The 72089-nt window shown below is 40.5% G+C and overlaps 2 protein-coding genes across 7 annotated transcripts; one reads left to right on the top strand and one right to left on the bottom strand.

The window, feature by feature from the left end:
• Positions 1-32366: 32366 nt before the first annotated feature.
• On the bottom strand, positions 32367-56367 carry LOC107774115 (carbon catabolite repressor protein 4 homolog 6). Of its 5 annotated transcripts, none has more exons than XM_016593620.2 (16): positions 56151-56367; positions 55539-56067; positions 50415-50581; positions 48804-48869; positions 46676-46728; positions 46084-46165; positions 45924-45970; positions 42818-42899; positions 40763-40855; positions 40554-40586; positions 40335-40429; positions 38191-39349; positions 38011-38102; positions 37646-37730; positions 32889-33015; positions 32367-32715 (listed from the first exon to the last, which is right to left on the bottom strand). In XM_016593620.2, exons 1-15 carry the CDS (start codon positions 56241-56243, stop codon positions 32926-32928), a joined length of 2766 nt encoding a protein of 921 aa, XP_016449106.1. In that variant the 5' UTR covers positions 56244-56367; the 3' UTR covers positions 32367-32715; positions 32889-32925. The 5 variants fall into 5 exon arrangements, with proteins under 5 accessions (XP_016449106.1, XP_075101406.1, XP_016449159.1 ...); XM_075245305.1 differs by having other exon boundaries at positions 38011-38096; XM_016593673.2 differs by having other exon boundaries at positions 38245-39349.
• Positions 56368-57774: 1407 nt separating this feature from the next.
• Positions 57775-62732, top strand: LOC107773979 (uncharacterized). Of its 2 annotated transcripts, none has more exons than XM_016593516.2 (7): positions 57775-58005; positions 60251-60293; positions 60378-60470; positions 60559-60621; positions 60861-60956; positions 61048-61125; positions 61350-61550. In XM_016593516.2, the coding sequence occupies exons 1-7, from the start codon at positions 57875-57877 to the stop codon at positions 61410-61412; spliced, it is 567 nt and encodes a 188-aa protein (XP_016449002.2). In that variant the 5' UTR covers positions 57775-57874; the 3' UTR covers positions 61413-61550. The 2 variants fall into 2 exon arrangements, with proteins under 2 accessions (XP_016449002.2, XP_016448934.1); XM_016593448.2 differs by lacking the exon at positions 61350-61550 and adding an exon at positions 62462-62732 and having other exon boundaries at positions 57778-58005.
• Positions 62733-72089: the final 9357 nt, after the last annotated feature.

Raw genomic sequence — 72089 nt, 5'->3', positions numbered from 1 at the left:
ATCACCCACTAATCCTTAATTAACTGGATAATCTTCCATTACCCAATAATTAATCAATCACTCACATAATTACCAATTACCTCAACTTACTTAAAATACTACTCACTTTTACATACCTTGTACACCTTACTCTCATGGTCATGTGGTACCTTGTATGGTACTAGTCCATAAATACCGGATATTTTAGCTCGGGCCGTATTTTTATCCCAAAATATAAAACTTCGACGAAATTCATCTTCTTCGATTTGCTTACCCTCTCACCTTCACGAATTTATTTATCACTTGTTTGAAATAGCGTAATACTTATTATTCCAAAATAATCTTATTCCCGAACTTACGTCAACTAACTTACAACGAAACATTAACATACGAAAATTCGGGATGTAACATCTCATTTTTGAACTTTCATCAATTTATTTATGGTGTACTTTCACGTACGAAAATATGGGGTGTAACAACTTTAATTTATTATACAGGATCACACCTCGAGGATGTTGATTGGAGCGGGTGAGAGAAAAGATAGACTCTACTATTTTTGGAACAAACAGAGGGTATGTGCTCAAAAGGTTGGTGGTGTGGGCTTGCTGGATTTTTGGCACAGGCGTTTGGGTCATCCATCTCTACAAGTGACCAAATTAATTCTTATCATAGATTTTGGAAAATATAGTGATGTTTTGATTAAAGGTTGTGATGTATGTCATCGGGCCAAACAAACAAGAGACAAATTTTCTTTGAGTAATAATAGAGCTTCTAGCATTTTTGAGTTGATTCATGTGATTTGCGAGGATCGGACCTTATCGAATAACTTCAAATTGTGGTGCATCATATTATTTGACTATTATAGATGATTACTCTTGTGCTATGTGGATATTTTTATTGATTGATAAGAAACAATTAGTGCAAACTGTGAAGAATTTCTTTGCTATGATAGACAGACAATTCAGTAAGAGAGTTAAACCCTTCAGGAACGACAGTGGAACAAAGTTTACATGTATGAGAAATTATTTTTTTGAATGTGGGATTTTCTTTCAAACTTCGTGTACAGGAAAATCCCAATATAATGGGAGAGTGGAAAGAAAGCATCGTCATATCTTGAATGTAGCCCCGGCCTTGCGCTCTCAAGGTAACTTGCCGATTGATTTTGGAGGGAATGTATTTTGACGGCTTGTCACTTGCTTAATCAAACTTCGTCTTCAGTCTTGCATGAAAAGAAACCTTATGAATTATTATATGATTGAGGGCCTGAGTGTGGACATCTTCGAGTATTTGGCTTGCTATGTTATGCTTGAAGCTTGGTGAGAAGGGGTGATAAATTTTCAAGTAGAAGCCATAGGTGTGTCTTCATGGGATATCGCTATGGAAAGAACTGTTGGAATGTGTAATATTTATAGAAGAAAGAATATCTTGTTTCATGAGATGTTGAGTTCTATGAGACTGAATTCCCTTTCGTTTCATCAACACATAACACTAGTAGGGACAAAACAAATACATGTGGAGGTACTAGGAGAGGATGACGAGTCTGAAGCGAGGGAAGCAGTGAATTGGTCCAAGCTCGTGAAGACGATCTTGATGTGGAGGATTACTACAAAGCCGAGATAGAAGAAAATGTTCATCAGAAGGTAGGGGACTAAACTGAGGAAGATGAAATAATAGAGGAGGAGCAGTTGTGAAGCGAACACCGCAAAAAATACACATTAGTCTATTTGCATGATTATGTTACTAATGTTGTTTAGAAATTGAGTCTATTTTGTCCTCCATCCACTTTACAATATCACATAGGTACGCCTGATCCTTTAACGCAATATGTGAATTACAATAAATTCTCTTTACAACAAAGGTATTTTCTTGCAGCAATCACTGCAGTACATGAACCGACTCATTTTTCTAAGGCCGTGTAAGATGGCATGTGGAGAGAAGCAATGAGATTAAGAATAAAAGCGCTGGAGAATAACAGAACATAGGTAATAGAGGATTCGCCTCCTAACAAAAGGGCTCTCGTTTGCAGGTGGGTTTACAAGATAAAGTACAACTCTGATGGAACAACTGAGCGACACAAGGTCCGACTAGTTATTCTCGGGAATCATCAAGTAGAGGGGATCGAATATAAAGAAATGTTTTCCCCAGTGGCAAATATGGTGACTGTCCGCACATTTTTGGTTATAGCAGGGCCAAAGAATTGGGAGTTACAACAAATGGATGTGTATAATACCTTCCTGCATGGGGGTCTTTGGGAGGAGGTGTACATGAAATTGCTTGGATTTCGTTGCAAGTCCAGGAAAGGTGTGCAGACTTCAAAAGTCCCTTTATGGGTTAAAGCAAGCGCCGAAGTGTTGGTTTTCTAAATTGTTGGCTGCCTTGGAGGATTATAGGTTCAAGCATTCATACTCTGATTACTCTCCTTTTAATCTGAAAAAGGGTAAAGTTCGAGTAAATATTCTTGTCTATGTTGATGATCTGATTATCTTTGGCAACGAGCCCAAGGTTATCCGTGAGTTCAAAATATATCTTGACAAAACTTCACATGAAGGATTTGGGTATATTGAAATGTTTTCTGGGAGTGGAAGTCTCCAAAAATTCAGAAGGAATCTTCTTGAGCCAACGAAAATATGCATTGGATATTATCTTAGAGGTTGGATTATTAGGTTCTAAGACTGTGGGAATGCATTGGAACAGAATCATTGGCTGGCATTGGCGGGTGGACGGGCGCTTGATAACCTTGGGCCTTATCGTTATTTGGTAGGCCGACTTATTTATCTGTGCTTCACTCGGCCGGAACTATCCTACAGTATTCATATTTTATCTCAATTCATGCAGCAACCAAAAGATGAGCATTGGGATGCAGCTTTACAGGTTGTTCACTACTTAAAAGGGAATCCAGGGCAAGGTATTTTGTTGAAAAGCAAATGTGATATACGTCTCTATGGATAGTGTGACTCTGATTGGGCTGGTTGTCCCTTAACTCGATGCTCATTCACAGGTTGGTTTATCTCGTTGGGTGACTCACCCATATCTTGGAAGACTAAGAAGCAACATGCCGTCTCTTGATCATCTGTAGAGGCTGAATATCGTTCTATGGCAATGATAATTTGTGAGGTGAAATGGTTGAAGAAAATTTTATCTAGTTTGGGAGTGACTTGCACTTCCCCTATTTATCTTTATTGTGACAGTCAAGTAGCATTGCACATAGCAAAGAATCCAATCTTTCATGAAAGAACCAAATACATTGAAGTAGATTGTCATTTTATTCGTGACAAGATTGACAGTGGGAATATTCATACTAGCTTTGTGCCTTCACATGAGCAATTGACAGATATCTTTACGAAGGCATTAGGAAAATTCTCAGTATGTTACCCTCTTGTGCAAGTTGGGCATTTGTAATTGCATGCACTAACTTGGGGGGAGGGGGGTATTAGAGCGTGTGTGTATGGGTATATATAGATAGTAAATATATTTTATGTTTAGTTTTTGTAAAGTTTTTCTTTTTAATATTTGTTAGGATTACTACTTTGCTTGTATATATATTCTTGTTAATCAATTGAGGAAGGCAAACCTTTCTCTTCCACACCTAGGCATTGTGTGCTTGCGTGTTTGCGGATGTAATACAATTTATAACGGCAGTATTACAATTTATTATCATTAGTAAATATGAATAAAAGAGATTTTGATCAAACTCACAACCGTTCTAAATGATTTTTCTCTTCCTTTAATAATAGTATCCTAACTGTTTGTAGTTTACATAAGCATGCAAAAAGGTGTTCAATTAAAAAAAATAAACGAGTGCACTATAAATACTTGTTTTTAGGATCCCTATTTAAAGAATAGTCGAAGTTTACAAAGTTTTTAAAGTTTAATCGCCTCAAAATGAAACTTTAAACTAAATGCTCAATTGCGGGTCTAAAGTTTGAATGCCGAGCCTAACTTCAAACATGAATATTTAAAATTTTGGTTTGACAATTCAAACTTCAAGCCTTCGGGTAAGAAGTTAGTTAGGTTATGACAGTTCAAAACTTCATATTCAAAAAACTTTCAAAAGTAAACTAAACTTCAAATAGTTTTTTAAAAATTAAATATGTTTTAAGTACATGTGCTAAAAGCAACTATCTGGTAGCTGGTACTATTTCTACCCACTCATAGCGGCCAAAATTTCAATTTCTCCCCGAATCGGGCATGGAATTCGTAAGATGTAAAGACACTATACAGTGTATCCATAAACACCACCAAAGGATATGGTGCAGCAGATGGGGCTGCTCTTCCCTTAACCAGAGGTCTCGGGTTCGAACCTTGAGTATGAAAACATTCTTGGCACGGAGCGCTTCCCCCCGAATAGGGCCCTACGCGGCGCGAATCTTGATATAGTCGGACTCCAATGCAGGTATCGGACACCAGGTGAAAAATCAAAAAAAAAATCAATAAACAAGGGGTACGAAAGATTAGAAAAAATAGCTTTGCTTTCAAGAGATACATAAAAGAGGGCACAATCAAGGTTAACCAGAAAGTAAACATGATGTATAGATAACAATAACAAATTCAGTGTAATCTCACAAGTGAGGTTTGGAGAGGTTAATGTGTATATAGTCTTACCCCTACCTTGAGAAAATAGATATGTTATTTTCGAAAGACCCTCGGCTCAAGAAAAGATGAAAAAGAAGTAACAACAATAAGCAATAACACCAGCAAGATAATAAAAAAAATCAAAGTGCAAGAAACAGTAGCAATGTAATAAGAAAACTGAAGCAAAAGAATACAAATATTAATAGGAATCTAAGAGTAAGAAAATATAAGACTAACACTATTACTACTGTTAAGGACAAGGAAAAAGTCGACTACCAACTAACCTTCTATTCTAATTCTCGACCTCCACACCTCCTATCAAGGATTATGTCCTTGGTACGCTAAAGCAGCGCCATGTCCAACCTCATCACCTATGTCCAATACCTTTTTGGCCTACATCTATCTCTTCTTAGACCCATCAAGGCCAACCTCTCACACCTCCTTATTGGGGCATATGTGTCCCTCCTCTTCACATACCCGAACCATCTTTGTCTTGCTTCCTGCATCTTTTCCTCCACGAATCCACACCAACCTTTCCCCAAATATCTTCATTCCTTATCTTATCTATGTTTGTATGCTCGCACATGTATCTCAATATCCTTATTTCTGCTACTTTCATCATTTGAGCGTGGGAGTTCTTAACAAGCCAACACTCTGCCTCGTACAACATAATTGGTCTAACCATCGCTCTGTAGAACTTACCTTTAAGTCTTGGTGGTACGTTCTTATCACACAAAATACTGGATGCGAGTCTCTACTTCGTCCACCCACTCTAATACGATGTGTGACATCTTCGTCAATCTCCCAAACTTTTGTATTATTGACTCAAGGTACTTGAAACTTCCTCTGTTAGGATTGATTTGTGTGTAAAGCTCATGTCCATATCCTTATCATGAGTCATGTTACTGAACTTACATTCTAAGCATTATGTCTTGATCCTGTTTAACTTAAAACCTATAGACTCCAGGGTTTGTCTCCAAACCTCCAACCTAGCATTGACGCCACCTCGTGTCTCATCAATTAGTAAAATGGCACCTTCAAGTAACATGAAATATGGTACCTCCCCTTGAATGTGATGCGTCAGGGCATCCATTTCCAAGGAAAATAAGAACGGACTAAGAGCTAAACCCCGATACAACCCCATAACAACTGGAAAGTGTTCTTAGTCTCTCCCCACTATCACCCGAGTCTTAGCTTTATCATACATATACTTTATCACCCTAATGTAAGCTATAGAAACACCTTTAGCCTCCAAACATCTCTATATGACCTCCCTTGAGACTTTGTCGTAGGCTTTCTCTAGGTCAATAAACACCATATCCAAGTCCCTCTTTCTCCCTCCATACTGATCCACCACTCTCCTGACAAAGTGAATGGCTTCTGTAGTCGAACGCCCCAATATGAATCCGAAGCAGTTCTCAGAAATAGACACACTCCTTCTCGCCCTTGCTTTGACCACTCTCTCCCAAACTTTTATAGTGTGGATTAGCAGCTTGATACCCCTACAATTATAATAATTTTGGATATCACCTTTATTCTTGTACAACGGGTTCATCGTACACCACCTCCATTCCTCGGGCATTTTCTTTGACTTAAAAATGATATTAAACAATCTAGTGAACCACTCCAAGCATGACTTGCCCGCGTATTTCTAAACTTTCATCGGAATTTGGTCTGATGGATCTTACCTTGCTCATCTTACACATAGTCCCCTTGACCTCCACAACTTTAATATGTCTACAATACCCCAAATCTCGATGACTCTCAGAGCGCTCTAATTACCCAGAACAATGTTCCTATCCCCTTCTATATTCCAAAGTTAAATATTGTACCATATAAGAATATGAAACAAGTTATCCTCCATTTTTTACATGTAACTATTGTCACAACCCAAAACTAGCCTATCGTGATGGCGCCTAACGTGGTACTAGGCAAGACGACATTTTCAAAATAACTCCAACATTTTTAATTGAAAAATAAATAAATAAGGTTTAAAACATCAAAACTCCCAAAAACTGGATAGAAAATCAAAACCAATACAGAAATTCCCAACATCGGGGTGTCACTGAGTACATGAGCGTCCAAACATCACAAATCTGGGAGTATTGTCTATAATAGTCTGAAACTAAATACATAAAGCGGAAAGATATGGAAGGAGAAATAAGGTCTGCGAAACGCCGGGCAACTACCTTGAAATTTCCAAACGATTAACTGTGCAAAGGAATCAACACCCACCGTGTCCAGAAATACCTGGATCTACACACGAAGTGCAGGGTGTAGCATGAGTACAACCAACTCAGTAAGTAACAAGACTAAATAAAGAAGTGAAAGTAGTGACGAGCTTCACTGTTATAGTTCAATTTCATAAATTTCAACATAGGAAGGTAGGCATGCTTTCAAGTTCGACAATTTAGGCCACAACAGTTAATCCATGTCAAGTTCAAGTGAACAGAATATAATATCTCTCAGAAATTACAAGACGATGATATGTGACAGCTGAAGTGCAACAAAAATGAAAGTCAAATGCATCCTCTCAGAGCAACAGTCACTAAGTCCTCCCATTTACTCCAACCTCACAATCACTCATTCCTCACAGTCACTCATTCCTCTCAATCGCTCGGCACTCAGCACTCGACACTCGCACTCAGTAGGTACTTACGCTCACTGGGGGTGTGTACAGACTCCGAATAGGCACTTTTAGCCCAAGCACTATAACAAGCCAATCATGGTATAAATCAATGAAATATGTTGCGGCGTGTATCCCGATCCCATAAATATCCTAACAATCAGGCCCTCGGCCTCACTCATTCTCCAACCTCTCCAGTCTCTTAGGCTCTCAGAAATCATGATAATCTGCCCAAACAACAACGATATAATGTATCAATAATGAACAATAGAGACTGAGATGTAATATGAAAGTAAAACTATGACTGAGTACAAAATAACAATTTAACAGATAATTCAACATGTACACGGCCTCGGTAGGTCCCTATAGTGTCAACACATGGTCTAAACATGATTTCTAACATAATTTGCAGTTTAATTTCTATAACACATGGAGAGTATTCGGATAACAACAGGTTATTCAACTTCACAGTTATACAAAATTGGCCAAGTCACAATTCCTACGGTGCACGCCCACATGCATGTCACCTAGCATGTGCATCATCTCAAAACCAAACACATGACACATAATACGGGGTTTCATACCCTCAAAACTAAATTTAGAACTGTTACTTACCTCAATCTGACCAACACACCCTTGCCTCGCGAAAGGGCCTCCGAATGCCTCGAATCTATCCATAAACAATTAAATATAATCAACACGGGCTAAAGGAATCAATTCCATAAGAAAAATACTACGTTATCAATAAAAATCCAAAAGTCGACTCAAAGCCCTCCCCCCCCCCCTCGGGCCCACATTTTGAAACCCGATAAAAGTCACAAAACCGGAAAGCCTATTCATCCACGAGTCCAACCATACCAAATTTACCAAAATCCGACACAAAATCGTCACCCAAATTCAACTCTCCAAATCCCTAGACTCAAACTCCAAAATTTCACCTTAAATAAACACAAACTAGGTGGGAAATTCAATGGAAAAACAAGATTATTGATTAAAAATGAGCACAATGGACTTACCTCAAGAAACCCCTCGAAAATCCTCTCAAACATCACATAATCCCGAGCTTAAAATGTTTAAAATGGTGAAAAACATGGAACCCTCATTTTTAATACACTACCCAGGCCTCCTTGCACCTGCGGCCACTTACCCGCTTCTGCGGTGTCGCAGAAGCGACCACTCTCCCCTTCTGCGGTTTCCTCCACTCCTGCGGCCCCTAATTCCGCTCCTGCGAGCCACCAAGCCGCTTCTGCGGACCCAGCTCCCAACTCCATTACCGCTTCTGCGCTCCCATCGCAGCATCTGCGGCTACGCAGGTGCGGAAAATCCTTCACACCTGGGACCCCAGTCTTCCTCACTCCTGGACGCACCTGCGACCAATGTTCCACAGGTGTGATTGCACCAGAAAGCTTCAGCTACAACAGTCTTTCAAACTCAAACTTTGATCCGAAAACCTTCCGAAATCAACCCGAGGCCCCCTGGACCTCAACCTATTATACCAATAAGTCTTAAAACATGATACGAGCTTAGTCGGGCCCTCAAATCACCTCAAACAACATCAAAAACATGAATCGCACCCCAATTCAAGCCTAATGAAAACTAAGGAATTCCAATTTCTACAAACGATGCCGAAACCTATCAAATCACGTCCGATTGACCTCAAATTTTGCACACAAGTCACATTTGATATTACGGACCTACTCCAAATTCCGAAATAGGAATCTGACCCCGATATCAAAAAGTCCACTCCCGGTCAAACTTTCTAAAAAAATCCAATTTTCGTCATTTCAAGCCTAATTCAACTACGGACCTCCAAATCACAATCCGGACACGCTCCTAAGTCCAAAATCACCCAACAGAGCAAACGGAACCATCAAACTCCAGTCCAGAGTCATTTATATATAAGTCAATATCCATTTAACCATTTCAACTTAAGCTTTCAACCTTGAGACTAAGTGTCTCAATTCATTCCGAAATCCCTCCAGATCCAAACCGACTAACCCGGCAAGTCACATAATATCTATAAAGCACAAAATGAGCAACAAATGGGGGAACAAGGCTACAACTCTCGAAACGACTGATCGGGTTGTTACATCATCCCCCTCTTAAATAAACATTCATCCTCTAACGGGTCTAGAAACATACCTGGAGTCTCAAATATGTGTGGATATCTGCTCCGCATCTCCCACTCGGTCTCCCAAGTAGCCTCCTCAACTGGATGACCTCTCCACTGCACCTTCACTGAAGCTATGTCCTTTGACCTCAACTTTCTAACTTGCCGATCCAAAATGGTCACCGGCTCCACATCATAAGTCAAATCACCATCCAACTGAACCGTGCTAAAATCCAAAATGTGAGACGGATCGTCGACGTAGTTCCGGAGCATAGAAACATGAAACATTAGGTGCACACTCGACAAACTAGGTGGCAAGGCAAACTTGTAAGCCACCTCTCCAATCCTCTGAAGTACCTCAAACGGTCCAACATACTGAGGGATCAACTTGCCCTTCTTCCGGAACCTCATAACACCCTTCATGGGCAAAACCTTAAGTAGAACCTTCTCCCCAACCATGTAAGCAACATCACGAACCTTCCGGTCGGCATAACTCTTCTGTCTAGACTACGCCGTGCGAAGCCGATCCTGAATCAATTTAACATTGTCCAAAGCATCCTGAACTAAGTCAGTACCCAATAGCCTAGCCTCACCCAGCTCAAACCAACCCACCGGAGATCTATACCGTCTCTTGTACAAAGCCTCATATGGAGCCATCGGAATGCTCGACCGGTAGTTGTTGTTGTAGGCGAACTCCGCAAGCGGCAAAAACTGATCCCATGAACTTCCGAAATCAATGACACAAGCGCGTAGCATGTCCTCCAATATCTGAATAGTGCGCTCGGATTGTCTATCTGTCTGAGGGTGAAATGTTATACTCAACTCAACATGGGTGCCCATATCTCGATGCACGGCTCTCCAAAACTGTGATGTAAACTGTATTCCCCGATCTGAAATGATAGACACTAGCACACCGTGAAGGCAAACAATCTTGCGAATGTAAATCTCAGCCAACCGCTCTGAAGAATAAGTAGTCCCAACTGGAATGAAGTGCGCGGACTTGGTCAGCCGATCCACAATCACCCAAATAGCATCAAACTTTCTCGAAGTCCGTGGGAGCCCAACTACAAAATCTATGGTGATTCGCTCCCATTTCCACTTTGAAATCTCTAGCCTCTGAAGCAATCCACCCGGTCTCTGGTGCTCATACTTTACCTGCTGACAGTTGAGGCACCGAGCTACAAACCCCAATATATCCTTCTTCATTCTCCTCCACCAATAGTGCTGCCTCAAATCCTGGTACATCTTCGCGGCACCCGGATAAATGGAATACGGCGAGTTGCGTGCCTCCCCAATAATCAACTCACGTAGTCCATCTACAGTGGACACACATAACCGACCATGCATCCTCAACACTCCATCATCCCAATAGTAACATCTTTGGCATCACCGTGCTAAACTGTCCTTAAGGACAAGCAAATGGGGATCATCATACTAGCGCTCTCTAATCGATCATATAAGGAAGACCGAGAAACCACACAAGCTAGAACCTGACTGGGCTCCGAAATATCTAATCTCACGAACTGGTTGGCCAAGGCCTGAGCATCAACTACAAATGGTCTCTCACCAATAGGAATGAATGCAAGGCTACCCATACTCACCGCCTTTCTATTCAAGGCATCGACCACCACATTGGCCTTCCCGGGATGATACAGAATGGTGATATAATAATCCTTTAGCAGCTCCAACCATCTCCACTACTTCAAATTTAGATCCTTTGCTTGAACAAGTGCTGGAGACTCCGATGATATGTAAATACCTCGCAAGACACACCATAGAGATAGTGCCTCCAAATCTTCAATGCATGAACGATGGCAGCCAACTCCAAATCATGAACATGGTAGTTCTTCTCATGGGGCTTCAACTGACGCAAAGCATAAGCAATCACTTTACCCTCCTGCATCAAGACACACCCAATACCAATCCGAAAAGCATCACAATACACTGTATAAGAACCAGAAGCTGAAGGTAGAACCAGAACTGGAGTTGTGATCAAGGCAGTCTTGAGCTTCTGAAAGCTCTCCTCACACTCATCCGACCACCTGAAAGTAGCTCCCTTTTGGGTCAATTTGGTCAAAGGCAATGCAATAGACGAGAAACCCTCCATGAAACGATGATAATAACCGGCCAAGCCGAGAAATCTCCGAATCTTCATAGCTGAGTACGGTCTGGACCAACTCTGAACCGCCTCTATCTTCTTTGGATCCACCTGAATCCCCTCACTAGACACCATGTGCCCCAAGAACGCCACTGAACTAAGCCAAAACTCACATTTGGAGAATTTGGCATAAAGCTTCTCCTCCCTCAACCACTGCAACACAATCCTCAAATGCTAGGCATGCTCCTCCTAGCTACGAGAGTACACTAGGATATCGTCAATGAATACTATGACAAACGAGTCAAGATAATGTTGAAATACATTGTTCATACGATGCATGAATGTTGTTGGGGCGTTGGTCAGCCCAAAAGACATCACAAGAAACTCATAATGACCATAGTGGGTCCTGAATGCTGTCTTTAGAATATCTGAGTCCCGAATCTTCAACTGGTGATACCCAGACCTCAAATAAATCTTGAAGAACACCCTCGCTCCCTGAAGTTGGTCAAATAGATCATCAATGCGCGGCAAAGGATACTTGTTCTTGACTGTAACTTTGTTCAACTGCCTATAGTCAATGCACATCCGTATAGTGCCATCCTTCTTCTTCACAAACAGAATCGGTGCACCCCAAGGCGACATATTAGGCCTAATAAACCCCTTATCAAGAAGTTCCTGAAGTTGTTCTTTCAATTCCTCCAACTCAGCTGGTGTCATACGATATGGAGGAATAGAAATAGGTTGAGTGCCCGACACCAATTCAATACCAAAGTCGATATCCTTGTCGGGCGGCATGCCTGGCAGATCTGCAGGAAACACATCCGAAAAATTCTCGAACTACCAAAACAGAATCGATAGTAGGGGCATTAGCACCAACATCCCTCACAAAGGCCAAATAAGATAAACAACCCTTCCCAACCATCCGTTGGGCCTTTAAATATGAAATCACTTTGCTGGGAACATAGTCTAGAGAAACTCTCTGCTCGATCCTTGGCAACCTCGGTATAGCCAATGTCACGGTCTTAGCGTGATAATCCAGCATAGCATGACATGGAGACAACCAATCCATACCCAAGATCACGTCGAAATCAACCATACTAAGTAACAAGAGATCAACTCTAGTCTCCAATCTCCCAATAGTCTATACACACGACCGATATACACGGTCCACAATAACAGTATCGCCCACTGGCGTAGATACATGAACACATGAAACTAAGGACTCACGGGGCATATCCAGATAATAAGTAAAATACGATGATACATACAAATAAGTGGAACCAGTTTCGAATAATATAAAAGCATCCCTGTGGCATACTGAGACAATACATGTGATCATTGCATCTGAAGCAACAACATCTGGCCTGGTAGGAATAGCATAGAATCGGGCCCGACCTCTACTTGATCATCCTCCCCCTCTAGGGCGACCTCTAGCTATCTAGGCCCCACCCCAAGCCAGCTAAATGAGTGGTAAAGTAACTGGTGCGGAAGTGACAACCTGAATCCTCTACTGTACTGGATATCCCGAACGACGAGGACACTATCTCTACATATGCCCAAACTCCCCGCATTTGAAGCAACTCCCCGGTATTGGTGGTGGGGACTGAAGGGAGCCCCGAGCACTTAATAACTATTAGAAGGACCTAGCATAGATGAACCCCGAACCGATGGAGCACGGGACAAACTCTAAGCTGGAAGGGCACTGAGAGATGACTGACCCTGATGCACACTGTATGAACCATGGCTGGATGATGTACCACGGTGAGCTGGACGAGTCGTCTGAGCGTGTTTATAAGGACGACCTCTGCTGTGGTAGAACTTACCCCAAGAAGGAACACCGCTGAAACCACCCGATCCACGAGGCCTCTTGGCCTTCCTCTCCCCGCGCTTTTGACTACGAACCATCTCTATCTACTGAGCAATATCAACCACCTCGTCAAAAGTAGCACTAGATACCCTCTCCTGAGTCATAAGCAATCGTAGCTGATATGTGAGTCCATTAATGAACCTCCTAATCCTCTCCCTATCAGTGGGAACCAACCAAACTATGTGAAGAGCCAACTTTGAAAACCTCATCTCATACTGGGTTACAGACATGCCCTTCTGATGTAGCTACTCGAACTGTCTACGCAGCTCCTCCCTGCGAGACTGCGACACGAACTTCTCTGAAAAGAGGACGGAGAACTCATGCCATGAAAGTGGTGCTGCACCAACCGGCTTGCGCCTCTCATAAGCCTCTCACCATCTCAAGGCAGCCCCAGTGAACTGAAAAGTAGTGAACGAGACCCCACTGGTCTCCAGAATACCAGTCGTGCGAAGAATCCGTTGGCACTTATCTAAGAAGCCCTGAGCATCCTCTGACTCAGCCCCGCTGAATCATCATAAATCTCTCTAACCTCCTTTGCTTATCATCAGTCATAACGGGACCCAACTAGGCCTGAGCAACTAGAATCGGCTAGGCTGGTAGTACCCCCAGTGTCTGTAGTCCCTGCATCACCTGCTCTCCAGTACGTGCGATAAGAATCTGAGTACCTCTCCTGGCCTGAGAAGTAGCTGCTGCGGCCGGAATAGAGACTGTTTGAGCAAGGCTGGTGTACATCGTCAAAATCTGAGTCAAGGCCTCCTGAAGGCCTGGAATCATAATGGGTAGAACTGGTGCCTGAGCTGGCCCCACTGGCTCAACCGTATCTGGTACCTACTCCTGAGCTGGAGCGACTGGTGGATCTGCAGGTGGTGCTATAGCTGTTGTACGAGCTGCACCTCTGCCCCTACCGTGACCTCAGCCTCTCGTGGCCCTAGCTGGTGGTACTGGTGGCTGGTTGTCCTGTTCGGTAGTACATGTCCTCACCATATGTGAGAGAATAGAATAACAGAAGTTTAGTTACCGGAATCAACACGACAAGAATACAAGAAAGTGAAATTTTCCTAAGGGTTCGGCAGCCTCTCGAAGATAAGTACAAACGTTTCCGTACCGATTCGCAAGACTCTACTAAACCTGCTCATGACTCGTGAAACCTATGTAACCTAGGCTCTGATACCAACTTGTCACGACCCAAAACTAGCTAGTCGTGATGGCGCCTAACGTGGTACTAGGCAAGTTGACACTTTCAAAATACCTCCAATATTTTGAATTGAAAAATAAATAACACAGGTTTAAAACATCAAAACTCTCAAAAACTGGATAGAAAGTCAAAACCAATATAGAAATTCCCAACATCGGGATGTCACTGAGTACATTAGCGTCTAAATATCACAAATCTGGGAGTACTGTCTATAATAGTGTAAAAATAAATACATAAAGCGAAAAGATAGATAAGAAGAAACAAGGTCTGCGAAACACCGGGCAGCTACCCTGAAATCTCCAAACGATCAATTATGCAAAGGAATCAAGACCCACCGTGTCCAGAAACACCTGGATATGCACACGAAGTGCATGGTGTAGCATGAGTACAACCAACTCAGTAAGTAACAAGACTAAATAAAGAACTGAAAGTAGTGACGAGCTTCACAGTTATAGTTCAATTACAGAAATTTCAACATATGAAGGTAGGCATGCTTTCAAGTTTGACAATTTAGACCACAACAGTTAATCCATGTCAAGTTCAAGTGAAACAGAATACAATATCTCCTTCAGACTCCAGAGGGGCTCCTTCAGCCCAAGCGCTATAACAAGCCAATCATGGCATAAATCAATGAAACATGTTATAGCATGCATCCCGATCCCATAAATATCCTCACAATCAGACCCTCGGCCTCACTCAGTCTTCAACCTCTCCAGTCTCTCGGGCTCTCAAAAATCATGATAATCAGCCCAAACAGCTAAGATATAATGTATCAATAATGAACAATAGAGACTGAGATGTAAGATGTAAGTAAAACTGTGATTGAGTACAAAACAGTAATTTAGCAGATAATTCAACATGACCACGACCTCGGTGGGTCCCTACTGTGTCAACACATGGTCTAAACATGATTTCTAACATGATTTGCACTTAAATTTCTATAACACAAGGAGAGTATTCGGATAACAATAGGTTATTCAACTTCACAGTTCCACGTAATTGGCCAAGTCACAAATTCTACGGTGCACGCCCACACGCCCATCACCTAACATGTGCATTACCTTAAAACCAAACACATGACACATAATACGGGGTTTCATACCCTCGAAGCCAAATTTAGAATTGTTACTTACCTCAATCCGAGCAAATCTCTTCTCCAACACACCCTTGCCTCGCGAAACGGCCTCTGAATGCCTCGAATCTAGCCATAAACAATTCGATATAATCAACACGAGCTAAAGGAATCAATTCCATAAGAAAAATACTAAGTTATCAATCAAAAGCCAAAAGTTGACTTAAACCCGTCCCCTCGGGCCCACGTCTTGAAACCCTATAAAAAGTCACAAAACCCGAAAGCCCATTCATCCACGAGTCCAACCATACCAAATTTACCAAAATCCGACACCAAATCGTCACCCAAACCCCCAAATTCAACTCTCCGAATCCCTAGCCTCAAACTCCCAAATTCTACCTTAAATACACACAAACTAGGTGGGAAATTCAATGGGGAAACAAGATTATTGATTAAAAATGAGCACAAGGGACTTACCTCAAGAAACCCCTCGAAAATCCTCTCACAAATTGCCTAATCTCGAGCTTGAAATATATAAAATGGTGAAAAACACGAAACCCTCATTTTTAATACACTGCCCAAGCCTCCTCACACCTGCGACCACTTACCGATTTCTGCGGTGTCGCAAAAGCGACCACTCTCCCACTTCTGCGGCTTCCTCCGCTCCTGCGGCCTCTAATTCCGCTCCTGTGGAATCGCTCCTGCGAGCCACCATGCCGCTTCTGCGGACCCAACTCCCAGCTCTATTTCCTCTTTTGCGCTCCCATCGCCGTATCTGCGGCCACTCATGTGCGGAAAATCCATCACACCTGCTACCCTAGTCTTCCTCGCTCATGGTGTCATGACCCAATTCCATTATAGGCCGTGATGGCACCCAACACCGTTGTTAGGCAAGCCAACACTGATCGACTAGTGACTTCCCGCTTAGATGAATTTGCAAACGATAGCTTTTTCCTTGTTTTGAAAAAAAAAGATTTAGGAGTTTGCAATTTTAACATAAATAAATGGAAGCAATTAGTACTAATCGTAATCATATGAGCAAACCAAAACCATAAGTCTACTAGTGTGTGTGCCAAGACCTGGTGCCACAAGTATGTGGGCAATCTAGTAGAATATAGAAAACAATGCTAGCCTATTGTCTGAAAGGAAATAGACAAAAAATAAAAGAACATAAGAAAGACTCCAGCTGCTGCAGAACGGCTCAAAAGGGCAGCTCATCGGGAAGTCTCGAGCTGGGAAATAAGTCTACGCGCCGGACTGGTGGCCAGATGCACCTGCCTCAAATCCTGTATAATCAAGTACAGAAGCGTAGCGTGAGAACATAAAAATATGTACCCAGTAATTATCTAGTCTAACCTCGAAGAAATAGTGACGAGGGGTCAACTTCGAATCTCACTAGGGCTGACAATATAATAATATGTGATTCTAAATAAGCATGATACACAGAACTAACAATAAACTCAGAACAAGAAATGACCGTACAGTTCTTCCATCATATCTAAGAAACCAAAATACTTCCTTCCTTTTAAACAAATAATCGCCAAAACAGTAAATTTATACCAATTATAAAAAGGGCTTCCACTTCTATTATCACACACAAATTCCACCAAGGACGTTCGGTCCGATCCAACATAAAACTGTAAACTGTGCACTACCGAGGGTCAAACGGCGCGAACCATAGATGCATCTATTAACATGCCGAGACAAACGGCCCGCTCCTATGAGAGTAATGAAAATAGTCACCTCGCTCGTGGAATATACTTGCGACGCAGTTAAATATAAATATAACGTAATTTTTCTCAACTCTTTTCAAAATATTAATTTACTTGAAACCTTTGAAATCTTGAAATCCTCAACTTAATTCCATTCAATGTAAATAAACAATTATGTTCAGATAACGGTACCCACAAAGCATGGTGTAAGCCTATAACTACTAGTACATAACAAGAATAGTAGCTACGTACGGACTCTCGTCACCTCGAGCATACATAGCACCCACAAATAATCATATATTAATTAAGTTCACCTATGGGGAAATTTTCCTCTTACAAGGTTAGAAAAGAGACTTACCTCGCTTTAAGGCCTACTTTCCGGTCCAAGCTTATGCCCAAACACTCAATTTGGTGCCGAACAATCCAAAACTATCCAAATAGTGTAGAAACTAATCAATATAGGCTTAAAAGTTCATATCGCTACTATTTAAGTAATTTCCCAACTCTAAATGCAAGATTCCTAAAATTCACCCCCGGGCCCACGTGCCCGGATTCCGGAAATTTTCAAAACAAGTTGTTACCCATAACCTTAGGAACATAAATATATGATTTTTACTAAATTCCATAACTAATTTTGTGGTTAAATATCATTTTTATCAAAAACCTAGGTTTTCATCTAAACCCGTAATTTTCACTAATTTACATGTTATAGCCTACCCATAAACCATGTATTTAACTCACATTTGATAGGAATTACTTATCTCAACTAGTTGATGGAAATCCCCTCTCTAACCAGCTCCAAAATCACCCCCAAGAAGAGTAAGAAGTGAGCAAAAGTGCTCAATCCTCGATTTAAAACATCACTGCCCTTCAGCGACTTCTGCACCTGGGGTTAAATTGGCGCACCAGCGATTCCGCTTCTGCGGACATCTCGCGCAGGTGTGGACCAAATCTAGGCTTCCTCATCTTGCTTCTGCGCCCAGGTGATGGCACCTGAGGCCACGCATCAGCGACAAACGACGCGTATCTGCGACACTGTCCGCTCCTGCGATGCCTGCCTTCGCACCTGCGCTTTCGTAGGTGCGGTCCTTCTTCCGCTTCTGCGATGGCTGGGCAGATTATGCTGGGACGCATCTTCGATCATGGGGCTCTCACCTGTGAGCTCGCACCTGCGGCTAACCAAGCGCAAGTGCAATTATGACAGCATCTGGAGCTTCAGCTTTGGCTTCCAAATTCCAACTTGGTCCGAGCCTCGTCCGATTGATACTCGGGGGCCCCGGGGCCCCGTCCGAACGTACCAACAAGTTTGAAAGCAAAAACGGACTCGCTCGAACTCTCAGAATGCCCGAAACAACATTAAAACTAAGAATCACACCCTAAAACCAATTGAATCAAACTTAAGAACTTCAAGCTCTTCCATTTACTTTCAATGCACTGAAACGTACTTATACTACTCGGAATGATACCAAATTTTGCGTGCAAGTCTTAAATGACACTTAGGAACTATTCCCGGTCTCGGAATTCCGTTTGGACCTCGATATTACCAAAACCCGCTCCAAACCAAATTTTAAATAACTTTTAAAACCTTCAAGAACCAACTTTCACTATTGGGCGCCAAAACGCTCCTGGGTCATCCAAAACCCGATCCGAACACACGCCCAAGTCCAAAATCATCATACGAACCTATTGGAACCGTCAAATCCTGATTCCGAGGTCGTTTACTCAAAATGTTGACCGAAGTCAAACTTGGCCTTTCAAGCCAACCTTAAGGAACCAAGTGTTCCGATTTCAACCCAAACTTTTCCAAATCCCGAACCAACTATCCCCGCAAGTCATAAATCAGTAAAAACATGTACCGAAAGTCTTATTAAGGGTAACGGGGTTCTAGAATGCAAAACAACCGGTCGAATCGTTACATTCTCCACCTCTTAAACAAATGTTCGTCCTCAAACGGGTTTAGATTCATACCTGAAGTGCTGAATAAGTGTGGATATCTGCTCTGCATGTCCTCCTCAGACTCCCAGGTCACCTTCTCGACTGGTTGGCCCCTCCACTGAACCTTTACCACGGAAATCCTCTTAGACCTCAACTGGCTATCATGCCTAGCAACAATAGCAACTGGCTCCTCCTCATAGCCCAAGCTCTCATCTAGCTGAATAGTGTTGAAGTCTAACACATGTGATAGGTCGGTATGGTACCGCCGGAGCATAGACACGTGAAAAACTTGATGAACCCCGGATAGGTTGGGAGGTAAAGCAAGCTCATACGCAACCTCCCCAACTCACCTCAACACCTCAAATGGGCCTATAAACCTTGGACTGAACTTGCCCTTCTTTTCGAATCTCATAATACCCTTCATCGGCGAGACTTTCAAGAGAACTTTCTCGCCTACCATAAATGATACATCACGCGCCTTCTGATCAGCATAACTCTTCTGTCTGGACAGTGCTGTGCGAAGTCGCTCCTGAATCAACTTTACCTTTTCCAAGGCATCCTTCACCAGATCAGTACCATATAACCTAGCCTCGCCGGGCTCAAACCACCCGATAGGAGAACGACATCGCCGACCATATAAAGCCTCAAATGGGGCCATCTCGATGCTGGACTGATAACTGTTGTTGTAAGCAAACTCGGCCAATGGCAAGAACTGATCCCACTGCCCCCCAAAGTCAATCACACATGCTCTCAGCATGTCCTCCAATATCTGAACTGTCAGCTCTGACTGTCTGTCGGTCTGTTGATGAAATGATGTGTTGAGCTCTACACGGGTCCCCAACTCACTCTATACGGCTCTCCAGAAATGTGAAGTGAACTGAGGGCCTCTATCTGATATGATGGAAACAGGAACACCGTGCAACCGAACTATCTCCCTAATATAAATCTGGGACAATTTCTCTGATGTATAGGTAGTCACAACCGGAATGAAGTGTGACGACTTGGTCAATCTGTCGACAATGACCCAAACTGCATCAAACATCTGCAAGGTCCGCGGTAATCCAACTACGAAGTCCATAGTGATGCGCTCCCATTTCCACTCAGGTATAGTCATCTGCTGAAGTAGGCCACCTGGCCTTTGGTGCTCATACTTGACCTGCTAGCAATTTAGACACCTAGCTACATACTCCACTATGTCTTTCTTCATCCGCCGCCACCAATAATGTTGTCTCAGGTCACGATACATCTTCACAGCACCTGGATGAATAGAATACCGAGAACTGTGTGCCTCCTCTAGAATCCTCTCCCTCAAGCCATCGACATTAGGAACACATAGACGACCCTGGAGTCACAGAATACCATCCTCGCCAATAGAAACTTCTTTAGTACCACCCTGAAGTACCGTCTCTCTAAAAACTGCCAAGTGCGGATCATCAAACTGTCGGGCTTTGATCTGCCCCAATAATGAAGACTGAGCAACAACACATGCAAGAACCCGGCTGAGCTATGAAATATCCAACCTCACAAGTCTGTTAGCCAAGGACTGAATGTACAAAGCTAATGGCCTTTCCTCCGCTGAAATAAATGGCAAGCTACCCATACTCTCTGCCTTCCTGCTTAAGGCATCCGCGACCACATTTGCCTTGCCCGGATGATAAAGAATGGTGATATCATAATCCTTCAGTAACTCGAGCCACCTGCGTTGCCTCAAAATGAGATCCCTTTGCTTGAACAAATGCTATAAGATGCGATGATCAGTATAAACCTCACATGGCACCCCATACAGATAATGCCTCCATATCTTAAGAGCATGAACAATCGCGCCTAACTCCAAATCATGTACAGGGTAATTCTTCTCATGAATCTTCAGCTGACGCGAAGCATATGCAATAACTCGCCCCTCCTGCATCAATACACAACCCAAGCCAACGCGTGAAGCGTCGCAATATACCGTATACATCCCCGAGCCGGAAAGTAACACTAGAACTGGTGTTGTAGTCAAAGCTGTCTTGAGCTTCTAGAAGCTCGCCTCACAATCGTCGGATCAATGGAGCGGAGCACACTTTTGGGTCAATCTAGTCAGAGGTGCTGCAATGGATGCGAATCCCTGCACAAACCGGCGATAATAACCTGCCAACCCCAGGAAACTCCTGATCTTAGTCGCCGAAGTGGGACGAGGCTAACTCTGAACTGCCTCAATCTTCTTGGGATCCACTTTAATACCCTCTCCTGATACAACATGCCCCAAGAATGCCACGGACTCTAGCCAAAACTCACATTTGGAGAACTTAGCATATAGCTCCTGCTCTCGCAATGTCTGAAGTACCACTCTCAAATGCTGCTCGTGCTCCCCCAGGCTATGTGAGTAAATCAAGATGTCATCAATGAAGACAATAACAAAGGAATCAATATAAGGCCTAAACACTCTGTTCATCAAATCCATGAATGTCGTTGGGGCATTAGTCAAACCGAAGGACATCAGTAGAAACTCATAATGACCATATCTGGTACGAAAGGCAGTCTTCGAAACATCTGAGTCCCGAATCTTCAACTGATGGTACCCTGATCTCAAGTCGATCTTAGAAAACACCCTAGCACCCTGCAACTGGTCGAACAAATCATCGATACGTGGCAGCGGGTACTTGTTCTTGATGGTAACCTTGTTCAAATGGCGGTAATCAATGCACATCCGCATAGTCCCATCTTTCTTCTTCAAAAATAACATTGGTGCACCCCAAGGTGATATACTTGGTCTGACAAACCCCTTTGCCAATAACTCCTAAAGCTGCTCCTTCAGCTCTTTCGGAGCCATACGGTATGATGTGATAGATATAGGCTGGGTACCTGGAGCCAAATCAATACGGAAATCAATATCACAATCTGGCGGCATGCCAGGAAGGTCAGAAGGAAACACATCGGCAAATTCCCGAACTACTGGCACTGAATCAATCATCGGAGACTCTGCAGTGGTACCCCGAACATATGCTAGATACGCCAAACAACCCTTCTTGACCAGATGTCGAGCCTTCAGAAAAGAGATAACCTGACTAGATGAACTAACGGAGGAACCCTTCCAATCCAATATCGGCAAATCTGGCATCGCTAAAGTAACAGTCATGGCATAACAATCAAGGATGGCGTGATATGGGGATAACCAGTCCATGCCCAGGATGACCTCAAAATCGATCATATTAAGTAACAGAAGGTCTGCTATAGTCTCGTAACCACAGAATGTAACCACACAGGACCGGTAGATATGATTCACAACCACAGAATCGCCCACAGAAGTGGACACATAAACAAGAGGACCCAAGGACTCACGAGGAATATCAAGGAAATGAGCAAACATAGATAACACATATAAATAGGTAGACCCTGGATCAAATAATACTAAAGCATCCCTACCGCATACAGAAATAATACATGTGATCACGGCATCTGAGGCCACTGCATCTGGTCTGGCCGAAAAAGCATAGAATCTAGCTGGAGCACCGGTTGGCTGGCCTCCGCCTGGCTGAACAATAGCTGGCTGACCTCCCCCTACCTGGCCTCTACCTCTAGGACGGCCCCTACCTGCCTGTCCTCCACCTCTATGCGGTCGGACGGCTGGTGTTGTAATCATAGGCTGATGACCCTGCTGTACTGCCTTGACCCAAAGTCTGGGACAAAATCTCTTCATGTGACCCAGATCCCCACACGCGTAACAACCTCGTGGTACCATAGACTACTGTCCCGAAGTCTGATCCTGATGGCCTGAATACCCACTAGAAGAACCCTGGATGGCTGGTGGGCAGTATGTACTCTTTGGCATAGCACTGAAGTAGGCACTAGAGGAATCTTAATGAACTGGTGGGCGATAAGAACTCTCTGGCATAGCACTGAAATAGGGTCGTGCTGGAGCACCCCGAGGAGGTGGTGGTGGTGTTGGATATGTGGGCCTGCTAGGCTGACCCCTCCCAAACTGACCTCTTCCCCTAGCCGGGGCACCTCTAAACTCTCCCGAAAATCGGGTCCTCTTGTCCTGCTGCATCTGCTCTCTACCCCTCTGGCAGTAGCCCTCAATCCTCCGAGAAATCTCTACCACTAGCTGATAATCAGTACCCATCTCAACCTCTCTGGCCATGCTAGCCCGAATACTAGGGTGTAACCCCGCAACAAATCTCTGCACTCTCTCTGCGTCCGTAGGAAGTATCATAAGTGCATGGCGAGACAACTCAGAAAATATCGCCTCATAATCGGTCACAGACATCTGACCCTGCTCGAGCTGCTCTAACTGACACCACAACTCTTCCCTCTAAGAGGGTGGAATATACATGTCCAATAGAAGCCGTGTAAACTGATCCCAAGTCATGGGAAGAGAACCCGCTGGTCTGCCAAGAAAGTAAGACTGCCACCATCTACGGGCCCTGCCCTCTAGCTGGAAAGCGGTGAAATCTACTCCATGTGACTCCAATATCCCCATGTTGTGCAGTCTGTCCCTGCACTGATCAATGAAGTACTGGGGGTCCTCATGCCGCTCACCCCCGAAGATAGGAGGGTGTAGCCTAGTCCATCTATCCAGTAGCTTCTGCAGATTGCCGTCCGCAGCTGGTCTAGGCTCAGGTGTTGCTGCGGTAACTGGCTGGGCCCTGCCCACGGGTAGTGTACCCGGAGTCTGATATACTGCAGCTGCGTGCCCAGGAGCTTGAGCAGTAGGGGTCTGTGCTCCCCCTCCTACCTGAGATATGGCTGGGTCTGCTGGAAATAAACCTGCCTGGGTCATAGTGTCCATGAACCGCAGCATACGGCCCATGACCTCCTGAAAGCCCAGTGCTGTCATGAAATCCATCGGGGCTGGATCTGGAAGAGGCACCTCACCCAGCTCCTCTATGATGGGATCCTCCACTGGATTTGCTGGTGGTGCTACTGGGGCAGCTCTGGGATGCCCTTGTCCCCTCCCTCGGGCCGGTGCCCTCCCCCGACCTCTGCCTCGGCCTTTAGCAACAGGGGGAGCAGCTCCTCCCGGGTCTGGAATGTCCGTTGTACGTGTCCTCACCATTTGTGAGAGAATAAAAGAAGGAAACTTAGTATACCATCAACTGCACAATAAGAGATGAATAAAGAGTAGTTTCCTAACACCCTATAGCCTCTCGAAGATAAGTACGGATGTCTTCGCACCGATCCGTAAGACTCTACTAGACCTGGCCATAACTTGTGAGACCAACGTGAACCTAGTGCTCTGATACCATGTTGTCATGACCCAATTCCATTATAGGCCGTGATGGCGCCCAACAGCGTTGTTAGGCAAGCCAACACTGATCGACTAGTGACTTCCCGCTTAGATGAATTTGAAAACGATAGCTTTTTCCTTGTTTTGAAAAAAAGATTTAGGAGTTTGCAATTTGAACATAAATAAATGGAAGCAATTAGTACTAATCATAATCATATGAGCAAACCAAAACCATAAGTCTACTAGTGTGTGTGCCAAGACCTGGTGTCACAAGTATGTGGAAAATCTAGTAGAATATACAAAACAATGCTAGCCTACTATCTGCAAGAAAATAGACAGAAAATAAAAGAACATAAGAAAGACTCCAGCTGCTGCAGAACGCCTCAAAAGGGCAGCTCACCGGGAAGTCTCGACCTGGGAAATCAGTCTACGTGCCTGACTGGTGGCCAGATGCACCTGCCTCAAATCCTGTATAATCAAGTACAGAAGCGTAGCGTGAGTACATAAAAATATGTACCCAGTAAGTATCTAGTCTAACCTCCAAGAAGTAGTGACGAGGGGTCGACTTCGACACTCACTAGGGCTGACAATATAATAATATGTGATTCAAAATAAACATGATACACAGAACTAACAATAAACTCAGAACAAGAAATAACCGTACAGTTCTTCTATCATATCTAAGAAACCAAAATACTTCCTTCATTTTAAACTTGCGACGCGGTTAAATATAAGAGAGTAGTGGAAATAGTCACCCCGCTTGCGAAATATACTTGTGACGCGGTTAAATATAAATATAACGTAATGTTTCTCAACTCTTTTCAAAATATTAATTTACTTGAAACCTTTGAAATCTTGAAATCCTCAACTTAGTTCCATTCAATGCAAATAAACAATTATGTTCAGATAATGGTACCCACAAAGCATGGTGTATGCCTGGAACTACTCGGACATAACAAGAATAGTAGCTACGTACGGACACTCGTCACTTCGTGCGTACGTAGCCCCCACAAATAATCATATATTAATTAAGTTCACCTATGGGGAAATTTCCCTCTTACAAGGTTAGAAAAGAGACTTACCTAGCTTTAAGGCCTACTTTCCGGTCCAAGCTTATGCCCAAACCCTCAACTTGGTGCCGAACAATCCAAAACTATTCAAATAGTGTAGAAACTAATCAATATAGGCTTAAAAGTTCATATCCCTACTATTTAAGTAATTTCCCAACTCTAAATGCAAGATTCCTAAAATTCACCCCCGGGACCACGTGCCCGGATTTTAGAATTTTTTAAAGATAGTTGTTACCCATAACCTTAGGAACATAAATATATGATTTTTACTAAATTCCATAACGAATTTCATGGTTAAATTGCATTTTTATCAAAAACTTATCTAAACCCGTAATTTCCACTAATTTACATGTTATAACCTACCCATAAACCATGTATTTAACTCACATTTGATAGGAATTACTTACCTCAACTAGTTGATGGAAATCCCCTCTCTAACCAGCTCCAAAATCGCCCCTAAGAAGAGTAAGAAGTGAGCAAAAGTGCTCAAATCCCGATTTAAAACATCACTGCCTTTCAGCGACTTCCGCACCTGCGGTTAAATTGGCGCACTTGCGATTCCGCTTCTGCGGACATCTCGCGCCGGTGCGGACCAAAGCTAGGCTGCCTTATCTCGCTTCTGCGCCCAGGTGATCGCACCTGCAGCCACGCATCAGCAACAAACGACGTGCATCTGCGACACTGTCCGCTCCTGCGATGCCTGCCTTCGCACCTGCGCTTTCACAGGTGCGGTCCTTCTTCCGCTTCTGCGATGGCTGGGCAGCCTATGCTGGGATGCATCTTCGATCATGGGGCTCTCACCTGTGAGCTCGCACCTGCGGCTGACCAAGCGCAAGTGCAATTATGACAGTATCTGGAGCTTCAGCTTTGGCTTCCAAATTCCAACTTGGTCCGAGCCTCGTCCGATTGACACTCGGGGGCCCCGGGGCCCCGTCCGAACGTAACAACAAGTTTGAAATCAGAAAACAGACTCGCTCGAACTCTCAAAACGCCCGAAACAACATTAAAACTAAGAATCACACCCTAAAACCAATTGAATCAAACTTAAGAACTTCAAGTTCTTCCATTTACTTCCAATGCGCGAAACGTACTTATACTACTCGGAATGACACCAAATTTTGTATGCAAGTCTTAAATAACACTACGAAACTATTCCCGGTCTCAGAATTCCGTTTGGACCTTTATATTACCAAAACCCACTCCAAACTAAATTTTAAAGAACTTCTAAAACCTTCAAGAACCAACTTTCACTATTGGGCGCCAAAACGCTCCCGGGTCATCCAAAACCCGATCCGAACACACGCCCAAGTCCGAAATAATCATACGAACCTATTAGAACCGTCAAATCCCGATTCCAAGGTCGTTTACTCAAAATGTTGACCGAAGTCAAACTTTGCCTTTCAAGCCAACCTTAAGGAACCAAGTGTTCCGATTTCAACCCAAACTCTTCCAAATCCCTAACCAACCATCCCCGTAAGTCATAAATCAGTAAAAGCATGTACGGAAAGTCTTATTTAGGGGAACGGGGTTCTACAAAGCAAAAAGATCGGTTGGGTCATTACACATGGCCGCACCTGCGCTCCCCCAGCTCGCACCTGCGACCAATGTTCCGCATGTGTGATTGCACCAGAAAGCTTCAGCTACAACAGTCTCTCAAACTCTTTGATCTGAAAACCATCCGAAATTAACCCGAGGCCCCCGGGAGCTCAACCCATTATACCAATAAGTCCTAAAACATGATATGAACTTAGTCGAGCCCTCAAATCACCTTAAACAACATCAAAAATACGAATCGCACCCCAATTCAAGCCTAATGAAAACTAAGGAATTCCAACTTCTACAAACGATGCCGAAACCTATCAAATCATGTCCGATTGACCTCAAGTTTTGCACACAAGTCACATTTGACATTACGAACCTACTCCAAATTCCGAAATCGGAATCGACCCCAATATCAAAAAGTACACTCCCGGTTAAACTTTCCAAAAAAATCAATTTTTGCCATTTCAAGCCTAATTCAACTACGGACCTCCAAATCAGAATCCGGACATGCTCCTAAGTCCAAAATCACCCAACGGAGCTAACGGAACAACCAAAACTCCAGTCCGAAGTTGTTTACACACAAGTCAACATCCGATCAACCATTTCAACTTAAGCTTTCAACCTTGAGACTAAGTGTCTCAATTCATTCTGAAATCCCTCCGGACCCGAACCTACTAACCCGTCAAGTCACATAACAGCTATAAAGCACAAAATGAGCTGTAAATTGGGGAATGGGGCTATAACTCTCGAAACAACCGGCCGGGTTGTTACAACTATTCATGTTGTTTTATATCGTTTCTCGACCATCTCAATCCATAAGCAAAGGGAACATAATCTTTTGTAAACAAAAGCTTGGTGTCGTGATCAAAAGATGCAATTGACAGTCATTTTTCTTCTGCAGTTAGATATGGTGGATCTTCGTTTATGATGATAGTGGACCTGAAGATCAATAAATCATTAGAATACATTTTGACGACCCATTCGAGAACAAATCTTAGTAAAGTGTGAGGGCACTAGGTGGAAAGAAAATGGGTACACTAACTAATTGTACTTTTTACTATATATAAATTTTTGCTTAAACAATTCTCCTCACCCTCTCTCTATTTCTCTCTCCATTCTCCCTCCCCTAGCCAGCTCTAACGGTTACTTGTACGACCGGCGGCCGGCAACCACCAAAGACGACGGCGACCACCCACACCCAGCAGGTAAGTACCCTCTCTATCCCCCATCTCTCTCGTCTCTCCCCCATCTCTCTCGCCTCCCCCCCTCTCTCTTTCCTTCCTTCTCCCCCACACTCCCACAACTAATAGAGGCGTCATCTCCGGTGACCGTTGCCCGCTGGCGCCCCCTTTTCTGGTGACTACAGCAACACTTTTTTCCCTTTATTTTCTTCTTTTTCTTCTTCTTCTTTTTCCCATTGTTTTTCTTATCCCCCCTTTTATCTTCTTTTCCTCTCCCTTCGCTTCTGCTGGTGCGGTTCTACTGCTCGCCGATGACTTTTTCGGTGACGCTCCCTTGTTCCTGCGTGTAACCCCCTACTTTTTTATCCCCCCCCTCCTTTCCCTTATTTTTCTCTCCCATTTCCTTTCTTTGCTACTACTAAGGCTTCACCAGTGGTAGCGGTGACAGCCCATCCCCCTCTTTCTTGGTGTCGTGGTATTTTGTGCGTATTGCAGGTAAGAGTTGGTGGCTATTGGCGACGAGTTGGACGTGTGCATGCAATCATTGGAGAACAGCCAGGCGAGTGTTAGTAAAGGGCGGCAGGAATTTGGACGGGAATGCACTAGGTTCCGCAACATCGTTATGTGCATCAAGACAATCTCCAAGTTCTATTCACGGGATTTGGTACCTCCCATATTCCTGTTAATATTCTTTGTGTTAGCTAGATTATTGCCATTTTAGTTCGCATTAGTTTAATCTCCATATTAGCGGGTCTGTAGTTACAACTTGTTCTCTTCTGGTTTGGTTTGTTGACTCTTTTGTGTTAGTGATTTCCTTAGTCTGTCGTAGGTATAGCGGTTGTAGTCTGGGATGGTAGAGTAAGGTCATGTCCTTAGGGAGTGAGGGGGTGGGGTAGGGGTCAGGGGGTGGGGAAGGAGGCAGGGAAGTTAAGGGGAGCAAGGGAGCCTATATGTTGAGAATTGGGTCATGGAACATAGGAACATTGACGGGTAAGTTTATAGAGTTGGCGAAGATCCTCTAGAAAGGAAGGTCAATATATTGTGTGTCCAGGAGACAAGGTGGGTAGGATCGAAGGCGAGGGATGCGGACGGTTACAAGCTTTGGTACTCTGGAGTCCAGAAGGGTAAGAATGGAGTAGGTATTCTTGTGGATAGGGATCTTAGAGAGTCTGTGGTTGAAGTTAGGCGAGTGAATGATAAATTAATGACTATTAAGTTGGTGGTTGGAGAGTGCACCCTAAATGTCGTTAGCTCCTATGCACCGTATGCGGGCATGGATGAGGAGGTTAAAAGGCGCTTCTGGGAGGGGTTGGATGAGATTGTATGTAATGTTCCGCTTGCTGAGAGGTTATTTATATGAGGGGACTTCAATGGTCATATTGGGTCGACTGCAGGTGGCTATGGCGAGGTGCATGGCGGCTTTGGCTTTGGGGATAGGAACGGAGGAGGTACTTCGCTGTTGGAGTTCGCTAAGGCTTTTGAGTTGGTGATTGCGAACTCTAGTTTTCCGAAGATAGAGGAGCACTTGGTTACTTTCCAAAGTGCGGTGGCAAGGACTCAGATTGACTATCTTCTCCTCAGGAGATGTGACAGAGGGTTGTGCAAGGATTGCAAGGTTATCCTTGGTGAGATCCTCGCGACGCAGCATAGGCTCTTGGTGATGGACGTTAGTATTATGTTAAAGATGAAGAAGAGGCCTGTACGAGGACGATTGAGGATCAGGTGAAGAGTCTTGACTAAGGAAAAATCTCAGGAGTTGGAGGGGAGGTTAGCGGCTATGGGAGCCTGGAGTAGTAGCGGAGACACGAGCGTTATGTGGGCAACGACGTGAAGTGGTTCAAGGTAAAGTGTAAGCGAAGAAGGCGACATACCTGGAGTTAGTAGGGAGCACAGGTGAGGAGGAGAGGAGAGTGAACATGGAGAGGTATACGGTAGCTAGGAAGGAGGCTAAGCTGGCGGTCACGGAAGCTAAGACTGCGGCTTTTGGTCGTCTGTACGAGGAACTGGGGGACAAAGGCGGGGAGAAGAAGTTATTCCGGTTGATCAAGGTGAGAGAGAGGAAGGCTCGGGATTTGGACCAAATGAGGTGCATCAAGGACGAGGATGGTAGAGTATTGATGGTTGAGGCCCAAATTAAGAGGAGATGGCATACTTACTTTCATAAACTTCTAAATAAAGAAGGGGATCGGGATATTGAGTTATGTGAGTTGGAGCATTCCAAGAGTCAGTGTGACTTTGGATACTGTAGGCGCATCAAGGTTGAAAACGTCGTGGGAGCTATGCGTAAGATGAATAGGGACAGAGAGGCCGGGCCAAACGAAATTCCGGTGGAATTTTGGAGGTGTGTGGGAAGAGCAGGCTTGGTGTGGCTGACTAGGCTGTTTAATGTTATTTTTGGGACGAAGAGGATGTCGGATGAGTGGAGGTGGAGTACGGTAGTTCCATTGTATAAGAACTAAGGTGATATCCAGAGTTGTAACAACTATATGGGTATCAAACTACTGAGCCATACCATAAAAGTTTGGGAGAGGGTGGTAGAAGTGAGGGTAAGGAGGGCGGTGTCTATATCCGACAACCAGTTCGGGTTCATGCTGGGTCGTTCTACTACGGAAGTTATCCACCTTATTAGAAGGTTAGTGGAGCAGTACAGGGATAGGAAGAAGGATCTGCAGATGGTATTTATTGACCTTGAGAAAGCATATGACAAGGTTCCTAGAGAGGTTCTCTGGAGATGGTTGGAGCCAAAAGGTGTGTCGGTTGCCTACATTAGGGCGATTAAGGACATGTATGATGGAGCTAAGACTTGGGTTAGGACTGTAAGAGGCGACTCAGAGCATTTTCCGGTAATTATGGGGTTACACCAAGGATCTACGCTCAGTCCATTTTTATTTGCCCTGATGATGGACGCAGTTACACACCATATTCAAGGGAAGGTGCCATGGTGTATGTTATTCGCGGATGACATAGTTCTGATTGATGAGACGCGAGGCGGTGTTAACAAGAAGCTAGAGGTTTGGAACAGGCCCTTGAGTCTAAGGGTTTCAAGCTGAGCAGGACCAAGACGGAATACTTGGAGTGCAAGTTCAGCACCGAGCCGAGGGAAGCAGGCATGGACGTGAAGCTTGGATCTCAGGTCATCCCCAATAGAGGCAATTTCAAGTACCTTGGGTCGGTTATCCAGGGAGATGGGAAGATCGACGAGGATGTCACACACAGTATCGGGGTGGGTGGACGGAGTGGAGGTTAGCATCTGGAGTCTTGTGTGACAAAGTGCCACGTTACTCAAAGGTAAGTTTTATAGAGCGGTGGTTAGACCGGCCATGGTGTATGGGGCTGAGTGTTGGCCAGTTAAGATCTCTCATATCCAGAAAATGAAAGTAGCTGAAATGAGGATGTTGAGATAGATGTACGGGCACATGGGGATGGATAAGATTAGAAATGATGATATACGGGAGAAGGTGGGCGTGGCTCCCATTGATGACAAGGATGCGGAAAGCGAGGCTCAGATGGTTCGAGCATGCCCAGATGCACCGGTGAGGAGGTGTAAGCGGCTGGCACTGGAAGGCATGAGAAGAGGTAGAGGCGGCCTAAGAAGTATGGGTAGAGGTGATCAAGCAGGACATGGCGCGGCTTCAAATTTCCGAGGACATGACCCTTGATAGGAAACTGTGGAGGTCGATTATTAGGGTTGTAGGGTAAGGTCGTAAATATGTGAGGCTAGTCTGATAGGATTTTTATCTTATACTGCTAGTGGTTAATGTTGTGTTCTCACTACTCTTTCGTTTTATAGTGTCGGACCTATTTACTGGTTATTGCTATTGTTTTCATCTATTTTTTGACTTTTATGTTGCTGTTATTATTCCTTTGGTTTCTGTTAATGGTACTGGTATATTATTTCTTCTCGTTTTCTTGAGCCAAGGATCTTTCAGAAAGAATCTCTACCCCCGGGGTAGGGGTAAGGTCTGAGCACACACTACCCTCCCCAGACTTCACTAGTGAGATTTCACTAGATCGTCGTCGTTGTACTTTGTACTATATATACATGCATGCACATATGCTCATAAACATGCTCTAAAATCACCTTAAGTATCAATGCTATAATACCTAATAACCTCTAAATTTACCAAGGATCTTATTACGACGATACGTGTTTACTTTGAAGGAAAAAGGATAGCTCAGATAAGAGGAAAATCCTGTCTTTCGAAGAACAAAAAGCTTTCTAAATAAAATTCTTTCTAAAAGTCAACTCTGACAACCTTTACAGTTAATTAACTCAATAATGACAATAGTACTTTTTTCTTTTCTGGGGCATAGAATAAAACAAAAGAGAAATAAACAAGCTAATGTACAAAAATCCTTCAAAATTCAAGATAAAATACTCCGCTGGCCCCCATGAACTCATCTGCCGATACCTTATTGAGGCACTAGCATTTTGAACGCCCTAGCACCCTTAAACCCCCTTTGTCTTCTCTTCGTCTCTATGTTTGAAGACCCTTCGTTGATGAATCTCACCCCTCATTCACGGGAAGAACAAAAGGTTTTACGTACTGCAAGAGATGAAGCAATAAAGAGTTAGATCGCCAGGTTATAACTGATTGAAATTCCTCCAATTGAAGGATAAAACTCCAAATTAAGAGAAACAGTATTAACATATTTATGCGGAAAATTAGAGAGCACGCTCTTCCAATGACTGCATGAGAAATCTTCAACCTCTATTCACCTGAAAACTCGTATAGTCCTTTAGAGTGCACATGATTTTACTGATTTTGGACGCTAGTATCATGGGCCGATGTATCATTAGTGAAAGCCAATTCCGAAACCAAAGCAATATGATCACTTCCCCACTTCTGGTAAATAGGAAAGCAGAAAAAGAAAAAAGAAACTGATTAGTACAAGGCTAAAAGACAAGTCGTTATGTAAAACTGCATATAGACAAATGTAAGAGTCGTAACAGAATGAGCAAATAACTTCCTTGTAATAGAGTAATAAATTTTGTCCACTTCACGTCTATCTATTAATGTAATGTGTGTATGCATTCCAGCCCTATAAACGAGGACAAGGCATTTGCAGATCTCATACATGTTAACTGAACTAGTGGGAATCCATATCCTTAAAAGATCCATGTCCACCATGAAACTGCAATGGTTCGTAGCCAATTTAACTGATTCCAATATGACTTTTTTCCAACAAACCATTGAGTCATAAGCCATGTGCACATGCTTGCCAACAAGAGCTGCATAAACAGCTTTAATAAGATCATGTGTTTTCATTCCCACTCTAAATCACATACTAAATCCCATAGCTATCACTGTAAACAAGGTTGGCACTTTCACACAGAAATGTTTGGTAAATAGATTATGCATTTTTTTCAATTGCATTGTTGATTGCCTTTTTATAGCTCGTACGGTTTCAAACATGAACGGAAAAAAAATACGACGATTATTAGAAGACTGAGAAATGACAGCTTTTGCAAAATTAAGTGTGTTCAGAAAATACTTACTAATGCAAAAATTTCAGTTCTTAAATTACTATGCACCACTCGACAAGTTAGAAACGAGAAATAGAAGCCCTATCTATAATACTTCAAGGAGGTGAATAAAGCTTTTACTGGCTGCTAAGATTCTTCTCATGCTTTAAGTGATCACAGTCAGCCATTAGAAATCCCCACTTGCCTTTCAGAAGGACAAATACCAGCCAATTAATGTGAATTTCTTCAAAGGTTTATGTGCATAACTCAAATGGTGCTTCTATAGACTCTTTGTCCTCGTCATTAGAATGTTTAAAGCTTGTTTGGTTTGTCGTATAAGGAAAATAAATCCGATATAAAATCCAATATAGGAGTAACTAATAACATTTGGTTTCCGACTTAAAACTCTGCATTACTAAAATGAATTCCAACATATACAACATTTGGTTTTTGAAATAAACTACTCCATTACTAATACTAGAAACCTATGCGGGAATACATAAATTACTTTACGCAGGATAGCTGCGAAATAAGACTACTTGTATCAGCAATCTGGATAAGAGCACCTAGACAAAATATCCTCAAAGCTAATTCTTGACATTGACATTGCAATCCTTGCATAAGTCATAACAAGTCAGTATTATTTAACTTAATATTGTTTAGCACATACATTCACTATAATATTATTATTTACACATGTATCATAATCATTGCATAACTAGTCCGTCATCCAAACGACGGGGTAATTTGGTATGATGTATAAGGAAAATAATCATAGTCTATAATTTTGTATAGTTTTATCCATTGTTTGGATTAGATTTAGGATCATGTATAACTAATTCTTGTATAACTTAATACACCAATTGGTGTATTATCTTATACCACCAACAACATAGAATGACTAATGCATGTATAACTTATACATGGATAAAGAACAAAAAGGACAAAATTATCCTCATCTTTTTCCTAGAGGCTAATGAAGGTCAAGCATCCAAGGGTATAACTGTAAACTCATCGCTTTTTAGTTTAGAAAAAAAAATTAAATGATATCTTGATATCCAATTTTAGTGCAATGTACTAAACACCCAATAAGAGATAATTCATGTATTACTAATCCTTGCATTATAATCCTTGTATAACTTATCTTCGTAACAAACGGCCCCTAAGTGTCAATTTAGAATGTTACCTCCCGTTGTCGTCCCCCTTGATCCAAATTATGTTTGGCACTTACAAATAGATATATTTCGTTAAAAAATCACATCTCTTATGTAAGATATTGCCCCACGTTATATGTGTTAGGTTTGACACTTATAAATAGATATGTTTTGCATCTATTCAATCATCGATACGTCTCTTGTTTTTTCCTTCTTCTTTTTTTATAATAATGTTGTTCGGGCCAACTAGCTTACATCTTGACTATGAAATCGGGTACCTAAACCCTCCCACCAATACAAATATCGTGTAACTCTTCTTACCAAGGTGAGACAGATGTAACGAAATAACCAAGCTTAATGCTTCAGATGGAATCCAAACCCTTGGTTTCCATCATTTCTTTCCAACTTCACTGACCACTAGACTATACTCTCCGGCTCTTTTCCTCCTATTCACATGGTATTGAAGCATCTATGATCACGAAAAAGATCTAGATATCTTCCGCGTAACGTAGAACACCTGTCAAATTTTCTTTCTTTTCCAAGTTCTACAATTCTTGTCTCTATCCGGTGGCACCGAGAGGGTGCACGATACTTACAGTTATAAATACTAGTTTCCTTAATCAATTACATGAACCACGGTAAAGATATATGACTGTATGAATCAAGTTGAGAGTGAGTGTCAGATATGTGTAATCATGTAGGTGTAAATAATTAGACTTAACGTAATATAGTATTAATGACCACATCAGAAAAGGAAAAAGAAACGATTCAGTCCATTGTAAAGCGTGGCTACAAAAGGATTCAGGCTTAAGACATTTCTTACCAAATTCTTTTAATTCTTTCTAATGTTTCTTCTATTTCTCACAACCTCAAGGGATTTTCTCCGGCTATGGATAACTTTCTTCCCCATCTTCAAATTCAAAACTATTTCCAAATCAAATACGTATATTACCTCTTGATCAAAATAGAATTAAGTTTACCTGAGATGTTCATTGGCAAAGAAGTCTTGCCCTACTTTAAATGCAAAGCTTATAGTTAGCTTGATTTACATTTCTTGTGGTAGTACCAGTGTACCACTAGCTTAAGTTTCTCTTGTAATTTCATCGGTCATAATTGGTATTGTTAAACTCTAATGGCAAACCCTTGGTATTAGAATGGTGAAATAAGAACATTTAGAGTGATATCTTTTTAAGTTATTAGGGAGGCCACAAAGGGGACTGATAGTGGAATGAGGAGGTCCAAGGAAAAGTGGAAGCTAAGAAAGCGGCATATCTGAAGCTAGTGGGGAGCACGGACGAGGAGAAGAGCACATGTAGGGAGTGTTAGAAGAAGGCAAGGAAAGAGGCAAAATTGACCGTCGCGGCGGCTAAGACTGCAGCATTCGAGCGATTGTATGAGGATCTTGGGGCAAAGGAGGCAACAGGAAGTTATACAGGTTAGCCAAGATTAGGGAGAGGAAGGCTCGGGACCTGGACCAAGTGCGGGGCATCAAAGACGAAGATGGTAAGGTTCTGATGGAAGAGGCGTGTATTAGGTGTAGAAGGCATGAGTACTTCCTTAGACTCTTGAATGAGGGAGGGAACAGGAACATCGTGCTAGGTGAGTTGGAAAATTCAAGGAGTCAGAGGGATTTTGGGTTTTGTAGGCATATTAGGAGCGAGGAGGTTGAGGGGGCAATGCGGAAGATGAGCAGGGGTAAGGCTACTAGGCCTGACGAGATCCCAGTGGAATTTTGGAAGGAAGAGGATCGAGTAGGCTTGGAATGGCTTACTGGTTTGTTTAATGTCATTTTCAGGACGAAGAACATGCCCAAAGATTGGCGGTGGAGTTTGATGATCCCGTTGTATAAAAACAAAGGTGATATCCAGGACTGTAACAACTATAGGGGTATCAAGCTGCTGAGTCATACTATGAAAGTTTGGGGGAGGGTGGTGGCGAGGAGGGTGTGACGTAGTGTTACTATTTCCGAGAACCAGCTCGGATTTATGCCGGGACGGTGTACTACAGAAGTCATTCACCTTGTGAGGAGATTGGTGGAGCAGTATAGGGAGAGAAAGAAAGACTTGCATATGGTATTCATTGACCTAGAGAAGGCTTATGATAATGTCCCGAGAGAGGGATATATGGAGGTTGTGTTTCAGTGGCGTACATAAGGGAGATTAAGGACATGTACGGAGGAGCGAAGATTCGGGTGAAGACTGCGAGAGGAGACTCGGATCATTTCCTAGTGGACATGGGGTTGCATCAGGGATCGGCTCTTAACCCGTTTTTGTTTGCCTTAGCGCTAGATGTGCTGATGCGACACATACAAGGGGAGGTGCCATGGCGTATGCTATTTGCTGATGACATAGTTCTGATTGACGAGACGCTAGGCGGTGTTAACGCTAGGTTGGAAGTTTGGAGACAAATACTGGAGTCTAAAGGTTTGTTGTTGAGTAGGTCAAAAACTGAGTATTTGGAGTGCAAGTTCAGTGATGGGATGCATGAAGAAGAAGTAGAAGTGAAGATTGGTACTCTAAGTCATCCCCAAAAGAGAGAGTTTCAAGTATTTTGGGTCTATTATTCAAGGATTAAATCTATGGTAAATGTGTCAAAAAAGAAGCTTAGAGGCTGTTCATAAGACAGCAGGTGCTTAAGTGATTTAGTATTTCAGGACGATTTCTTGTATTTCAACCCTGTTGCAAATTAAAATCCAAATTGGTATTCATAGCACTAAAATTTTTTGAAGACCACTATATGAAAGGAGATCACACAGCTATCCACCATGCATAACCAAAACAAAGTTCTGTGCAGCAAGGATGAATCGGAACTGTTGTTCTATGAAGAAACTATTCGTACTTTCTTTTACCAACATACCTTAGTAGGGAAACCTCTCACAAATTGCATGGCGTTTTTTGGAATGGGAGCAAGCACCCTCACAGTTTGAAGACCTTCAGAACGCCTGAGTTTAATTTGAACAATTAGTTTGCCATGTATATTCTTGAGTTCTAACTGATGGAATACCAAAAGCATCAACCACAGAGATGCATATGCATCTAACATATATAAAACAACACATCGAGGTCATATTCTATAGGAATCCTAATATCAGGAGCATTTCAAATTTTGTCATGAACAACTATGGCAATGTTACAAATCAATCTGGGATCTTATCTTTGTTCCTCAATGATGGAATTAAAGAAAAGGCAGCAGAAGCTAGGGGATTATTTAAAGATACTCACCATATATAATCAACTGTACCCATGAAAAGCCTGTGATAGCTGGTCACCTCAGGTTCTCCTGTTGAATCTCTTGTTCCAATAAAATCCTGAAACTGCGAAGATGTGAGTTGCAGTTATAAAAAATGAGCAAGTATTAAGCCAGATTACCAGCCAAGAGAAGATTATATCATACACATTTACCATAAGATACAGTATAGCACATTGAGAGTACACGCTTAGTCTAATAAGAGCTACCTCTACTTCCCTATATGAACTTGCCAACTTCAGATTATGTTCCACTATTGTGCAATCCGCATTGCCTGTAGCAGTTTCTAAATCCATTGGAGTCCAAGCTGATGGATCATAAGTAGACTTCTCCAGGTCAACAACCTCAGAATCCAAATCAGGAACATCATCTGCTATCTCGTCTCCTAGTGGACGCAACTCTAAGGAACCGTAACACTTCTTGAAGGAATCATTCAATTCCTCAAGAGCAGTTTTTTGAAATTGGTTAGAGTGAGATGGAAAGGAATCATCTTCACCATTTAACTGGGACAAAAATGTTTCACGATCGTGGCCTAAAAGTTCATCTTCTTTTGTGCCTCCAGATACCTCATTAAGTGACAAGCTGTCCATCTTTTCGTCCAATAAAACATCAAAACATGTCTCTGCGTATGAGGTTTTATGTTCATGTGACGTTTTAGTGCAACTCTCTTTACCAATTGATGATACGCTTTCAGAGGTTTCCAGAGGAGAAACTTCATGTACATTTGAAGAATCAGAAAATAGCCCCAACGATGACACATCTGAATTGGCTATTGTAGGTCCGTGAACACTCATCACATTTTCAGAACCAAAACCATCTACTTTGGACTGTCTATCCTTCTGTCTATATGAATCGGTTCCGGAACACACTTCTGCTTCAAAAGTTTTGTGAGAAGAGCTAGATGTCGCATTAGGGTTGGCATCCTTGCATCTACCGTGAGTGTCTTTATCATATTCATCTTCTTGAAAAGATTCTAGCGAACTTACTTCATGACTCGTACCTTCAACTGGAAACAATGAACCTTCACCACGAGAACTACTTGGATCTTCTCTAAAGACACCAACAGAAACATTACCATGAGTTTCTCTAGGTAACTCATTCGTACCCTTAGAGCATGGGATAACCATACAAGAACTGCCGGACTCATATACCACAGGACTCTGAGGCTGAGACAAGATACATACAGAAGATCCACTTGCTGAATCGTTTTTAGGAGAATCGAGCTTTTGTTCATCTAATGTCATCTTACTGTCTTTTACATCTCTCTCAGCAGCCAGTGCAGAGCTTTGAGCAGAGTTAACTGCATCCTGGTGTCTGTGGTATCAAAAGAGAATTCTAGTTTTAGAAACATCAAGGCTGAATCCTGAAAGCGATAAAGGGTGTAAAGTAAATATGATTTCAGAGACTTTCAGATTCACTGAATAGACATGAGATCCTTAATATGAAAATTAGAAATCCCCAGTCATTTTTGAAAAGACCAGTGCGTCAAGCTCAGCATGAATATGTGACTAACAAATTCAAAGAAAGGATAGGTGGACCAACCCTAATGACCTTGCATTTTTATTATCTTTTCCAAAATAATACTCAGAAACAATGTGCACCATATTTGGTAAGTTACTTCTTATTAATAGACAAGATTAGAGATTATCGGAATGCAAGTAAAAGACGTAGAGGGTAAAATGAAAGGTCACTTGAGATAGTTTAGCATGTTCTACATAAATCTCCAAATAGATTGGTCGATATGTGCAAGTACAATGATCTTTTAAGGTGCTAAAAGGAGAAGAGGTACGCCCAAAATGACATGGAACTAAGTTGTCCTAAAAGACCTACAAACACTCTAATCAAGACGGACTTAGCTAAGACTATGAAAACAAAGGATCCACATTAGCAATACCACCTATTAGGATTAAGGCCTGGTTGTTGTTTGTTGTTACACTTACATCAACTGCAGTGCATGTCAACAGTCTTTCTAGTTTGATTAGAAACTATATCAGTGTAGGGATGAGAGTGAATTTTAAAGAACCTCTAGTTTTTAAAAGTTCAAATTTACCTTAAAAGATATATTACATAGATGTATTGGAATGAAATGGACCCAAATAGAGCAGAATGATATATAGGTTTCATATAGTCCCCCCCCCAAACCCCCCAACTAGCTTGGAAATGGGATGTAGTTCATCGATGAAATTGAAGTAGAAATCTTATAAGATTATACATAAGCTGGTTGAAGGAAATATGAGGCAAAGGTCAAGTCTCCATGAAATCACCAGATAATTATTTAATTGAGGTAAGAAGTCCATACCTAGCACTAGGATTGAGGCTGCTATGTTTCACTGTATTAATTGTAGCAGACTCCTGTCCTGACACTTTATCCCGAGGCACTTCTGATAAGTCTAGCTGCAGGAACAAAGTGCCCCAAATGCATCCCGAAGCAAAGAATCATCATTTCCCCAGAGAAGACACAGAAGAAAAAAGGGGGTCGGGAACAGCAGCAAGAAACAAAACATCTTATGAAGCTTACCCTTTTCTCGACAATATAGTTGTACAATGGACTCTGGTAAAGGGAAAAAAGAATAAGGAATTATTGCAGGATTCTGTAAAGAGGAAAAAGACAAGCAAATTATTACACTACAACATAAAATTCAGTAGGAACCACAGAAAGTAAGAGGAGAAAATATGCCTTAATGAGAAACATGTCATAAGTGTTTCAATGGGAATCAATGAACCCACCTTTGGTGTACTGTTAAAATCTCCACAGATCACAACAGGAGCATTGTCCCAAAGTTTTGAAACACCATCAGCCTTATCCAGAAGCAACCTAACCTGATTGCAGCAAAATTTACTTACACTAAATGAAATACTGAATCCAATCAAGTGGATTCTTCGTTGTGGCTAAAAATGCTAAACTTAAAACAGGTGCATTAATCATGAAATGAAACCAAACCAACTTTATGCGGAGTAGACAAGCAAGACAGTTCTGCCAAGTATTCTATCTTAAAAGAGATACAAACCAACTTTATGAGGAATAGACAAGCAAGGCAGTTGCCAAGTATGCTATCTTAGAAGTGGATAACATTGTATGACTCTCACCATATACATTTAGCAGAAAGAGGGACCCATTTCTATAGCAACTGTTTAAATGCTGTGTTTGGGATACATGTACTTTTGAGGTTGCTGTTGTTTTTTTAGCCAAATTTGGAGATATTTACAGAAATAACTCATTCCTGAAGCTTTTTAAGTAAGGAAAGGATCAAGTAAACAGTTAAGGTGCAGTGCTGATGCTTCTTGATAAACATCTGCTTCTTCCAAAGATAAAAACCATCTGAGGAAAAGAGGTCCTCATATCAGAATAGTAAAATCCTTCCAGATCATATTTTCCCATCAAGTTTGGGGATATAGCTACTTCTTTGCCTTTCTAATGTAAAGCAGTAGGTTTATCTCATAGTAGGATTAACTGGTTTCCCGAGATTGGAGCTGTTTAATGTTTGTCTCTTCATGAAATAAAAACTTTTCCAACATTCAGATTTAAAAAACTATAATTTCTGAAAGAAAAGGGAAAAAAACAAAAACAAGAACACCAAAGCCAAAGAGGGATGCCCTCATGTCCTTGTATTAAAAATGATGGGGAAGAAAAGTTAACAGAGCTATTTAGAGACATCATAATTCAAAATACACTTCAGATGATCTTCAAAATACTATGAGATAAACCTACTGCTTTACCCTTGCCATACCACTATGGAGGGAACATCACGCCAATTGTAACGATAGGACGCTATAAATTACTTCAGTAGATAATAAAAGAGAATAACGAATTACAACATAATGTGTTTTGCTGGCTAGTGGTCAAACAGGCTATTCTGACACACGAGAGCTTAATGAAGAGAGGAATGCCTCTGTGCTCCAGATGTTTTCTGTGTGGAAGGGCCATCGAAACCAACAATCATCTATTTCTTCATTGTGAGGTGTCTAATAGATTGTGGAAGCTTTTCATAAGTATGAAAAGCTTAAGCTGGGTGATGCCTAGAGAGACTATGGACTTGCTGTCTAGTTGGGACTTTTTAGCTACAGGAAGCAGCCAGGAGAGGTGGTGGAGTCTCATTCCAGCATGCATTTGGTGGACTATCTGGCTGGAAAGGAACTCCAGATGTTTTGAAGACTCAGCAAATCCTGAACAGAAGATTAAAGTGAATTGTATATCTTTATTTCACTTTTGGTGTAAAGAAGCTTTAGTACAAGATGCAGATTCCCTAGTTGATCTCATCGGGTACTTGTAAATGCCACAAGACTAGTTCTTCACCACTTGTTTTTGTTCATCAATCTCTAAGTTTTTGGAAGTCTTGTAACTAGGGACCTTTTCTCTCAGCACTATCTTGGCGCTGAGATTTATCTATATATCAATGAAACCTGTTATCATTTCAAAAAAAACATAAGGAGCAAAGAAAGAACAGCACTCTTGAACTTTCATTTTCTAAATTCATGTCCATATATTCAATTAAACACTTCCAATAAACATAGAGCTTCTATTCACCTAATCACAGAAATATGATGAATACTAACTTCTCTTTAAATGGAACAATCTTAGAACAAAACTAACAAGCCATGACAAGCAGCAAATATGCAGACATGACAGGCTACAATCTAGCACGTCTCTAACGTGTGAAGCGGAGCAACATATGACTAGATAACTGCCAAGCATAGGATACAAAAGTACGCGATAACTGACTTACAGATAAATTCATGCACACAATGATGTGTGAAAAGACGGTATCTATTGACAATAAGTACCTGTCCAAGCTTAATCTCTCCCCTTCTAGGATTGAAAAGCACATGAGTATTACAAATTACAACCTTATTGGAGTGACCAGGTCTGCAAGCGTAAAATACACTAACTCAGCAGGTAAGAATAAGGACAAGAAACTTGAATAAGCTCATGCTAAGAACTCAAGAAAAAATGCTCCAAACAGCATCCAAATTTGTAAAAACATGAGCAACAATGAGTATCCAACACACAATCAACTGCTATCACTGGCCAATCTATAAGGATAAATCTGATTGAACAGGGACTTGAAAAACGAATATGAGAATATCTAAACCAGCTTATCTAGCAATTATCAATGCGAACAATATTGGAATGGCACAGTTGTCAATGATATAACAATATTTTAGAACAAACACTAAAATATGTGCGACCCATAAAAACCTATGACTGAGATGTAGACTTCCTGCATAGCCATCTTTACACTCGGATATTATGGTTAGGCACTTATCTTTCCTTACACAAAGTGGAATTATGTAAAGGAGCATTTCCTATGAAAACTGAGAGAGAGAGAGACGCTTCTTGAATGGTGCTGCAAATAAAGAGGACTGGGATAGGCAATCCTAAAACTCATTTATCCCTTTCTCGTCTTGTTCGAATACTAGAACAACATACCCAGTGAAATCCCACAAGTGGGGTCTGGGAGGATAGTGTACGCAGACCTTACCCTACCTTGTGAAGGTAGAGAGGATATTTTGATAGACCCTCGACTCAAGTAAAGCATAATCCCAACATTCATGAAAAAAAGATACATTAGTGGGGAAGCCATGGAAAAAGAAGCAGCAACAATAGCATGAAAACAAGATAACGGAAGAAAAAACAACAGGTAGTAATAGAAATAAAAAAATAAGAAAATACGAGAGTAATACTAATACTACTAGTATGGAGAAAATATGTGCTCGACTACTTGCTAACCAACTACCTTAATCCTCGACCTCCACACCCTTTTATCAAGGGTTATGTCCTCAGTACGCAGCAGATGTACCATATTTTGTCTAATCATTTCTCACCAATACATTTTTCGCCTACTCCTGCCTCTCCTTATACGCACCATTGCCAACCTCTCACACCTCCTCATTGGGGCATCTGTGTATCTCCTCTTGACATGTTCAAACCACCTCAACCTTGCTTCCCGCATTTTGTCCACCATAGAAGTCACTCTCACCTTGTCCCGAATATCTTCATTTCAAATCATATCTCTACTAGTATGCCCACACATCCATCTCAGCATCCTCATCTCCACCACTTTTATTTTTTTAGACATGAGAGTTCGTGACGGGCCAACACTCCACCCCATACAACATAGTCGGTCGAACCACCACTAAGTAGAACTTATCTTTTAACTCTTGAAGGCACATTCTTATCAAACAATACCCCGGATACAAGCCTCCACTTCATCCACCCCGCCCAATACGATGTGTGACATCATCGTCAATCTCCCAATTACCTTGGATTATAGACCTAAAATACTTAAAACTCTCTCTTGGGGATGACTTGTGTATCAAACCTCACTTCCACATCATCCTCATCAGATATGTCACTGAACTTGCACTCCAAGTATTCTGTTTTAGTCCTGCTCAACCGGAAACCTTTAGACTCTAGGGTCCATCTCCAAACCCCCAGCCTATGCTTAACACCGCCTCGCGTCTTGTCAATAAATACTACGTCATTTGAAAATAACATGCACCATAGCACCTCCCTTTAATTAATAAAAAGTAAACTTATCCATCACCAAAGCAAATAAAAACTAGTTGAGAGCTGATCCTTGATGTAACTTAATCACCACGGGAAAGTGTCCCGAGTCTCCTCTTATTGTCCTTACCCGTGTCTTGGCTCCAACATACATGTCCCCTAGTGTCTGCAACATGCAAACCTCTAACCTCCAAACATCTCCAGAGAACCTCCCTTAAGACTTTGTTGTATGCTTTTTCCAAGTCGATGAATACCGTATGTAAGTCCCTCCTCCTCTCCCTATACTACTCCACCAATCTCCTTACAACGTGAATGGCTTCTATAGTCTAACGCCCCGACTTGAATCTGAACTGATTCTCGGGAATAGACACACCCATTTTCACCCTCATCTCCACCACCCTCTCCCAAACTTTCATAGTGTGGCTTAGCAGCTTGATACCCTTATAGTTATAGCAATTTTGGATATCACCCTTATTCTTGTACAACTGATACATTGTACTTGTTCTTGTACAATAGAATCGTTGTACTCCACCTCCATTCCTCATCCACTTTGCCACCCTAAAAATGACATTAAACAATGCAGTAAGTCACTCCAAGCCTACCCTGCCCACTCTCTTCTAAAATCCCATGGGGATCTCGTCTGGTCCGATCGCTCTTCCCCTACTCATCTGATTCTGTCGAACCTGTTACTGTCTGTAGAAGCGAACACACACACGCAGAGCGAGAGAGGGAGAAGAGATAGGGGAAAAGGGAGAGAAGGAAGGAGACGAGCGTAGAAGACTGGTCATGTCGCCGGACACCGACCAGAAAAGGAAAGAAGAACAGAGGAAAGAGAGAGAAAGGAGAGAGAGAGAAGAAACAGAAAGAGAATAGAAGAAGAGAGGAAGAGAAAGAGACCTTATATGTACTCAGTTACCATTGAAAGAGAAGAAGAAGAGAGGAAGAGGAAGAGAAAGAGACCTTATATGTACTCAATTACCATTGACGGAGAAGAACAAGAGTGGCAATGACAGTTGTTACAGTTGTGAGAGAGAGAGAGAGAGTCTACAATACGCAACCAAAGGCAATTTTCAAATACTCGGGGGTCAAACAGTCAAATACTAGTTTTGCTTCATTCCCCATGCCTTCACTCTTTGTTACTTCAACCTTTTGTTTGCAGCTTAATAATATTATGCCAAATACTTGAATTGACACAGATAACCCAACTTACAGATAATTTAGTTGGGGATGTGGAAAAAAATAAATAATAAAAAGGAAAAAAGGCCGAGGATGTGAAACTTTCGATCAATAGTGAGGCCTGATATTTGTTTCAAAAGGTACAAATTAAACTTTCAAGAGATAAGTTTTTTTACGGTGTAAGTGCCAATACAAAGGAGATCATACCTTGCTGAGAGAGCTGGTGCGACACTCTTATTTTGCTGACCCAGAGACTGTAAGCAAGAGATAAACACAATAAAACGAACTTCTAAAACAAGCACAAGCAAGTTTTGAATTTGAAGACACATTAAAGCAATGGAGAATACACTTGAAAGAATTTATGTACCTCAAATACACATATCTGAGCTACATTATCCCGTAGCCCGAACTTTTTAAATTCAATAAATTCTTCATGCACCAACTTGAATCTAACATAAAACATTTCAACGTATTTCCAATTAGGTAATATCATGAACTAGTAACCAAGATTCCACAACATGTACTGTATTGCCAAAAATAAACACAATAAATGCTAAATATTAAGATGATAAAGCAAATCAACGAATAGTGCTGTAAAAGTAACACTTAATATCCTGGAATGTTGAATCTCTAAACATGCACTCAGCTAATATTTACCAAACAGTCTAAACAATAAATATGCACTCAGCATGCTTAAATGACTTTGGAGCATATCAAGCAAGTTTCCAACTCAATTGGAGTAGAGAATCCAGACACAGACATGCGCGGTGCCAAAGATACTATGGAATTGGCAATGACATGATATGAGAGTGGATTCTATGACACCAATGTTTACATAAAATAGACACAAAAAGAATTTAAAAAAATTGTTTCCTCATTCATAATTAAGTCTAATAACAGCATCACCTATTTAGACTATCCTTCGGATTTGAGGCTGCAAAAGAATAGAATTTCCTTACCTTGACGCATTCCAAAATATTGCACATCCATCAGCTGGATCTCCAGTGCGCCTCTACATCAAATATATTCCACATTGCATATGAAAGTGTTATTATACACTAAACAAACTATGCATTTTGTTCTTGTAGTTCAAGAGTAATAAGGTTCTCAGTGCTAGTTATGGGTAAAAGTATACATGCAAGTATCAGATATGGAAAATTCAAATGGTTGCCTATTCCTCAACTCATTTTGATTCCTGCAAGACAAAGTCTAGATTACTTATTAGTAGGCAGAGAGGAAGGATTTTATATAATAAAGTTGGGCTTTAGGTGAAAATAAATGAGTCCTAGGGTTTATGGGTAAGGAGACTTCCTGCTATCAATGGAGGAGCCGGAGAAATGAGGGTAAAAAAACCAACTTAATGATGGCCGCTTATCTGAGTAAGAAGACAATGACTCTTACTGTTGGTAAGCAATCTCCTCTACACGTTATCTTTGGGCGTTTTACTCTCTTTCAAAGAGATGACTATGCAAACCTCAAAGTATTACGGATGCACGTGCTTTCTTAAACAAGACAAATTGAGCCCTATGTATCACTCTATGTGTTTTCTGGTTGGGACTTGAGGTACACCTCTCTCAAAAGGGCTACAAGTGTTAATGATCCTTCTACATTTATACTTTACCTTATCAAAGAAAAAATGATCCTTCTACAAGACGATTCCACATTTCTCGACATGTCAACTTTCCGAACATGTGCCTTACTATGGAGCTCAGGACTTTGAGATTCCGTGTGAAAACTGGGGAAAGGAGAGTTTTTAATGTGCATAGATGGAAAAAAAAAATGCGAGAGGTGTCCTCTTTAAATCCAAGGTTTTAGAATTGATCAAAGAATTGAGCTAATGGTTCCAATTTAGCGAATTAACATATGAAATTATACACCCATCCTTGCTTTGAAGAAAGTAGAGGATAATATTCATGCATTAATAATCTATCATGATCTTAGTAATCAGACGGTAGCTTATTGACAAATGTCATTATTGTTACGCTAACAACCAGGTCGTGAGGCTTTCCAAGGGGATGTTTTTTTTACTAGACAGATATACAAGTATTGAAGCATCACATAGTTGATGGATACTCTTCCAGCTCATACTCTAACCTTGCCAAACTTAGAATGTAGTAAGTGAGGTAAGGAGTATATGATTAATGTCTTGGATCTATCGAGTGATGGTTTAGAACCATATTTATTGTTGCACTTGAACCACCACAACTCTCAGCAAACCAACAGAGGCATGACCTTATTAATATATGAAGCCATAGGATTAAGGACCTTGTGGTTCCACCAACCAAGAAGTAGCATTCAACAATTGGTGTTCCCAAACCAGTTGAGCAAACACAGAGCAAAATAGATGCTCAACATATTCGAAGCTTGAGTTAACAATAGAATCAACACATCAATAACATTTAGGGGAAAGAGAATGACCAAAACTACATATCAAAGACGAGAAAGGAAGCCTTGTGTACCCCTCACCGGAAAGATGGCGATGATGGAGGAAATGAGTGCAGTTGAGAAGAATGAAACATGGGAGATTGTTGATTTACCTCCGGGAAAGAAGACTGAGAGCTATATGTAAATGGGTATAGACAGTGAAATTACATCCAGGTGGGGATATTGAGAGATATAAGTGGCAAGTGGATTCACACAAACCAAAGAATAGATTATGGCAAAGGAACCTTTCATCCAAGATGTTTACTAAATTTATTATTGGGTCCTTATTTTGACTTTAATAGCCTTATACCTAGTATTACTCGGTAGGAACAATTTCTCATCGGAAAATTTTTTTGCATCCTAATATTTTTAAAGAGCCTAATGAACTTTCTAGCGAATATTTACGAATTATATATATGCCGTATTTGAAGGTTCAAATCCCCAAATTTACATTGCACTTCATAACAAAATGTTGATTTCTGATGTATAATTGCATATCATAATGTACGAAACTTGGAATATTATAGATATATTGCTCTTGGGATAGGGTTGGACCCTCCCTCTGGCATTTGCTCCACAACATATTAATCAACAGTAAGTTCACTAACAAATAAATTGTAAAAATATTTGACAAGTGAAGAATAGCACGAAAGCATAAAAAACCTTCCAGATGCCATTATATTCACGCAACTTCAATTCTGCCTCCAACTCTTGGAATCTGTCAACCTCCTGGAAGGAGGAACATCACAAGCCATACCAAGGATTGTTACTTCCAGAAGTGAATACAAGTAGAACAATGAAACAAAGACTTAGAAGTAAGGGGTCGAAACATATTGGAGACTTGCATTCTTCTTCTTCTTTTTGGGGGGGTTTGGGGGGGAGGGGGGGAGGTACGGGTGGAAAGATTGTGGAAGAGACGGGAAAAAGATTGATTATATTAAGCTTTGCAAGGAAAAGAAAATGCATACATAGACACACACATAATATGTAAGAAAAGTTTCTACGTGTTCTCATGCGCGACTCAACGAATTTGGTAACTCAAAAGCCAAATATTATTAAAAGGCCCTTAAATTTTCATAAAATTCATACGATAATGAGACAAAAAAGAAACCCACATGTTTTGGTTTAGTGGTAAGAGCGCAACGCGTGATGTGTAGGTTAGACTCACATCACGGTTTCGAACTCTCCCGCGGACAAAAGTATGATATTTAAGTGGAAAATGGTAGAGGGGTGGGCTCATTATCCATCGTGTTCGAATCTTGCGCCATTGTCCTCGAGAATTTCTTAATTAAAAAAGATAAGACACACAAGAACTTGCGTTCTGATGTATGCATCAATATATGACAAAAACAAATAGCTAACTCATAGAACCTGCGTTGAAATTAGAGAGTGATATCGTCAAAAACATGGGGAAAAAAAAGAGTGTACATACAGAAAGAAAAATTAGAATTGATGAGAAGGTAAATATACTATTTAATTTAATAAGAGAAAATTTATCGTTATTTACTCACTCAATCATCAACCTCAATCAAATTTAAAAAATGTAAAAATTTAAAAAAAAATATTAATAATAATTGGATAAATTATATGTTCTATATAATACTAATATAGTGTTTTGTAATTTTGCGGCCTTAATACTTGGGGGCCTAAGGCAAGGGCTTTATCGGCCTTACGGCCTTACCTTAGAGCCGCCCCTGCGTGTTATGTCATTTCTCTCTCTAGTCTCTTCTTTATCACATGGTACCAAAGAGAAATTATTTATTAAGCATTAACCAATGACTTTCACGAGAAAAATCTCTTTGTCACACAACTTTTTAGTGATTGTGAGTACTCCTTGAGTCGTCCTTAGTTTTGTGAATGTTGCGCATCAACCCAGCACCACCTAGACATTGATACTTTCCAACTAACAAAACCTGACATGCCTTGCACTGACCGGAGAGGACGCATGCCAACATGCCTTGCACCAACTCTTATTTCTCACTATATGTGTGGTACAATATCTCTTTGTTTCATACACGCCTTTAAAATTTGCTAGCCCAAATACATACATTTAAAACAAACTCAATATAGAGTTACCAATTCACAGATGGTACTACACCTTTGGTACCAACCTGGAAGGAAGAACAAATACGTATATTAGACTTTAGAAAAATTTCCATACATCCAGCATCATACCGCATCAATCTGTGCCTATTCCACAACATCACTGTGATTGAACCACAATTCGAAGAGTGTAGAAGGCAAAACAAGATTAATTGAGTCATGAGTCATAACCTGAAAACACAATATGTCAGCTGACCACCATCCAAGCTCAGAAAGAATACTTCTTTTACGCCATTCCCAGTCTAAAATATGTTGTGGTATGTGATAGTAAAGTTTTCTCTGATGATCAATTGCAAGGTAATCAGCAAGTATGTTGTATGATAAGACTGTAAATCGCTCTGCAATATATAATAGCATAGTAAAACATTCATCACTTTGGTCTAGACCTAGCTTAGCAAATAAAAAATTATGACATACAGACAGAAATTGAAAGTAAACAAGTATCTCAAAGTGGCACAGAAGAAGTCAAATATTTTGCACGCTACAATCTTAAACTCCAACCACATTTCAGCTAACTTGGATGATTTATTGTGAATATATATTAAGGGGATGCTCCATTATAGTGGTAAGAAAGGGAGCAAATAAAATGATTTAAATATTTTTTCCATTTCTAAGAAGAAACCTAGAGGTCCACTCCAGGATAGGACGGCTTAAAAGAATATATTCCACACTTCCAAGCATGACCCAAAAGGGAACTCTCTAAATGTTCCATGTTCCCGTCCTACTTATTTGTTCGCAATAGGTGGTTAGTTGTCCCCAACATCGTGAAAGATAAAATGGAACTCGCGAGAGCAAGCCTCGAGGCAACACAACCTCTAAATAATTCGACTTGATCTTGATAGGTGAGGGATTCATCTCGTACACAATTAAATCGTTAGACTAACACCTTGTGCATACTTGATATTGTTTTATGTTATTCTGTAACTAAGAATTTGATGACTTCGATTTTTTTTTGAGTCGCTGGGTCAGTAAAATAAGAGTGCCACACCAGCTCCCTCAGCAAGGTATGATCTCCTTTGTATTGGCACTTGCACTGTAAAACAACTTATCTCTTGAAAGTTTAATTTTCATCTTTTGAAAATAATATCTGCTGAGACCTCACTACTGCTGGAAAGTTTCGCATCCTCTCCTTTTTTTATCTTTTATTATTTATTTTTTTCCACACCCCCAACTAAATTATCTGTAACTTGGGTTATCTGTGTCAATTCAAGTATTTGGCAAAATATTATTAAGCTACAAACAAAAGGTTGAAGTATCAAACAGTGAAGGCCTGGGGAATGAAACAAAACTAGTATTTGACTATTTGACCCTCGAGTATTTGAAAATTGCCTTTGGTTGCATATCGTAGACTCTCTCTCTCTCTCACTCTCAACAGTAACCGCTGTCACTGCCACTCTTTTTCTGCTCCGTCGATGGAAACTAAGCACATGTAAGGTATCTTTCTCTTCTTCTACTCTTCTCTCTCCTTCTCTCTCTCTTTCCTCGTTTCTTCTTTCCTTTTCAGGTTGGAGTCTGGCGACATGACCAGTCTTCTACGTTGCTTGTCTCTTTCCTTCTCTGTTTCTCCCTCTCTCGCTTTGCGTGTGTGTGTGTGTGTGTGTTCGCGTCTAGGACAGTAATAGGTTCCGGCCGAACCAGACGAGCGGGAAAAGAGCGACTGGACCAGACGAGATCCCAGTAAAATTTTGAAAGAGTGCGGACCGTGTAAGTTTGAAGTGGCTTGCTGGGTTGTTGATTGTTATTTAAAAAATGCCTGAGGAATGGAGGTGGAGTACAATGATTCCGTTTTACAAGAACAAGGTTGATATCCAAATGGTGATGGGGTTACACTAGGGATCAGCTCTCAGTCCGTGTTTATTTGCTTTGCTAATGGATGAATTGATGCGGCACACTAACGGGAAGTGTCATGGTGCATGCTATTGCAAATGACGTAGTACTTATTAACGAGACGTAAGACGGCATTAACGATAGGCTGGAGGTTTGGAGACAGACCCTAGAGTCTAAAAGTTTTCAGTTGAGCAGGACTAAAACAGAATAGTATGCAAGTTCAGTGACGCAACTCATGAGGATGACATGGAAGTGAGGCTTAGTACACAAGTCATCCCCAAGAGAGGAAGTTTCAAGTATCTTAGGTCTATAATCCAAGGTAATGGGGAGATTGACGATGAAGTCACACATCGTATTGGAGCGGTGTAAATGAAGTGGAGGCTTGCATCCGGGTTCTTGTATGATAAGAATGTGCCTCCAAGAGTTAAAAGTAAGTTCTACAGAGTAGTGGTTCAACCAACTATGTTGTAATGAGGGGAGTATTGGCCAGTCAAAAACTCTCATGTCCAGAAGATGGAAGTGGCGGAGATAAGGACGTTGAGATGTATGTGTGGTCATATTAGCAGAGATATGATTAGAAATGAAGATATTCGGGACAAGGTGAGAGTGGCCTCTTTGGTGAACAAGATGTGTGAAGCGAGATTGAGGTAGTTTGGACATGTCAAGAGTAGATGCACAGAAGCCCTACTGAGGAGGTGTGAGAAGTTGGCAAGGGTGGGTCTAATGAGAGGCAGAGGTAAGCCAAAGAACTATTGGGGAGAGGTGATTAGGTAAGACATGGCACTGAGGACATAACCCTTGATAGAAGGGTGTGGAGGTCGAGGATTAAGGTAGTAGGTTAGCAGGTAGTCGCGCGCTTTTCTTCTCCATACCAATAATATTAATATTACTCTCGTATTTTCTTATTCTTTCAATTGTATTACATGTTTTTGCTTCGGTTTTTTTTTTGCATGCTATTATTACTGCTTTTTTTTTCATGGATTATTCACTACTGTATCTCTTTTTCATGAATGCTGCGATTATGCTTTACTTGAGCAGAAGGTCTATCGCAAACAGCCTGCGTACACACTAACCTCCCTAGACCTCATTTGTGAGATTTCACTGGTATATTGTTGTTGTGACAAGGAAAAATAGCATCAAGCAGAAGCTCTATCTACCGCATAAGCAATCCAAATTCCATTTTACACGTCAACAGGTAAGGGAACAGATAAAATTCATAGCATCCTCCTCATCATTCAATATATTCCATCTTGATGTAGACCGAACCTGGTAGATTCTAGGAAATTGAAGATGACTTCTTCAACCCCACCAGAATACCTAGAACAAGAAGGAGAATAAGTAATAAAATAAGGGATAGAGGAATTAGAGAATTATGGTTACTCGTCGAGGTGCATGCAAGCTGGCCCGAATACTATAAAGATAACAACAACCCAGTGGAATCCCACAAGTGGGATTTGGGGAGGGTAATGTATACACAGACCTTACCCCTACCCTAATTCTCTAATTCCCCGGCCCGAATACTATAATTATCAAAAAAATTAAGGAATTAGGGTTGAAGATTACAAGAAATCAATTATGAATTAGTTGACCCGCTTTGTAATTCAACTATAAATCACTAGTTAAAGGATAGAAGAAAGAAGGATCAAACTAAGTAAGGAATGCAATAGGTAAAACCCAAGAACAATTAAAGATGCTTGAAATAAACTAATTACCGTCAATTACAAAACCAAATCCAAAGGGAGAAATAGAAATTAACTATAAATGAACTAGTTCTCATGATGTAACCCAAGAGAGGTTCATTGTAGAGACAAAGAAAAAATCCATAACTCACAAAGAGTCTCATATTCATAATTCTAAGCTAGCTTCCCTAAAAATAAAGACAAAGACTACTTATACTAGGGTTGGTATTTGGGCTAAGAAATGAAACCCCTAAGCTAGTCTTAAAGAGCTAAATGGTCAAATTACTAAGATACCCATATTACAAAGGTAACCTTCAATTGATCTTGTACCCTTTCTTCCTTAAAACTTCCATTTAAGCATACTTAAGGCCTTGAGATCTTCTTTCCACGCCTTCTCTAAGTGCTCCAACTCTTGCTAGTTGAAAGAATGCACCAAAATCCTTGATGGCTACCTTGATCTGCGTCGCATCTACACGAATATGCTAAAAGATTTATACAATTAGCTATGGAATATTGTATGAGTAGCCCTTTCCCCCAAGCATGTCTTGGTTCTTTTCTCTCCAAATGCTCCTGCAAATGCACCATTGTATAGTGATCCATATTTTCTTGAACTCTATTTTTTTTGTCTTCACCAAGTAGCAACTTATCACAACTTCCTTTAAGTTGTGTGGCATGACTTATTTGATCCCCTAAGGCTTAAAAACATATTCCAGACTTCTCTTGCTATTGTATAATGTGCAAATAAGTGTTTTAAGTCTTCTATATCTGCACAATACATACAGTGTATATTGCAAATATTAACATTTTCGGCTTAATTTCTCGTGTCAGGAAAGCATAATCTAGAGCTATACAGCCAAGGCATACTTTTATTGGTGCTCTTCCTTCCCAAAAAGATAACCAAGACCCTCTACTTTCAGATTCCTGCTGTTTTTCTTCTTTTTTTATAATTGAAAAATACGGTTCAAAACTCGGCACATAATGGCACGCCCCTCTACCCTTCTCAACTTAAATATCAGGCTTTTGTTTGAGACCGGGTTCGAACGCATGACATGCACCTAACCTATCTCTACGACGGGCAGTATTTAGTTTACCTCCTTATTATTCAATTATTCCTTAACGAAGTTCCGATACCAAATCTAGGATAGTATATCAAAGCCAGGTAATTTAAAAAAGTGCACATCTTTTTTTTGGACGCACCAATTGGACATGCTACTTCCTCTTCTTCACTTTCTTTTTTACCTCTAGTTGTCTCCATGCTCTTCTACAAGACTATGTTCAATTTTAGCAATTAAATGTGTTTGCCTTAACTGAAATGGAAGTTTCATATTGGTTAGCGAAAGTGAAACTCTTCTCCATTCCATCTGCATATCAACACGTTGTATGAAACAATTAGGCCCTATTTTGTTTAATTTTAAAGAATAATCAACCTTGAACACAAAGAGGTATCCTCTTCTATTCTACATCACATTTCTCACCACACGCTGTTACCCAATAAGCCAAAGAAAAGAATTTCCAAGTAGACCATATCTTATGACTACAAACTCATAATACAAACATACTAAACCTTTTGTATAATATCAAGTCAGTTCCATGGATTCTTTAACTTCATGTATGTCCTTCCATCTATACAACAAAAAAAACACAACTGCAACTATGTCTCAATCTCAAGCACGAGGATTCATCGTGAATTGACTAGCTTTTAACTGGTTATCAAACTACCACAACCATCTTAACAGTTCATGTACCTGAATTCAAGTAAACGTAACACTGAAGAAATATACAAATTTACCACAATGAGGCGGAGGTCCAGGTCTAGCATACTCCCAATTCCGAAAGTTCAATGCCTTGGGAGGGGATGGCCGCGGCCTAAACTGCTGATTCTCACAAAAATTCAGTCTACTGAACCGCTGATTCTCATAAAAGTTCGGTCTATTAAACTGCTGATTCTCATAAAAACTCGGTCTATTAAACTGCTGATTCCGATAATATTGTGTTCCTCGTGGCGGTGGCAGCACTGCTCTATTGAACTGCTGATTGTGATAAAATCCTGCTGGTGGCGGCATTGCTCTATAAGATTGCTGATTGTGATGAAAAGGCTGACGCGATTGAGGAGGCGGCAATTGTCCATAAGTCGGTTGATTAGGATAGAAATTCGGTGTTGGTGCCCTAGGTCGAAAATTGGGGGAAGGACGGAGATTTCTATTGGTTTCACGAACAGAATGGAAGTGAGAGTCTCCAGTTGCGATGTTTTGCTCACTTCGTTCGCCGGAAGGACGGTCGGAAAAGTTTCTCCGACCGCGGCTCCGGCCGCCTCGGAACTGTAACGGAGTCAGGAGAGTTTTGTTAACAGTTTAGAAATGGACGTTAATGTGAGTTTTGCATTCGGGGGAAGAATTCTTACTGATTGAGCAGAGGACATGGCAGCGTTGGCGGTGGCGGCGTCGGTGAAAGCAGCGGCTGCAAGGAGGTGGAGGGAAGGAGCAGAGTGTTTCATGAATGTTTCACTTTCCAACTGACGAAACTGTAAATTGCAATATTATGCAACTGCTTCCATTGAACGACACGTCTTAACTGCTAATGGTGGTTCGAATAGCGAAAATGTAAAAGTAGTCCTTTTAAGTTTGAGGTTAGGTTTGAAGCAGTCCCTTGGATAAATTATTGAGCAACTTTTATCTTAAGTTTGTTAAAAAAAATTGGCATTTTTGTCGAATATTTAACAAATTCTAGGTATTAAATTTAATAGAAATTATAGGAAAAAAGATTAACCACAAACACCAAAAAATATCGTCAAAAAAATCTCATAAATTATTATGATGGTTCTATACATCATGCAAATCTACAAGTATGGGCATAAATATTCTAGTGTGAGTCCAACCCATGATAACACCCAATTAACTCTTACCAACCCATGATAACACCCAATTAACTCTTACGAGGTTGTGTGGGATAAGGTTGAGAGTTCCGCGGAATCTTGAACTCCTTTCGCTAAAATTGGGTTGCTTATCTATCTGACTACAGTCAAATAAGATCCACTTGGACTGAGATAGAAGATTGAGGGTTGTTTGGTTCATGCGATAAGGTGGGATAAGGTGGTTTAGAATTTATGATTAAATTTATTCTATATTTGATTTGAGGTATTAATTAAACTTAATATAAAAAAAATTAAGAAAAAAAGAATAATCATAAACACCAAAAATATCGTCAAAATCTCAAAAACTACCTCCAAATTTAGGTTTTCCTTACAAAAAATTATTTTGATATTTTCATGACAAAGCAAAGCACACAGTCCCTAAAATGTTAGAACTCATACATGACAAAAAGTGTAGTAAAAAACGGTATGTTAAGCTCTTTAAAAATGCTTTTGTTTTCGGTCTTTTCTTGGACTCATGTGGCTAATAGGTGACAAAAGGATGATGATATTTTATTGGAAATATAGCATAGAAAGGGGTTCTTACGCAGTAAATAAATGATCTAGTCAATCATTCTTCTATCGATTCTGCATTTTCGGTTTAGTAAGGTTAAAGTAGGTGGGAGCTAAAAGAGTATCTGCCGTTTGTGTGATACTTTAATGACTTAGATTTTTTTTTTAAGGTCGTGTACAACCATCTTATTGCACAAGTATGGGCTGGGCCTACCTTTATCCTAGAAGAGCGGTACAAAGCACAAGTTTAAATGGGAACTGAGATAGGAACTATTACCCACGGATCTAGAACTAAAGCTGACCTTTAGCTAGTCTACCATGTGTCAAAAGTCTATACTCGCATTTGCGATGAATAATTAGAGTTTTTATGACGAGATAAAAAAAATCTTTATCTTAAGGAATTTAAAGGACCAAAACTGCTCAAGCATATATTTTAAGGACACTTTGAACCTACCCAAACATAAGGGGTTGTTTTTGTTATTTTCTTGGTTTGAAAACAACATCTTCTTTCGACAGCACCTGGTGAGATCGCGATCGTAAGATCTTTGGACAATTCCGAATCGAACGGTTCGAAATTAAAAATCAAAAGTCCATGTTGCTTTAGACGCAATGTTGGCTAATCTCCAAAAATAGCACACCAACTGAAGCTCTTCCTACAGTCGATCATCCGCTACTGAGCTTTGTGTGGAGAAGAGAAGCATACGATGTCGTTTAGCTCCTCTGTTTCATCTGCCCAGCCTCTGTCTATGGTCGCCAAACCTTTCGGATCATCTAAGCCTTTAGCGCCTCGTATCTCTGCTTCTGCCGATGTCCCTGACTTTCTCTCTGCTGATTGGTGACCATCTTAATCTCTCTATTGTTTGCTCTTGAATACTTTGTATTAGTTGAATTCTTCCTCTGAAAATGGTACTTATTAAGTTTACTTATTTGTTTTGCAATTGGGTTGGTGGATATTGCAACTTCTATTCAACATTTTGGTTCTTTACCAGGAATTGAACTCGGGATTTTGATTATTGAATTGATAATTCTAGTATTTATTTGATTTTGTATAATTTTAGTGGTGTTCGTGTGTAATAAAAAAGCAAATTGTTCTAAAGTTGCCAGTTCCCTTGGTTGATCTTAGGTATTGTTGAGTTACCACAAAGTTGAGGTCAGCTACCTGAACATCAAGTGAAATAATAATGTCTTGGGCTGCTTTCAAAATCTTGTATTCATTAGACAGTTCAGTTTTATGCATAATGCTTCCACCGTCACCCTAGCTTATCATCAACAACAAAAAATAAGTACTAATTCCCAATCTCAAAATAGTTAGGGTCGGTTATATGAGTTCTCTATGTCCATTCCGCTCCGTTTGGGCCAATTTAACTCCAATCCTCACTATTCAATACTATATCCTTCAAAACAAACTGAGAGTTCTGTAGAATTAGACGCTCTTTAACTCTAGTCTCTAACCTATTGTTGATGACATGCTTTGGGAGTTTGGGTCCTTGGTCTAACATTGCACAGTAATATAATCCCTTTAACCAAGGATTTGTTGCCTCCTATTTCTATAGATTGTGATTGTCAAGCATCAATTGTTATCGCCACGAATAAATCCTGTAACTGCAAAAAGTAGACATATGAAATTGAAACATGACATTGTTAGGCAGCTACTAAGAGATGGAATAATTTCCATTGACTATGTGCGGTCAGAAGTAAATTAGGTCGATCCTTAACCAGACCTATGGGAAGAAAATTAATTCTTCAGGGGTTAAGGCCGACATGTTGTCAATAGAGATGGTAACCCAACCTATGTGATTGGAGATCCCATGAAATAGGTTCATATGGGTAATAATAAGTTGATATTGACACTGAAGCACTAAAAGAGAGTGAGTGCTTGACTGCTACTAATTGAGATGATGAGTTATAACGCTTAATGATTTATATTCCTTAAGGATGATGTACTTTTAGCAGTATACACTTGACAAATTCACTTACATGATAGTGGAGTGGGAGAGGTCTTATAAGATTTTGGCTCACAAGTCTCTAGAGCTCTCATGAATATTCAGGCACATGCATATGTGCCTGGTATATTCGCACACAACCGTGTTGAACAACAAAATTGAAGGGTCACAATATGATTGATAAATCTCTGACTTACAATAAGAATTGTTGGTTCATGATATATTATATTTCACGAATAATTTTGTAAATCAAATTTAATCGGTCTAACTTTGGTTCATAGTCCAAAAGATATCAAACAATTGCATTTGGACCATACAAATCCAGCAAGTCTTATCCTTTGATTCCTAAAATCTTTTGAAATATGTGGGGAATTTTTACAATATAAGTTTAACTTATAGATATTTCAAAAGAATATCTTAACAAGTAGCCACTCATTGGACAAATAGCATGCTTAGAGATGTTTTATGGACAAGTACCTACTCATCTTCATTTAACCATGACATTTGTCATGGTAAGTGACAAGTATCTTGTCAATTGACTTGCGACATGACAAGTGATGATTAGACTAATTATTGGTTTGTAGTAATGAGAGGTGATAATGGAATATAGTTAGGAGTATGTAGTTGTGTCTAGCCATGAGACTTGTCATGTTGCAAATCAAGTGATAAGATACTTGTCACTTACCATGCCAAGTTCACGGTTAAATTAAAATAGGACACTTATTCATAAAACATCTCTAAGCACGTCATTCGTCCAATGACTAACTAGTTAAAATATTCTTTTAAAATATCTATGACTTAATCTTATATTGCCAACATAACCCGACAGGTTAAGCCTTAATTCCAAAGTCGGTATCGCCCATATGGATCATTTTCTTCCATCATGTTTTGTTTTGCTAAGTTCGCGTATATTCCCAGTGATTGTGCCAAGCGTGCAAAAACTAATTTTGATTAACCGTGAGACTTGAAGCCAAGATCTTTGCATGCTCTCATACCATGTTGAACTATTTGACCACTTCATCTGAAAGCTTAAACTGTTAGCAAGATTTCACCTGTAATTGCTTAAATTATGTCTTCAACAATCCATAATTGGGGAAGTTAATTAAACTCTTTCCAATTATGCATTATCTGTTGCAGGCTTGAGTCCCGTAGGAAAAAGCCATTTGGTCCAAGATTAAGTGTAAGTTTCTAGCACTTGAAGGCATATCATAAGAGTTTCTGCTTGCTTGCTTATGCATCAATTTACTTTATGGTTTTGCAATAGTTCAGTGCAGATGAAGCAGTTCGCCACCAGCTTGATGCATTGAAATACAATGACCAGCCTCATCAAGATTATGGAGTTGAAGTCATGTACAGAGTAATATCTAAAACTCCTTTTCTCTTACTGTTGGATGGCTTCGCTTAAAGTTGAAGCTGGCAGTTTAATCCTTAACTTCTTGTGATAGTTTGCTGGATTTGATCCCTTTCAAAGGTCTACCTACTTCGGGCGCTTTTTTGACTTGGGTCAGGTCAGTAATCATTACTGTAACCTTTTTGGATCATTTCTTTATTTTATTTTCATTTGGACTTCAATTTTTTTGGTTCTTTCCTTAATCGTTATGAATGCTCAAAGAGTAAGCTGCCTGTCGATCCTTGTTCTCTTTAGGTCAGGGTACTTGAGCATAATTCCTGCACCAGAGGCAACAACTAGAAAAAGCTTGCAGTTGTTATTCTATGATTATTAAACCTTTACTCTACTGCCATACAGTTTGAACGATTCAGGCGAATTTTTCATCATTCGACTTATCGGGTGTTGCTTGGCCATCAGGAGAGGGAGATTTTGAGCAGTTTGCATGTAAATGAGGTATGTCAGATTTTACATGGTTGTTACCAAATGTTTTAGACAGAGCAATGATAAGCTTAAGAGTTGTCTAATTTCCACTATGTTCGTGTAGAATTTGTATAAGCAGCGTATCTGGGTCCGAGGTACTCGACCCGAGGAAGAAGAAATCTTCCAATTCACCATGGTTCAGGTTTGTTCTTTCTTCCTCACGTCCTCATTAAGAGCTTACTTGAATCAATATTTTTTTAACTCTTGTGTTCTTTCTTTTACGTTTCCGCTAACATAAGCATATGGTGGAAGCTGGAGTACTGGGAGACTAATATAGAGTGTGGTTATATAGTTTATAATTCTCCATTTATGTCTACAGTTAATTTCAATGCTTCCAAGATAGTAGAAACATATGCTGCTATCTAGGTGATGTATATTGGACCAAACAAAATAAAAAGAGACTGCAATGCTGCAATAGAAGTTCGTTAACAAGAGAAAGCTGTTTTGCTTGTGGAGAACGTAGTTATTGAATTTAATTTATTTACGTTGAAGGCTACATTATCCTGTTTCCTCCTTTGCCTTGACATAGGCATGTAAAATGAGTGTGACATGTACTGATGTACATAGGCACTTCATATTGGATTGTTTAAAACTGAACGTGAATATGTACCCATGCCCTAGTCCACATGCATAGACTAAGGGCTCGTTTGATACAAGGAATAAGGGATAATTAATCTGGAATTAAATTTGGGATGAATTTATCCTATGTTTGGTTGGGATAAATCGTGATAGAATCCCGGGATTGTAGTGTTACTTTTATCCCTATGGGAGGGTGGGATAACAATCTCGGGATAACTAATTCCGGGATAATTAATCCTGGAATAACTTATTTTCCAACCAAACGACCCCTAAATGTTGCATCTAACTGTGTTTGTAATTATCTACCATTAAATGCTATGGAAACACCATGCATAACCTACACAAACCAGGGAGTAATGGAGCAAGTCTTGCAAACTCTTTTGCTTGTATTTTTGTATAGCTTTATCGCCTCGTTGGCATTTCCAAATATTTAGTCCACTGATTTCATAATTTGTTTTCTGTGTAGCTTTTGAGCAATTCGTCAGATCCTTTGTGAATGAAAATGAAGTTTTATTTTCCTCCTTATATATTCAGAGAGGTGAAACTAGAGATTGATCTTTCTTGTTTAGGCAAGAAAATTCTTTGCTCAAATCCCTGCCTCCTGAATTCTACATCTTCCTCCAGCTTGCAACTTGTAACGTCCAAAATGCATTGGCCTGCCTTCACTTACCATTATTACCTCAATTATGTATCTTGTGTCAACAATTAAGGCAGAAACATAGGATCAACCTTGCATTGCATCTCTATTATTTTGTACCAATAGACCACAGCCTTGGGGGGCATGTTATATACACTTAATATTTTCTTTTTAGTTCTCGTTTCCACGGGTTTTTTTATTTTTTTTTTTCATTTTCATTTTGTTCGAAGAAGAAAATAGACATATAACTTGTGATTTACAGCGTGTTGGTGGTTCTTGGGATGGCTACTGGCTGACAGAATCTTTGCTTCCCAACGGAGATGCTTTCTCGGGTGGTGTGGCTTACTGAAGTGGTATCTGCGGTAGCACCAGAAGTCAATGTGTTTCCAGTATAACCGTATTTCCTGTAAATAAGAGTAATATACAGTTGTAATATATAGTGTAGTTGCTTACCATCATTGTTGGCTCAAGACTGGCCAATCATGTAAATAGAAACCTGTACATTTGATATGATGAAGCAAATTGACAACAACACGATAGAGGGTCCAAGAATTACTAAAGAAAATCAAGAAACGTGCGGAAGCTAAAAGAAAATAAAGAAACCAAAAAAGACGAAAAATTAAAGATAGATTGAATTCAAAAAAGAATTTTTTGAATTCAAGAAGTCTATTCTTGAAGTTGAATTCTAACAACAATTAGCTAACAAAGAACTAATCGCATTTGGTAGACAATTAAAAACAAGAGATAGATTGTGAAACCCGATCCTTTCTTGAATACCTAGAAGTGATCTAAGATTTCGAAAGAGTTTAATCTTACCACCTTTATTTTTTTGGGCAAATTATACTACGCATACCTAGTAGCTATTTTATTAATAATAAAATAAAATAAAAAAGAAACCACAACGGAAAAGAACAAGGAAGGGGGCTAACTAATAGTGTTGCCTCTATGCCTTGACTATATTATCACTCTTCTGCGCCTCCATTGCCTTAAGATGGCAGCCTCATGTAGAGGATCATGGTGTAGCTGCTGGCAGAAGTCTCACGAGGGCATATAATCTCATAGCCGCTTGGATCTTCCCAAAGGCATAGGAATATAACACACATATTGTGCTAGACCTTACCTTACAATCCTATTGAGACATAAAAACCTCATCTACTAGCAAGCATGAAGAAAATACGAATTGAAAAGAACTAAGTACTCTATGATCATCACAGAGTTTATAACAAACTTTGTGATGATATTACAAATGATGATACTTAAAAATGATAAAATAAAACAAGGTAAAAAATTGAGTCTTGCCCCTCTTTCTTCAACCTTGTGCACTCTTCAATTTGTAGCTCATTAGCTTCTTCTTCCAATGTCTTCAAATATTCTTCAAACTTCATTTCTTTTTTGTTTTATTTGACCTTGTGGAGGTATTAGGGACACTCGCCTTTTACTTTGCAGTTCTCATTGGTGGTTTCCTAATGACAACCTCTTGTGTTGCTTTGCCATCCTAACTATGTTGCCTTTCATGTGCCTTCTTTTTGTTTTTGTTTGATCCACTTCTCATATGTCTAGGTGAAAGATCTCCCTCCCTAGCTACATTTTTAAAGCATGCATCCATTAGTTCTTCCTCTTCCCCTTCTTCATACCAATCTCGACTCATATCCACCCCAAAAAGTCAATAGGATTGTTGCCGGGCACTAGAGCTCCTTTGTCGTTCCTCGGATTGTCAAGAGCTTTTAAAGTGTTTATATCATGAGATACAAGAGCTTGGAGGATATTTGTAGGAGTCGAGTTATATTGTGCAGCCACTCCACTTGTAGTAGCAACATGTCAAATGGATTTTGGGATTAAATTAAGCTTAGAAACCGTACCTGATAGTTGCTGTCCAGTAGGAACAAAGACAGCAGCATTAGGACTTAGCTTTGTCTTTCTTTACACTCTAGGAGATGGATTAGCAACCTGCTCAAGCACATCTACTGCCCCATCATTTGCTTTACCACCTTGTCGTGTTGATGAACCAGTTTCTTGAGTGTTTAGCTCCTGGGAATCATCAACATAATTTTCTTCACCTTCTTTATCTTCTTCTACTTGGTCAGCCCAGGTTTACGCATAGAGATAACTGCCTCCTCTAGCTTGTTTAACTTCTGGTCAGGTTCCTCACTTGACTCGTCTTCACTCATCTCGTCTTCATGTTCATCGCTTGCGTGGTCATTCCCTCCTTTTGGATTTTTTGTTGCATATGACATCATGGACAATGTGTCCTGATTATGTGAAGGTTGTATAGATCGATCAAACATATCATTTGAAGGTACCTCATGGTGTGAGGTATTCATTCCAACCCCAACAATCTGCCTGGCAGTCACCCCTCATATAGATAACCCTTTATTTGCAGCAGGAGGGATCCCAGGTAATGCATTTAAAGGGTTCAAATTATCCAGAATATGAGCTCCAATAGCAGTGATATTGATATTAGGCGTGACAGAGTTACTGGACATATTATGTTCGTTCTCAACCAACACCAGTAGCCCCTGCTTTGGATGTGATTTCTTCTCCCTATTAGCATTTGAAATCTGATCGTCCATTATCAAGACATCATACTGATTGTTACTATGTACGTACGTAGCAGCAGCTGCTGGATCCTCAAATTGTGATTGTTTAACACCTGGAGACTTTCTTGTTCTAGGTGATCGATTGACATGCGACCAGGCTCTATCTTTTGCTTTATCGTCTGCAAATCTTTTGCGACTGCCCAGCTTGTTCCTTTGTAAGGCTGACAAGTGGGCCGGTCCCGGACCTAAACGGGCTACGTGGGCCGATCCTAAGTGGGTCGGTCCCAAATTAAACGGGCTTCGTGGTCCCGGGCTTCGTGGTCTTTTTGTAGGAACCGGCCTAGGACGGGACCCATGAACTAATGGTCCCGGGCTAAGTAGGCTGGTCCCGGGCCTAAGTGGGCCCAGCGAATATTTTTTTTTTTTAAATTTGTAGAAGTTAGAGAAAAAAAGATGGTAATAAAAAATATCTAAGGCAATTCCTTGTAAATTATATGTGACCTAAATTTTTTAATTCAAATTTAAAGACAAAAATATTGTAAAGAGATATTCAAAGCAATACGTTATAATTTTATTATAGCATTAAAAAATATGACAATATCTTTCTTAGTCTTCCTCCCCCCTATGGAATGAGCACAACAAGGTGTTAATATCACCATTGAGAAGAAAAAGAAACTAATCAAGATATGCCAAAATATAAGTTAGATAATACATACTAATTTTTGTTCATACAAGTTACATGGTATCTCTTACAAACTTCATAAATCCATCAAGGTCCGGAGAAATTTCTGTTGGCGGTGGCGGAAAAGTATCTTGGTCATCGCCGCTTTCGCGCGAAGCAGCATCCTCTGCAAGTTCAGCTAGCATTTCTTTGTAAGCTTCGTCTACCTCTGGTTGTGATTCAGTAAGTCCAAAATTTCTTCTTTCCGAACGGATCCAATCTCTTAAAAGTACTGATTTTTTCAAGCTCTCCCTCATAGACGCTTTATAATCACCGAGTTGAAGTCTTGCTTGACTGAAAGCGCTCTCCGATGCCACTATTGAAACTTGAATAGTTAAAATGTCTCGGCCCATCCTTGAAAGAATCGGAAAGTGTTTTTCTTTGTCCTTCCACCATTCCAAAATATTAAAGGAGCCGTCGGGATTCACTTCCTCAAATCCTTTTTAAAAAAAACATACAAACTCATTTAGTTGTGAAAAATCACTAGTAGTAGAACCTTGAGAACCCCTGAAATCCGCCCAAGCACTAAGTGCTCTTACTCCCGCAGTTCTTTTAGATGATTGAGAGTCAGAAGAAGGAGTTGGAACATTTGGTCTAGCCTGATCTAATGCAACTTGATAAGCATTATAAATAGTTTGAGTATTTATTTTAATTAAGGCTATTGCTTCCGGAAGTTTAGACAACTCCTCTTCTTCAAGTGCTAAACCATTATAAACAGTTTCATACCAAAATTGAGGACCTCCTAATTTCATAGTAGGATTTAACAAGGCAGCAACACCAAAAATAGGGGGAATAGGGAAAAAATATTTTTTAAACTTTTTTCTCATAGAATCAATAGCAAGTTGATAAATTTCTCCACCCTCTAAAAAAATGAGGAAACAAATTTGCAAGTTCTGCAATATAAACTAAACAGTTAGAAATAGTAGGGTAATATTGCCCAGAATATTCATTTGTAGCAATATGAATTTTTTCTAAAAACTCTACAAGCATTTTAACATTAGCCCAATCCGCATTTGTAAAGTACTCATCATCATCACTTACATGAGCATTAAACGTTGAGTTTATGGGGTTTCTATATTCATATGCAACAACTAAACTTTCATATATGTAATTCCATCTAGTTGGACTAGGTTTAGGAACCTTTCTTTCTCTTAGGCCAAATTCATTGCATCTTTTAAAATATTCTCTAAATCTACAAATAATGCAAAAATATCTACAAATATCTGTAACTGTGCTAGTAATAAACTGCCATGTGTGAAGTAAATTAATTATTCTATAAGCAATAATGCGTTTTTGCATTATCCAATCCTCATCAATCCAATGACTGATAACAGTAAGGTAATCACAATCATTATCACTTCTATCAATATCAGTTGTAATAGCAACACGACAATTTATATGAGTAAATAAATAGCGCAAATATTGTTCATATTCATGTTTATATTTATAAATATCGCTCTTTACGGTTGTGCGAGGAAAACCTTTATAAGTAGAATTAAAAAATATTCTAATACAATGCACAAAGTGAGGGTTAGAAGGAAAACTATAGGGTAAGCATATAACAGTAACCATTTTTGTCAATTCTTCCCGATCTTTTTTTGGATCATAATATAAAATACGACCGGTAACAGTGTTAATTCCCGGTTGAAATTGATTTGACCCGGTACTAGGGTCAGCCTGTCCAGGAGTAGGTACACTTGTCCCCTCGGCCAAGCCTTTCATACGAAGATATTTGGCTTTATCTTGAGGGTGTATCAATACGTGTCTAGCCAAAGTCCCCCCCTCCCCCCGACCTCCAAAATATTTAAAAGTTAATTCCTTGCCACAAGTTTTACACTTAACCTTATTTTGTAAAATTAGTTGAGTAAAAATGGCCAAACAATAGATGTTTCTGTCCGTTTGGTACGCTGTCTAGAAAAAGTAGGGGTAGTAACAGGAGGGTCAGATGGGGCATCATTTGGATTATCATTAGTTGGGTTAACTTCAGGAGTAGGATTAGTGGGTGTATCGTCATCCGATTGCGTTTCATCAAAATCTTTTTCCTCCTCATCATTTTCATCAATAGTTGGATTAGAATAAAGAGCATTCATTAATTCATGGTCTAATTGTTCACCAACTCCAACATTATGGCAAAATTGACTCTCAGTAAATTGTAATAAACTATTATCACTATCAAGAATAGCAGGTGTAGGATGGGTACGAGGTTTGGGTCGGGGAGCCGGGAAAAGTGGAGGAGGAACAGATTTGCCACTAGATTCGCCACTCTTGGGTTTTTCCTTATTTTTACCAAAATTTTTAAGGAAGACATCGTAATTAATCAAATAATAGAAAATAAATAAAACAAACAAAATTATAATATTAAAAATTAAGAGTTGGAACGAGTTTACCGAATTGACGAACAACTTGTTGAAAATTGATTATCGTTGAAGACTTCAATTCACCAACTTCATAATTTTTTCACAAATTGTAACAATAAAGTAAGCAATAGTAGCAAATAACAATTATAGAAGAAATTAGAGAGAGGTTGATGATTTTGTGAGAAAAATGAAAGAATGAGAGGTATTTATAGTTAAGAAAAGGGAAAAAGTGTAATTATAAAACGTTTGAGGTTAAAACAAAGTTGGGGGTTACAACTATTTTTTAAAGGCCAACGACCAGATTTTTGGAATCTCAAATGGTCAGATTATTTTTTTTAAATTCTGACCGTTTGGGATCGTTTAGGCCCGCCAAGGACCGGTCCGGTCCCGGTCTCGCGGGCTCAATTTGAAGGACCGGCCCAGAAGACCGGCCCACCTCCACGGTCACGGGCTTATCCGGTTAAGGACCGTTTAGGCCCAGAAGCCCACATGGGCCGCGGTCCCGGGCCTGGACCGGCCCACTTGTCAGCCTTATTCCTGTGCCTTAACACCTGAATTAGTTGCACTAACCAAAACGTTCGCACCTTCAGCACCTTGCCCCTCAACATGCATATCAGTAGCTTTCAAACCTGCTTGCTTTTCAACTTCAAGCGCAACAGTAGGTTTAACAAGTGCTGGTTTTTCAAAATTTTCAAGTGCAGCAGTATTAGATTGATCTCTCAAACCCCCCCCCCCCCCCCAAAATTAAAGTTGTCTGATTTTGTAAAGCTGATCCAACAGTCTGGTAAATCCTCGCCAAAGCTGTAGCAGCTCCTTGATCCACCAGTGTAACTCCTCGATCATGTACCCCTACATGAGGCACGTTTGACCCTTTCAAAACAGCAACTTTAGGTGTGGGATGAATTGTATTAATTGTAGCAGCAGGTTCTTGTAAAACCTGGTGAAGTTGCCCAGGTGCAAGACGATTAATCGTGGTATCTTTAACATACTGCACATCATCTGGAAAATCCTCTGAATCCCTGCGTAAGGTTGCTTCAACTGGGACTGCAACAATCCCAGTAACAACAGCTGAATTTTGCACATGAATATTACCTGATCCTTGATGAGCGGCATGTCTATTACCAGTTATTGCGCTATCTTTCAGAAGTCCAGATGAGCCTCGAGCACCCACATCATCGTATAGCCTAGGCAGAACTCACGTTCCACAGCTGCCTTCAAAGCAGCATCATCCTTCAAATTTGGACATTCTCGATTCTGCCCAGAATTTTCAACAGCTGAAACCACATCTAAACCTGCATTTACAGTATGCTTTCCTTGATTTCCAGTTTCCTGTAACTTCCACATCTAACCACACCACACACAATAGTTTGGCCTTCCCAGTTCTTTTTACCTCTAATCCTTGCGCTACGCTAGCCAAAGCTCGACCAACTGGGATCTCCAACAACGTAGTTTTCTGCTTAAAGTTTTTCCCAGACTCTGCTACGACCAATACCTTTTTTCCATCCCTGGCACAGTATAAACTTGTTGATTTTTACATACTTGCACTTGCAATATCTTCTGCTGCTCCACGCTTTGATCTTGAAGTGATTGTTCTACCACTTGTTGGCCAGCTCTCTTTTCATTCAAAAACTCCCTAGCATCCCCTTTTAAAGGTTCTACACAAGTCATCTGGTCCATAGGTAGCAGCTCATGCTCTGCCCTGTTCTCCTTCTCAGTGCGACCACCTTCATTAGCCTTAGCCATCATCAAACGACATGAAATATCTTCATGTTTTTCACCATCTCGCTTTTGCCCAGCATTAGCCACAACCAAGTCTCCATTAACCTTTTCAACCATAGTAGCACTCTGCTGTCCTCCATCAGGTTGCAAACTCAACTGTTGCACACCAATGTTTCTATCTTCTTTTGAAACATCATCCACCAGCTGGCCAGCTCTTTTGGCATTAAGATATTCCCTAGCATCTCCTTTTAATTTCTCAACACTGGACATGTCTTCAACATAGTTCCCAACATCCTCGATCTTTTTCTTTAGAAGCACACGGCATACCTCTTCTTCATGTCTTTGGCGCTTACAAAAGGTACAATAACCTGGAAGATTATCATATATGACCTCTTGAAACACCTCCACAACCTTACCGGATGCATTATCAGCGTGTTGAAGATGAATACGCTTTGGCAGTTTATCTACAAGATCAAGAATAACCTTCACCCTAGCAGTGCTAGGTCTAGATTTCACCTGTGTCGCTTTGTCTATAGCGATTGGTTTACCCACTGCCGATGCTATTGATAGCAAGGATTTTCGAGCAAATAATTCTGGAGATAAGTTTGGTAATGAAATCCAAACTGCAGCCTTTGTCGTTTCCTCCTTAGGGTTGAATCCAACAGTCCAAGGGAATACCCTATACTGATGTTCTTCGCCACTATGCGAAAAATAATTCACTGCTCGTGCTAATGCGATGTCAAAATCCTCAGACTGATCTAGTCTAAATAGAATTTGACGGGGGGCTAGATGACCAACCAAACAATGACCCTTGATACCTAGAATTTTTGGCAGTAGGGTTCTTAAAACCTGTAACTCCAGCGCTCGTGGGGATAACTTCAGCACGACTACTTGATGCAGTCCTTCTTCAACAGCGAAAGTGTGTCTTTCCTCCATTGTAAATTGTATGGTAGGTTCTCCGTGAACAATTTGGACAGGTTTTAAAATTAGTTTCGTCGAGTTTGAGGCAGATTGGTTTGCAAACAATTGCGAAGCATAGGATTATTGAACCTTGTTGTTAGGGACGTGCTCGCTAGGATTTTGATTGGACTCTCCCACAGCTTGGAGCTGGGGAGAGACGATGGCAGCCATGGATGCTCAAATCGCCACCATGTCACCCTAGAGAGAGGAGAGAGGAGATACCGACTTTTAGTAGCTCAGCCGTTTTTTTTTTTGAATAAAGAAACACCCCTTTATATAGAGAGGAGCTAAAAAAGAGGGAAATAAATTTCTAAACTAATTTAAACAACAAATCCAACTACCTTGAGAAAAGAAAAAATATTAGTAAAGTAACTTCAACAATCTTAGGAAAAGAAAAATATAACCTTAACTACCTAAAAAAATAATAAATTTAGTATCAAAATATATGGAAATAAGTTAAAACCAATTTATGATAGGATTTTGAAAGTCTCAAACCAATCATGGATAGGATCTTGAAAATGTTAAAGGTAACTTGCAAGCAACTTGGCATCAACTTGTACCCAACTTCTATCACGCCTATTGAACCTTTCTTGTGCAGCAAGTAAGTCTTTTTTATGTTATAAAAATATGACTTTGTGTAGGACTTATTGAGTTGCAAGTTTGGACACATTTTTAGGTGCCAAATAGGTCCAATAGTGGCCTGATTTGGACCTTCTTTAGAGGATGTCTCTTGGGATCTAATCAACCTCTTCTTGGCCATGAATTTGGACTATAAAATAATTATAATACCTAGACAACTCATATACTTTATACTTGAGCTCCCCATCCCAATTAACAACTTCTAATGACCTTGTTTTGCAATTCTTTAGCTTGACATCTTTTTAAAGGCCCTTTTTGAGATTCCAAAACTTCATTCTTGTCCGTGAATAGATTTGAGCTTCCTAGAACGGTATCACAAATAGACGTTGCCTATGATTAAGTATCAAACACTAGTATTTCACCACTTATTGCACATTTATTAGTCACTGACAACAGCCATAGTCATGTCACATATCAGCATCCCTTTCTTCCCCATCTACCACGAGGATTGAAACGACACAAAAATCCAGACTGTAAAGGAGAAGGGCTCGAGGGGGCAGTTGTGAAAGTCGAGCTGATCGGGTTTTTTTCGTTCAAGCGAAGGTCCAGAAGAAGAACGAAACAAAAGTGGGAAGATCCAACTTAATTTCCTTTAGGTAGGAAAATCAGTTAATAAAATGTGTCTTCTTCCTTCCTTTATCCGCAATCCAGATTCAGTAATCTACTCGTGGAACTCGATAATGAATCCTGGTTGAATAAGCAGCTTAACATTAGAACCCATCAACTGAGTCTTCTATACATTTCGAAACTTTCTAATTATTCTCAAACGCGCAAGGTAAGGTAAAACCTTTGGGAGGTCCTTCTGTTTATCTTTTAACTTTTCACTTTTTCTTCCAAAGTCACTTCGACGTTCCCTTCCCAGATCAGCTTCCAGTATGACTAATGTAACATCTGATGCCAGCCAAAGGATATCTCTTCGGCCAAATAAATTTGCCCAATTGACTCGTCAAAGATGTT

Source organism: Nicotiana tabacum, chromosome 23, assembly GCF_000715075.1.
Source record: "Nicotiana tabacum cultivar K326 chromosome 23, ASM71507v2, whole genome shotgun sequence".
NCBI classification, from domain to species: domain Eukaryota; kingdom Viridiplantae; phylum Streptophyta; class Magnoliopsida; order Solanales; family Solanaceae; genus Nicotiana; species Nicotiana tabacum.
Note: the sequence above shows the minus strand (reverse complement) of the source record. Positions and strands in the feature narration are given on the sequence as shown.

Excerpts from the sequence above, each read along its gene's own strand:
- LOC107774115 (XM_016593620.2), bottom strand. The coding sequence starts at position 56,243 with ATGAAACACTCTGCTCCTTCCCTCCACCTCCTTGCAGCCGCTGCTTTC. Across the intron at positions 46,729-48,803 it reads AATATAATGGCATCTGGAAG|AGGCGCACTGGAGATCCAGC; the intron begins GTTTTTTATGCT and ends TATTTGATGTAG. Across the intron at positions 37,731-38,010 it reads GGTACAGTTGATTATATATG|GCGTTCTGAAGGTCTTCAAA; the intron begins GTGAGTATCTTT and ends AATTAAACTCAG.
- LOC107773979 (XM_016593448.2), top strand. The coding sequence starts at position 57,875 with ATGTCGTTTAGCTCCTCTGTTTCATCTGCCCAGCCTCTGTCTATGGTC. Across the intron at positions 58,006-60,250 it reads GACTTTCTCTCTGCTGATTG|GCTTGAGTCCCGTAGGAAAA; the intron begins GTGACCATCTTA and ends TATCTGTTGCAG. Across the intron at positions 60,471-60,558 it reads GAGTTGAAGTCATGTACAGA|TTTGCTGGATTTGATCCCTT; the intron begins GTAATATCTAAA and ends TTCTTGTGATAG.